Raw genomic sequence first — 72,089 nt, 5'->3', positions numbered from 1 at the left:
ACAGCACCATTTTAACCATCATATTTATATCGCCAAACAGAAACTCAGCCACTCACCAAGAGCGCGCCGACGAAGCCCGTTTTCCTTAATGAGGGGTATGAGTACTGGAGTGCATGTGTGTAGTTATTGTGTGCGACACTTTATGTACGGGGAGCGCTAGGATTGTGTGTGTGTGTAGAGCTTACCACCACGCCCCACGGGTTATCATACCACCCGGACCAGAGCCATTATTAAGATCACTTACACGCAGTGTCCCACAGAGGTGACTCACAGGCCCACATGATCTTGGGCTTGGATTTCGAAGTCCACACCACCATCACATGTATGATTGACGTTTTTAAGATACGTACAAAACCTCACCCGGTTTAATTACGCCTAAGCAGTACCCAGCCGGCAATGTGCATGTGGGAACTATAGGGCATTCGAATGCAGACACTGCCTATAAGCTCCACCCTTCTGCACATCTGTCAGCTGTACCCGGAAATATGTGTTTTACTTGTCTTTGTTATTAGTTCACCCTGGCATAACATATCAGCATGCCTACCTCTTGTGCATGCTAGAGCGACACAGTGCACCGCATTGAAATACTGTCTGTCTCATATGTGTTGTGAATTTTTATACCTTTGTATTTGTGTGTCTCTCTCTATTTTTGTTTCATCAGGTTGGGGGTAAGAACCCACATTGAGAGTTCCTATCTGCGCAAGGATGCTTACACACCTTAAGACTGAGGTATTACAGGTTTACAGGACCTTATTTTCCTGAGACCTGTCCCTTTCTCTTTTACTTCACCTAATTTCCGGTCCTGACGAAGCGCCTATGAATCCCTTATGGACCAACAAAGAGCGCAAAACATCTTGACCTATTTTGTGTGTGGTTAATTCACTCCTGCACTAATTCTGAGAGCAGCGGTTAGTTACACATCTGCCCTCTTTATTTGTTTCTAAGAGGAGCTCCAGGATCCACATCTATTTTAAAACTTACCACTTGGACCCAAGAATAAACATTGGTTCTAGGTACCGTTTGGTAATTTTAATTCACCCACTCACTTACCTCCTCAGGCCCACACACCCACATGCAAAACTGCGGCGTCTCCTTAAAAGATCTCCACTAAAGAGCCCTCTCGTGGGGCCCGTGGTGGACTGCAGCGCCACCCCCAAGAGGAGCAACGCCCGATGATGACGCATGACACTCGCAAGGGTGTGTGAGGGCACTATATCCAAAAGGAGGGATTTTCCCATCACTATTTATAACCCAACCCTCTTTGAGACTGACCACTTGTTACCATTCGTCTCTGCCAACCAAAGTTTGGTTGCTACTTTCCTGAAACCTTAGGAACAGCCACCCCCCAGTGTATACCACGTTGTTCTTTGGGAGCACGGGTACTGGACATTCTTCTTTTCCAAATAGCTCCTGGTCCCCTATTCTCCTTGTGTGATGGAATGAGATTTCGCCTGGATGGGATCAATTTACCTATGGTTAATTGCAAATCCAGGTCACAAACCAGTGCATTTAATTTCTCCCCCTGCCTACTATGTTCGAGTGCGCACCGTCTACAAGGGGACACTCACTAGCCCCTGGTCCCCCTTGCTTTAAGGCTCTACATATGTGGGTGTTAAGGTCCCCTACGAGGACTATGTTATTAGGTTTGCGGGAGAAATCCTTGTCATTATAACGGGTGACGTTACACACCTCGGGGAGAAGAGAAATGGCATTGTAGAAATTCAAGAGCGTTAGGCTGTGGGACCCTGAAAAAAAGAAAGTGCCTGGAGACACGGGTTATCTGTGTTTAGTACCACAAAATTCCCTCTAAAACCAAGAGATACATAAGTTGCAAGACCCCCTTTTGATTTGACTTGATTTGATTTGATTTGATATTTGTAAAGCGCTACTTTCACTCCGCAAGGAGTATCCTGGCGCTGGATTGGAGGTGAGAAAGAACCATATAGAGACTAGATAAGAGCAAGACAAGATTAACCGGAAACACTAAAAACCCAGATTTTTAAGGCCTTCCTGAATAAAGTTTCTGAGTTGCATAGCCGAAGATGAGATGGAAGCCTAATTGGAGCTGAACTGCCCGATGCAGCCTCTGCATCACCAGGACAGGGGATGGATTTAGATTTTATAAGCGATTGAGACAAAGGTCCCGCTCTATTGAAGACAACCTTTGTTTGATTGGCTCCAGCTTGAGATCCAAACGGTCAAAAAGGGCACTCAAAACAGCCTCTAACATGATCGCCAAGTCATCTTCCGTCACAGGTGCAGCGCTCTGGGTGTTTGGTGAGGGTGTGTCCAATTTATTTTGTTTTGCCTTAGCCGCAGTGGTAGTGTATTTACGATTAGTCCCCGATCCACAAGGCTGCACCTCCTGGACACCTACTCGGGAGGCTTTGGTTTGAATAGTTCCCTGGTGTAGAGCCCACAGTTAGGCCATCACAATCAGGCTGTATCTCCGAGGTGGTAAAGTGTGGTGAGGTGGCTAACATTTCAAGTCCCTCCTCAGAGCCCAGAGACCTGCTATTGGAGGCACATAATGGAAGCAGGTTCCCCGGGGACCGGGATAACCTACGGCACACAAGTTCAATTTCTTTTTCGAGAACCCCCGCTGCTCTTTTTAAGAAACAGTCCATGGTGCTGGTGGTTGGCGCAGCATGTGCCACAGCCGCGACCGTCTTGTGCTTGCCCATTTTACCCACCCTGAGCGGTAGAGGAAAGGAGGTAGATAGTTGACCAAGATGTTAAGGCTCTATCTTTACTAGGTCCCTTCCTACTCACACCACTGGAGCCTTGGGAGTCTGGTTAATGGCAGTGATGAGAAATCCAATATCTGCGATGTCCGATTATGGACCTTGGTGGTCCGGTTCCCCAGATGACATCACCAAGAGGGGGAGCCTAGCCCGGCCTCCTCCGGGCTCTGACGGGCACAGATGGGACCGCCCTTGGCCCGGACACATCCGCACGCGTGCCACGCTGCGGGAACCCTCAGCTGACTTTAAGGCGCCTCCCGGTGCGGGATTCCGTCGGATGTGGCGTGCCGCTAAGGGACCTGGGATTGGTAGTCCCGGTCCCGGTCCCAGGCGAAGAGCGAGTCCCCACACTTATGTGGCAGCAACAGAGGTCAGTAGAGCAACAATGCAAGAAAGGGCTTCCCGCTCGGCGGGAGCCCTCAGCTGACTTTAAGGTACCTCCCGGCACGGGATTCAATCAGATTTGGCGTGCCGCTAAGGGACCCAGACGAAGAGCGAGTCCCCACACTTATGTGGCAGCAACAGAGGTCAGTAGAGCAATAACGCAAGAAAGGGCTTCACAAATCATTGCCTGGATCCCACCACAAAATGTTGAATTGTTAAGAGAAGGGAGAATAATTGTTTTTATGACACCAATCACACAGGGAGAGACAGGGCCATTTGACAATGGGATATTTCCCCTATGGTTAGAAAAAATTCTGAAAACAAAAGAGTGGGAGACATAGGGAGACCCTCTGCTGGTGAGGAAAGAGTGAGACCCTTAGATGTACCAACATTGAAGGTGGAATTAGAAGAGACTATTAGAGGATGCCTAGCCATTTCACATATGAATCAATATCCATAAAATGAATTGATATATCTGAGAAAAGAAATCACAAGCTGTGCGGCTGCCACTCATGAGAAATTAACTGAATTAGCAGGAAAATATGAGGTGGATCTCTCCAAGAGTATTCCTTTACAGAAAAGTTTTTATTGTGCAGTTAGATGATAAAGTTATTGTGACAATGTAGTCTGCAGGGATTTGGTAACACATTGCGGAATTGGTAAAGCACATCCACAAATGGAGCAATATTTATAGATTGGAGAGCAAGTGGGCAAAGAAACAGGGAAAGAAAAATCAGATGCTGCAGAAGCAAATGGTAAGCCACCATCAGCACCCCCAGATGAGCATGAGGCTTTAACTTTTCCTATAAGGGAAATGCCAAGTAGAGGGTATGTTCATATACAGTGCAGTAGAGGTGAACTCGCAAAATTTAGGAACAATTTTCTGAAGCTCAGAGAGAATCCTGCTTAGGTATACACAAGTAGATTTGTAAAGATTTCAAAAGTTTTGTGGACAGAATTAAATGATTTCTTTGATATTCTCATACAGAGTGATTTGTGGCCTGAATGAAAGATAGTTGCTCAATGGCCACATTCAGAGCCTTCAAGAGATAAGCATACTCGTGCACCTTCGCCTGCGATACGGACCAAGTGCAATGAGGTGATTACCTTTTCAAAAGGGAAAGTTCCAATGAGGGACATCCACTGGTTAAAGATCAGCAGAACTACCTGTGAAGCAAAACAATCAGTGCATGCTTATTATGAACAATTGTTGCAGGTGTTTAAACAGCATAGTGGACAAGAAAATGACAAAAAGGGAGATATTAGGAGTTTTGTGTCACAATTCATTCTTGGGCTGGGACTAGAGATGAGTATGCACAGAATGTGATTTGTTTGCAGACAAAACCTTTAGATGAGATCCTGAGGTATGCACAATATTGTAGTGATGAGAAGGAAATGAAGCAGAAGAGACTTAAATAGCAGATTATATAAGCACAAACTAAGCTGGCTCAAAAGGGATTTTACAATCAATCCCATGGAGGGAATGTTGGAGGAATGAAAGTTGTTAGTTATTAGGTTGGAGGTCAAATTGTGCAGGGTGTAAGTGGTGTTGCACAGGGTAAAGGTCAAGGTCGATCCAAATTCATGAATATATATTGCAACATTGAAAAAATCAACTCCTTGAACACTATTGTAACAGGCTTGGGCATTGGAAGATAGAGTGTAGACAGAATCCAAATCCAGTGAATGGTGATGGCCGAAAGAGAGGGGTAATTGAAATGCAAATGCAAATGTAAAATGCTCCAGTTCAGGTTCCAGTACAAATAATGCAGATGCAAATGACATCACAATTTCCTATGATGCGGGTCCAACTAGCTCCGATGTTCCCACGGAATGTGAGAAATCCCACATTCAATATGAATCAAGAACCAAGAGCAACTTCAAATTAATTTCAAAATCAGAATCCATTTCAACAGTTCCCCATGTTGGAGAAGGAGAGTTTCGATTCTGGTGATTCCCAATGACGGTGCCTGAGGGGGGAGGAAGATTGTGTACTTGATACAGTCTTAGAGTTAGACCAAAGTAGACCATTTGTAGAGGGAAAGGTTAATGGTCACCAAGTGTCATTTCTTATCTACACAGGAAGACAGTGGAAGTTACATACCTACCCCTCTTGGGAAAGAAGATCCAAGATGTAGGTATTATAAATAAACAAATAACTAATCCTGTTTCAAAGAAAATGCCTGTAAAAATAGGTTCATTTGAGGAAGACCATCAGTTTGTGGTATGCGATGCAAATCTTGTCAATCTGATAGAAAGGGATGTTTTGTGCAAATTAAATTGCCCTATTAATTGCACACCAGATGGTTTTGAATTTCAGACGCACAATGAAGAAATTGAATATAAAATGGCCCAACAAGGAAAAGCTTTAGGATTATATGCTAGAAGAATGGTAGAGGATCTATGTCCCAAATTATGAGATACTATAAAATCAGAAGGATGGGATTTTTCAGGGAAAGATCAAATGTGCAGATCAAGTCCAAATCACAATAAAACCGAATGCAGTTTTCCCGAGAACACCACCTTATAATTTTACACTAGAGACAGTGGCCGGAATAAACCCAGTGATTGAAAAATTGCTAAAACAGGGGATTTTGAAGGAAATTGTCATAAGTCCTTGCAGTTCATCTATTATGGGTTTACAGAAGTCCAATGGAAAGTATCAAATTGTACAGGATCTTCAAAAAATAATCAACATAGATGTCCCATGTTGTCCTGTGCTACCAAAATCAGCAACAATATTATTTCTAATTCTCTGCACTGCAGAAGGGTTTACTGTTGTTGATCTCTGCCAGGCTCTCTTCTTTAATCCGTTGCATGAGGACAGTCAATTTCTGTTCTCATTTGTGTCGAGAGATAGAGTTTTGGCATTGTGTCTAGTTCTACACGTGTATACAGAGAGTACTTCAATCTTTAATCAGATCTTGAAAAATAATCTTGAGACTCCACAGTTGCCTTGCAACTCAATCAAACAATCAATCAATCAATCAGGTTACTTGTAAAGCGCAACTACTTGCCCGTAAGGGTCTCAAGGCACTGGGGTGGAAACAGCTGGTCTGCTGGAGGCGCTGTGGTCTAGTCGATAAGCCAGGTCTTAAGGTCCTTCCTGAATTGGGGCAGTGGCAATGATTGCCTGAGGTGGAGAGGTAGGGTGTTTCAGGTCTTTGCTGTGAAGTAGGAGAAGGATCTTCCTCCGGCCGTGGTCTTGCAGATATTTAGGATGGTAGCCAGGGCCAGTTGGGCGGAGTGGAGATCTCTGTTGGGTATGGGGAATACGAGGCAACGGTTAAGGAATGCAGGTCTTATGTCATATGGAGCTTTGTGGGCGTGCATGAGTTCTTCAACAGCACATTGATGACTTGCTTGTGGCAACAAGTATGAAAGAAACTTGTAAACAGGACACAATTGTTCTTTGAAATCATTTGGCTGAGAATGGACACAAGATGTCCAAGAACAAACTATAATACTGTAAAAAACTCCTATATTTAAGACATCTCATTGAGAAGGGAATGAGAAGGGTATCACAGGAGAGAACAGAAAATAATTTGAAGAAGAGTCCATACAGAACTCAGAGAGAAGTCATGATGTTCCTGAGAATGGTTGGCTATTGTAGACAGTGGATATCAAATTTTTCCGTAGGGAGCAAACCTTTACTGATGCTGACACACAAAGACGTGCCCGATCCACTTCCATGGGACAATGATTGCTTTAAAGCTTTCCTAGATCTGATAGAAAGTTTCTGTTTTGCCCTGGGACTATGAATGCCTGGTAAGATAGAGTAAAATGTTCACAATGTTTTGCAGTGAGAGTGAGAGCTGTACTCTCTCAGTGCTAACTCAATTTCATGGGACTCAAGTGGCATATTTTTCAATGAAGCAAAACCGAAGGGGATGATGGACGGAGTGTTGAACATTGCAAGCACCCACCCCCAGTCAACTGATATGGGTTTAATCCATCATCATTCTTTAGCTCATTCTGCCACCCCAGTTCAGACATGGTCATATGCAAATCAGTCTGACGCTGTGCCTCATGGGAACAGTCCAGCCCAAACTGCCAAGCCATGATGATGGATTAAACCCAGATCAGTTGATTGGGGGTGAGTGCTTGCAATGTTCAACACTCCGTCCATCATCCCCTTTGGTTTTGCTTTGTTCGCCCTAAGTTGGCAGGGTATGCCCAGACATGGGTCTCTTGCTCACTTTGCCACTGGATTCAAGCTAGCCTGGCTGATGACGGCTGATTAGCCACAATAAGGTCCCAGGATGCTTGTTTCCGGTCCAGGGAAGACCTGGCTTGGCAGTTCGGGCTGGACTGTTCCAATGAGGCACAGGGTCAGACTGATTTGCATATGGCCATGTCTGAACTGGAGTGGCGGAGTGAGCTAAAGAATGTTGATGGATTAAACCCAGATCAGTTGACTGGGGGTGAGTGTTTGCAATGTTCAACACTCCATCCATCATCCCCTTTGGTTTTGTTATATTTTTCTATGACCCTTGATCCTGTTACCGCAGGACTGCTTGGCTGCCTTAAAGTGGCTGTGGCAGTTGGTGTCAGTACTGAGAGATGAGAGAGCATAGTGATGGGACAGCATCTTACAATAATGGTCCCTCACTAGGTGGAGATATTGATCAGCCATACAAAGACACAGTATTTGACAAAAGTGAGACTTACAAAATCTGAACAACAAATACTTGCTATTGATAACGTGGTTTTGAAACGATGTAGACGCTCAATCCCGCTACATTGTTACTGTTGCCTAAAAGTGAAATTGATCCAAATAGGGTTGAGCGTGCCTCCTTGGATATTACGGATTTATGCACCAAGCCAAGGCCAGGCATTAAACATTAACCTCTTAATGATTCTGACAATGTAATCTTTGTGGACAGCTCAGGTCTAAGAGACATTAAAGGAACTTTGAGAGCCCGTCATGCTGTTTGAACAATCAGGAAGTCATAGAAGCCACATGGCTTTGAGGAGTTTACCTCTACCCTAGTGGCAGAATAACTCACCCTTACAAGAGCATGCAATCTTTCTTCTAAATTGGGAGAGAAAAAATTTACAGAAAGGTAATTTGGCTTTGGTGTGGTCCAGGATTTGGGGCAGTTATCATCACAAAGGGGATTTATTACATCATCTGGGTCCTCTATTAGAAATTGGGAACATGTGATGACATTGTTAGAGTCTTTGCTGTTTCCCCAAGAGATTGCTATAGTTAAATCTGCAGCTCACAGAAGTGGCAATGACTATGTCACTGTTGGAAATCGACATGTTGATGAAGTGGCATGACATTGGGCACTTATTTAATGGAGAATATAAAAATGAATCTTATGAGGACACTACCTTCCCTATGTTGTTGTCAGTAGCTGATACTTGGGAGGAAATAAAAAGACTGCAAGAAGAAGTCTCAGAGGCTAAACAGCAAGGGTCGATCACAAATGCAACGACATTTGGGTTTCAGCAGATGGAGGGTCAGTGCTGCCTGAAAATTTATTGTTTCCCATGATACAAAATTTCAATGTTGCTGTACACATTGGAAGGGATGTAGCGGTTAGGCTGTTTAGACAGAGTTATAGCTGAAGAGCTATGCCATTGGTGCGGAGCATGTCAGCAGATGAATGTGGGAAGGCGAACCCCTGTAACACTTAGCCGCATTGGTAAATTAGGAGGACCCATTAAAAGGATGCAGTTTTACTTTATCGAAATGCCGGTTTGTAATGGGCTCAGGTATGTTCTGGTTATAGTGTGATTTTTTCCCGATGGGTGGAAGCTTATCCAACACAGAGTCAGTGTACCTAAACTGCTGTTACGTAAACTCATTCCACTGTTGGGATTTCCGGTTCCTCTGGAGTCAGGTCAATGTACCCATTACAATAATGAGGTTCTTAGAATGCTGTATGTGGCTAGCAATTGTTCCAAGGCTTTGGGGATGATGGAACAGTTAAACGGGACTCTGTAGTCTTGATTGGATAAATTCCATGCATCCATTTCATTGCAATTCCCAGATGCTTTACCACTGTTTTGATGAGACTTTGAAGCACACCTGGCAGAATAAACTGGGTTATCTCTGCATGAAATACTCATTGGTCATGCCATGAGACTGCTGTGCCTGCAAATGTAAACATCACAGATGACATGATATTCGATTGCTGCAAAGAATTAGCTAATGTGGTACATTCTGTTTCTGACCAAGTTGGAGATGCCACTGCCTGCCCACATCAGGAGCAGTGTCATGATCTTAACCCAGGTGATTGCGTTTTGATGAAGAAATGTGTGAAACTCCTGCCTGAAGGCGAGGTGGAAAAGCCTCTGCCAGGTCATCTTGAAAACCAACACTGCTGTCAATGTGCCGGGATACTTAACTGGGTGCATGCTTCACACACTCAGAGAATGAGGTGCCTGTATAAAGAAGAACGGTTCTTTGAGCCATGTCTAAGATCTCCTGTACCAGTATGTCCAGAAGGATCAGAAGGGGATAAAGTACAGCTAAACCTCTCACCAGTACAAGTTCTTGAACTCTCGTAATGTGGTGTTGAAATGCCCACTGAAAAAGAAATGAGAGTTTAGGATAAAGAAACAGTTGAATCATCATCAGAGCAACCAAATGATCCAGGCATAGAAACGAGTGTGAGAAAAGAAAGACACCTATGGAGATTGGAATGGCCAAATGGTAGGAGGCAATTGAGATCAATTGTGTCTGTTGAACGTATGACATGAATCTAATGGTGTATGTGAGAACAAAGAAGATCAACAGACAGCAAGGAGATCCAAAAGAGCAAGAGTATCTTTTCACAATTATTCTGCACCTGATTGATTTATTACTCAGAGAATATGCCATATGCAACAGGTCAAAATATGAATGAACTGAGAATAGAGACATTTGAACCTCTATGATATTCCACAGTAAAACAGCACTAATCAAATACAATCTCTGTAGCAGATAACATAATCAAGAGCTTGAAAAGCGCTATTTAGAGAATTCACAACCGAATTGACTGAGACGACAAATGATGAACTGTGTTTGAAGCAGAAAAATAAAAGATTGAAATGAATGAAATTAAAAATAAACAATTAACAAAAGCCAATAAAAAGAATTAGGAAGATTTTCCTAGGGACAAGTCTGCAGTAAACAAATAGGGATAACACATTTAGAAGAAGACGGATTAGGGCTAGGGATGTCTCACGAAAATATTTGTATATAAGCTGCATGAAGTAACTACGAGTTGATTATCAAAGGTTTTGCACATTTGCACAAGTAGAAATCAATGCAAAATATTGAATTTGGCTGCTGCTAAATTTTGCTAAGGGTCTGACTGTAAACAAGCGTGTGTCCTTACAAAAGCTGAGTGTAGAATACTGATTATTGTCACACTAATAGTTGCAGTATTAGCAATTATAATCATTTTAGTTGGAATGAGTTTTACAACAGAGATGGAAACACTTAAGTGTATACCAGCATCTACAATGCCCACACACACAATAGCTGAAACGAAATTAAAAGCTTCATTCATAGATTACTCAAAAGACGCTTTTTCGGCTAATGATTAGTTCAGGAATACACTCAAGTTTTAGACACTAAGGACTGTTATGTCTGTGCACACTTTCCTTCTGCATCTGCAGAACAAGTGACATATCACATCCCACTTTCATATGCAATTATATGTGGTATTTTGCTTAGTTCATTTTATAGACAGGAACATTTTGAATATTATTTTCTAACTTTGACATTCTTCTTTCCAAATTTCCTCTTCAGAAACTAATGTATCATCATCCACAAGCAAAATACATGGAAATTGCATGGTATTTCTTTATATTTCCTACAGTTAAATACCCTGTTAAGGAATACAAGACATATCTAACCTGTTTGATTAGGCCATTAGAAAAGAAGTTCATTTTAACATTAAAGTAGAGAAGAACTCAAATTGTTCATAATGCCAACAAAGGGGAAGATGTTTAAGAAATGTTTGGAAGAAAGAAGAAGATGTATACAAAAAGGAAATGGTTACCCAAAATTAAAATAAAATAGATGACAAAAAGGCAAATTATTTGTTTATAAAAGGGGAAACCGGTTTAGAAAGAGATACTTTGGGATTATAATTATTAATATATATTGTTATTATAATTGAACACACATTTGAAGTTTTAGGAGGAAATTTTAAGGGTTTTTACAGGAGTCTATTTTGTGTGTGGACATGATACCTATTTTCAGTTACCTGCTGATTGGGGGGGGTGTTTGCTATTTAGCTTTATTGTGTCATAAAATGTATCATGTAAATTGGATAGATGTTTTAACAATGACACCTCCCAATAGACATGCACTTAGTACTAATGATCAGACACAATTAGTGGGAGACATCTTTAGCGCAATCATACCACCATTAGGGATAGTTATAAATGATGAGAAAATTAGAAAGTTATTAACAGTAGATAAATTGGCTGCTAATACATATGGAGCCTTGCTTGCAGTTAACACAGAATTAGTAGCTATCAGATTGATCGTCTTGAAAAATCGATTCGCTTTAGACATATTATTAGCTGAGAAAGGCGGCATCTGCAAAATATTGAAAGCTCAACATTGTTGTTCATACATTCCGAACAAGAGTAGGAAGATAGAAGAATTTGCAAGGAATATTTTTGACCTGAAACCTAAATTAGAACCTTTAGAAACCATTAGAATATTAGGAAATCTAGGAAAAGGAGCTTCAATCATTGGCAACTGGTTTGTACCATTGTGTGGAGGACATTTTAGAGTCATATTGAGGCCTATACTAATCATTGGCATTTGCTTAATATGCTCATATGCTTTATATAAAGGAATTAGGTGCTGTTTAACAAAGAAAAAGAGAAATCAGAGAAGAATTAGAAATGGAAAACAAAAGAATAGAGAATATATGACGTTGAAGGAAATTGAAACCCTGAATATAGAAAGGTTGACACAGCAGAAAATGAGGGTGCACTCTAAGGATTCATTTGTGAAGAAAATTGTAATGGTTTTTCAAACATCGGAGGGGCTGGGGGAACGTCTTTTATGAATTTCATTCACTAACAAAATGACTTTATTAATAATGAGCAAAGCTTATGTTTAAGTAACACATATTCTAAATGCAAAATCATACTTAAATATTATATGCCAGTAAATAAATATAAGTGATGATTTAAGTTAGCCTAACTGTGGATGCCATGTTAACTGAAAATAATGCCTTAATACTGAAAGGCTTGTTTTCACATTGAATAGTTTTTTGCGCATAACTATTTCTCTTTGTATTTTTTAGGCTTTATGTTTGCACATTGATTCTTTCATCAGAATTCTTCATTAGATTTCTGAACTGACACATTTTTCCTTAATTTTTCCAACTTATTTTATAATCACATATTGATTGATAGATTATACTATAGCCTTATAGCCCTTCGTAGCGGGCTATACCGGCTATTAAAGGCCGCCTGCATCGCTAAAGGCCCGAGCCGAAGGCGAGGGACTTTAACAAAGCAGAGGGACTTTAAAAGCCGGTATAGCCCTGCTACGAAGGGCTATACGGCTATTAGAACATTCTGCCACTAGAGGGAAGAATGTTCTAACAAAACGAAGCCTTCAGGGAGCGCGAGGGGATTTAAATTCCCTCAGGCTCCCTGAAGCCTTTGTTCACAGCCACAGCTGTGAACAAAGAAGTATTGGAATGTTGGAGCTCCGGGCTTATACCAGCCATTATAAACCCAGAGCTACTCCATTGTTTTCAATGGAGCTTCCAACATTCCAATGTTCTAATAATTTTTAATGCTGAAATCTAAAGATTAATAACTAATTAATACAAACATGGACAACTAAAGGAATTGAAAATAAAACTGGTTAACTCACACTAATTCTCTTTATTGACTGTACTAAAAGTCATTTGTGATTTAACATGTTATTGGACTGATGTAGATGATTGCTCCTAAGTTCTCCTTGTTGACGAAGAAAGGCCCATTCACCATTGGCAGGGGATATTGAATGAAGAATGAGATATAGAAAACCCCTCTCCCTTGTAAGCCAACCCATCAGAAGTGAAGGTAAAAAATAAATGCTCTAGGGGCAGGGCAAACACAACTATGGGGAGGTGTGCCATCCAAAAGAGAGCAATGAACAGAAATAACTAACTGAGATAAACAAGCAAGGCAATAAATCATGAGCAAGGAGCTGACCCAAAGTCCACTCTATGTAGAGTTATATGTAATGCTGTCTGTGAATCACAAAAGATGCCCTTCTAGCAACAGTGCAAAAACAGGATCCTCTTCCTGCCTTTCCAATGCAGTCAGCCTCACTGATTTAATGATGTTAAATACCTATTTTGAGAGAAAGAACACTAGTTTTAGAATCTTTATTATGAAAAATGCCTATCGCATTTCTCTTGCCAGTCAACAGTTCCACACATTTTCTCCTGTTACCTTTCAAAATTCCAAACATTGGCAGGAACAGCCTTCATTTTAGGGCTGTTGTACAAAGTACCTTAAATGCTAGCTGCAGAGCAATGCGGAGTACCATGTTGAGGATGCATCGCACAGTGGCAGTACCTAGGAGCTGCGAAGCTGTGATGTGAGGTCCTGTGACCTCGGGGAGGATGCCATCAATAAAGGGCTTATAATGTCAAATTCGGCGTAATTGCCTGCTGGGGTAACTTTATACCCGAGGGGTTCTAATCTATTTTATTTTGGCAATATCCCTGCTCTAGCTTTTTGACTTTGTAACCCCGGATTACATTTTACTTATCTTGCACGCACTTTGTTTCACCCTCTTTTAGGGACCCGCACCCCACACACCCACATGCACCATCCGGCATTTCCCCAAAAAGATCTCCGCTAAAGTGACCCTTCGGGGGACCCGTAGGGCATTGCAGCGCCGGGCCCGACGAGGAGCAAATGCCCGATGATGAAGCATGACACCCTTCGGGGTGTGTGAGGGCAACAGGGTACAAGACTTGTTCTTTTTCCTTTGTGCGGGGTCCCTTCCTATACCTAGGTCTTTGTTTTCTTTTTGCTTTCTGGTAGGGGCTATTTAGCACCCTTCCTTTGGAACAGTGTCTTTCGTTGGTTTCAGAGATTTATTTTACCAGGCCGAAATGCCAGTTTAAGACTGCAGTCACAGGCTGCAATGGCAGGCCTGAGACATGTTTACAAGGGCTACTTAAGTGGTTGGCACAATAGGTGCTGCAGGCCCTCTAGTAGCATACAATTTACAGTCCCTAGGTACATGTAGTACCACTTTACCAGGGACTTACAAGTCCATAAAATATGCCAATTGGGTGTAAGCCAAATTTTCCACAGTTAAAGCAGTGGTAAAGTGCACAGAGTCCTATGGCCCAAAAACAAATACATAAGCAAAAATAGGAGGGGTGAAAACAAAATGTTTGGTGGAAGACACCCCTAAAACTGACAGGTCTAGCAGTGACAATAATGAGGGGGTACATGGAGTCTGAAAAGAAAGGCTGTAGGCTGTCATTTTTTTATAACACACAACAAAATGTAAATATCTGTAAATAAATTATACAATTATTTCAGAAAATACCATCAGTTAGGAAAGCACATATGAAGCCTATTGTTTTGCAATTTTGAAGCAGAATGGAAGCAACAAAGCTAGACACTTAGTGGAGCACAAATGATAGATAGTCGCTGATACTTGATTTCCACACATTGCCTATTGTTTGTGTGCTATATCGTTCTATCAGTAAACCGCATTTTTGTTTCCATTTCAATGGAAGGTATGCTGTCTGTGAATGACAGTGTACTACCGCAGCAGTTTTTAGTAATATATTTGCGACATTGGGCTCCAAAATGCACCACCAGATACAGACTGCACCCTTACCAGTATCTTGTTGAGTACATTTGCTACACTTGTTCTTCATACGACCCTTTGATTTTTCACAATCCTTATGATGTAACATTTATGGCAGTAACCCCACTCTGAAAATTGTTCTAGCACCACTGCCACAAAGAAGCATGTGATTCAGTTACTTTTCAATGCTCTTGTACAGGAGCAGACTCCTATATTTCAGCAAAACTTGTTTTGTGGTCAGAGACTATAATTCAGCTGTAAGGAAAAATTAAATTGGATACAGTTTTTCCTCTTCACACAAAATTATACACTGCTACCTTTTTGGCCATGCAGTATCTGGCACTTCAGCAGCTCCTGGACTTCATCACCATTAAAATCCTCACTGCTTAGATTGCCTCTCATTTTACTAAGGGCTCCAACACATTTACACCAACTAAACCAAAATTCTGGACACATACACGTGCACTTTAGAGGCAATTCACATAGCATTTAGAGCACTGGGAAGTCTATGCAAGTAGTGTATTTGTTTACCTGTTTCACAGTAAACTATCCTCTTGCTTCCTACATACAGTTTATCAGTTTAGACTTTGTGCTGGTATTTGGTATAGCAATAGGTATACTGTGAATCACCTGCTCGTAGTGCCTCTTATATTAACACCCTCTTTTCAGCCTCTACCTCCTAAGGTAAGGGTAAGTGACTTCTCACATATTCCACATTACAGTGTGGAGCCCAGAAAGCAACCCCTGAAGATATTTTTCCTCTTTTTCACTGACGAACTGCTTAAGGACACCCAACTTTCACTGGGCTCTTGAGAAGTATTTTAAATATTTCATCACCCATTGCTGGTGAAATGCAAGAGAGTAACATGGTAGGAGTACAGATGGCAGTTGCTGCCGGCATGACTCATGTGTGGTGGGGTTGGTGGGGTGGTTTGCAGGAAGGGGGGACAGCGGGGGATCATTAAAATGGAAAAAAAACTTACCTTACTGGATCCCGCGCCGCCTCAGCTCCTGGCTGGGTCCCGCATTTTCTTGCTGCTCTCCTGAACAAGAAGCAGCCACAGGCAGCCTCCCTCCCCTCCTCTAACCCAATCACAACGCCGCAATGCCAGCGTTGTGATTGGTGGGAATGGCACCCAGCCGATCGCCTATGGGGAGGCCATTTTCTCTATATAGGTTGCATGCAGCCTACATAGAGAAAAGGCAGAGTGCGCATGACTGGTTTGGTTGGCCCAAGAGGGCCGACCACACAGTCAGGGCCCACAGCATTGGGCAAGCCACTCCTCCCTGACCCGCCCGTCCCCAACCAGGCATACCCTTCTGCTTTCTCGCAGTGTGAGAAGCAGAAACATAAAATGGTATTTAAAATACCATTTTATGTTTCTGCTTCTTGCACTGCGAGAAAGCAGTGGGGCGATGCTCCTCCGCCTCTGACAGATGGGGCTTGTGTACCACCTGTAATTGTCCTTCCCCTCCCACCTTGTGTTTCATCACCTGTGACTAACAAAAACAAACAGCAGGAACCATACCACCTGGGAAGAAGAAGGAGGCTGTCACAAACCATAGGAGCAGTGCATGTTTCATAGCACAGGCTTCAATCTACTGCGCAGGGTCTGCACAAGTTTTATCTGGGGTCCGTTATGTGCACTCCATAAAAATCACTTTTAGAGATGCCACTGGTGAAATGTATTGGCGAAAAAGGATTTACAAAAAGTCATAACATGCCAAATGAGGACTGTAAACTCTGATTCTTTATGTTATGGCTCAATCCTATTTGGAGCAGTTGGAATAGATGTATTAATCCCTCTCCAGGGGGCATATTATCAAGGACGGCGTTAAAATTATTGCCGCTTTAGCGGCAGAGAACTGGGGCTAAAAGCGGCGATAATGGGCTTGATAATATACCCTTGTGAATTCCCATAGAAGCCCAGGTTCTGGTGTGAACATGCGCTTCTATTGGAGTTCTCTGCGGCATATTATCAAGCCCATTATCGTCACTTTAGCGGCAGTTTCCTGCCGCTAAAGCGGCGATAATTTTAACGCCATCCTTGATAATATGCCCCATTGGTACTACTATTTAACTATGTACTGAGGGCTGGATTCACTAAGGTACTTCCCTGTAGTAAAGTGACAAGTGCGAGTCTCCTCACTCGGGGCGGAATCTCTGCATGGCGCACTGCAGAGAGTGCGCTGTGTGGAGATTCCTCCCCGCGTGCCAAGACTCCACACTTGTAACTTTACTACACATAAGCACCTTTGTGAATCAGGCCCTGAGTGCGTTAAGCATGTCCTCCTACTTTCTACTACTTTGGACTTGGCGCTATGACTGGCAATTAGCAAGCAGAATGATTGGAAAGGAATGTATAATTCCTTGACTTTCCCTGTATATGCCAGATTAGGTATAAATGCTCCTCTGTTAGTCATGCATGTCTGGGTGGGAAAGAGTTGTAGGCCTGAGTCTGTTTTGCTAAACAGCTCAGAACACATAGACAGCTGAGTTAGAGCCAGTGAAAGAAGATGTTCCTATTTTGAGCTATCTCCTTTGTGTCTTTGCTATGGAAATAGCACGCTTGTTAAGCCTGGTCTTCATATTACTATGCACTAAATATACAAGTATTAAAACACCCTGCATGCAGTGCTATTCTTTGGCGTCTGGTGTGTCCTGTCTTCTGTAATGTGACAGTCATTTATTAAGCTCTAATTGTTACAGGCAGCCTTTCTTCCCTGTATAAGCACCGTGATAACTCTAATATGACCGACCCACTGTTCATTGATAATGGAAAAAAAAGTGATACTGTAGAATGTCTGCCTGTCCCTGGCAACTCAGGCTTGAGCAACATAAACACCTTGGCTGTGGTAAAGTGCTAGGAACGTTTTTACACTTCCATTTTGTTTGTTGTGGTTTTTTTTTATTGCTTTATATTTGTTTTTACTGTTAGTTGAATTTCTGTTAATGCATTTCTAAAGTGGCTCCTTAAATTTAGTTAATTCTTAGAATCCTATAAGCCCGTTTTCTTTTCAATCATTTCACACCTGTTTAAGAGTGTCATCCTTACATTTGATCGAACCTACTACTGTCCTTCAAGGCAAAACAAAGGCGTGAAATACACGTTGTCACAGGTCAGTGATATATATATTCAGCTCTGTCACTGCATTCCCTCTGAGTACTCACATTTTCTTATGCAGCTCACTGTATGAGTTTGGTCACTAAGCAGATACATTTGTATGTGTGTGTATATGTTTTAAATTATGTTGTAAAGGTGATGCCTGGTGTATGAATATGCACAGTATCTAGGTTGGGTGTGAGGTGCAAATGTGCTCTACATTGAGAAAAATCTCGAAAAACATCAGAACCACTAATGAATGAAAGGAAAGCCAATTTCTGTTGATTTCTGTTAAGCCGCTTATTTGACACCTAGGTGTAAAATAATATTCCCTAATTAAGATGAAAAATGACAGCTCAACAGAAGAAGTAAAAGTCTTCTGTGCAATGCTCCTCCTACCTTTTTGACTATGAAAGTCAAAACATAAGGTGTGTTCGATATGTACGTAAGAGGGTTTGATGCATGGAATTTTCCCTCAATCGGAATAAACTCTTGGTTCTGCGTTTGACATTTTTGTTGTTACCCGGGCATTACTCACCCTTTTTTAGACTGAATGACAATAGAGTTTGGACACTAGTTTGCCACTGCAAGAAAACACCAAGAGTAATAAATCACCTATTTGCAGTATCTGAGATGCATTCAGTTTTTTGCCTGGGAAGTGAAGTCCCGCACATTGGCCTTGGATTATCATCTGTTCAGGACTCTTCATTGCTACTCAGCAGCACTGTTTGAACAGAATGGGCTCCTGCCAATATGACCATCTCAATTGTACCGTTCAATAGAATCACTCACTCCATAATGATGATAGTCATCAGTTTTACATTAATTCCAAAAGTGCATCTTACCAACATTTACTGAACTATAACTGTATTTCCGAGTTCATCATAGTTATAAGTTTCAAAATGGTCATATTAGTTATTCATGTGATGCAGATTTACTCACATTTTTCTTTTCTTTTCTATTAAGGGCCAATCCACTAATACAGCTTAATTCTCATGGCTGCAGCCACACATTCATGTCCTTGGCGTGAAGATGCAGCTGACAACCCAGAAGTGAGCAGAGAGTCTGAGGCAGGGGACGCTGTCTGGTCTTTACGCGTTCCCCTGCATGGGTCCTCCTCCCGGAAGCCGTGTTGCTCTTGTCCCTCGAGTGTGGCAGCATAAAAGATGCACTTGGGAACCCGCCCTTGCCTGCAATTCTTACCTGGAGCTTATACTTAACCTTGTTTCATGACGTCCTCGCTTCTTGCTGTTCTCTCCTGATGGTCATGCTGGTGCCTGTTCTGCGACCTCTGGAGGGATTACCATGGTTCTCTAATGGCTGCTCCTGCACTTAGCTGATTTACTTGGCGCGCTTTCAGTTTGGGAAATTTTCCATCTTCCTTGTGCATGTGGGTACACAAAGAGTTTACCAACAGCTGACTTATCTTCTACTTTGGTAGGATGCATGCATGCAAGTAATTCTGGATATGTGCTCAGCCTCCTGCATTGGGATCCCACAAACTTAAAGGATATTGATAAATTCTGCAAAATAAGGAGAAGACGGTTAATGGACATCTATTCTGCTAAAACACAGTGATTGAGAGTATGAGACAATTGTTTGTTTTCAAAGACGTTTTGAGGCGCTCCTGGGGCATACTCAATCACTTATTTTCAATGAATTTTGTTTGGAAGAATTGACAGAATTTTATAATTCTGGTCCTATGTTGCTCTCCTTAAACCCCATCACTTTCAGTGCTTAGGTATTATTGAGCAATATGGGGGTCCTAGGGGTAGGAACATGTGTTTTTCTTATTTATTTAGCATACTGTATTTATTTTCATTCCCGTGGGATTACGCTACACTCATTGGGTTCCTGCAACTAGATACAAGTGGATAGGTGGGAGGTATTAGGTAAGAATGCTCACTTATCAGTTGTTAAGCCATTTATTGAGTTCATGTTTTAGAGGTGAAGGTTCTAAAAGGTCCATTATATTTTCCTGTAGAGGCATGACGATTCTAGAGCACTGAAGGTACCTCTAGTGCTGAGAATTGATGCAGTCACCTGAAGGGACCCTGGCACGCCATCTTTTGTGTTTTCTCCACTTCGCCTTTCCCTGGGTGCTGTTATCTCCTGGAGCTCTATCCAAGTCTTTCGTGGTTGCAGATCTCTAGGTGGTGTAGTGAATCCGTTTCTGGTATTCAGGTCCACAAATCTGAACATGCAGCCTCTGAACTGGCTGTGCCCAGACATTACATTAATAAGGTAATGGTGCTGCATTTAGACTTTACAGAAGGATTCCTGAGAGTTTATGAAGAATCTTTGAGTTGTCTACAGGAGTACTTTCATGGAATCAAACTGAAAATAATGCCAAACTGGTTATATATAAGGTTAGGACATACCGGTGACTGTAAAAGAAAAAGTCGAACTAGAAAGTAAAAAATGACTACATTTGGGTGTCAAATAACCCATTGAGGCCACAGAGAGGTTCGTTCCAGTTCTTGCGGCGATTAAACCAGGATGGGAATTTCAATTCTGCATTAATTTGAGAAGTCTGAATTGAAAAGTGACCGAGGACAAATATCCATTACCAAAAATTACTAAACTGATTTTGGAATTTAAGGAAGCCAGAGCAGTCAGTAAACTCAATTTGATGACAGCATATCATCAAATCAAATTCCACCCTGATGCTTGTGATCCCATAGCATTTGCCACACCGTTTGGTGCTTTTAGATTCATAAGGATCGCTTGGGTCCTTAAAAATGCAACATCAGTTTTCCATAGTGTCATGGATGGTTTGTTAGGTGGTTTGGAATGTTTCCAATACTTCCAAGATGATGTATTGATTTTTGGGAAGGATGTACATGATCACAATACAAGAATGATAGTGGTGTTGAATATCTTGCAAAGGAGTGGTTTAACATTAAAAGCCACAAAATATTCCTTTGGAAAATCTGACGTTGAATATTTGGGTACTTTGGTAACTCAAGAAGGTGTAAAGCCAAAAGAGAATCTTGTAAATGGTATAGAAGAGTTTAAATGTCCTTGTAATAATGATGGCCTCATGCGAGTTTTGGGCATAGCTGAGTTCTACTGCAGATTTATCAAGGTTTTTTCAAGCAAAACATTCACTATGAGAAAATTACTGAAGGAAAAGTTTGTATATCATCGTAATGAGGAGCGCAAATGCGCTTTTGGGGGTAAAAAGTGAATGATGGAGTATATATACTGTGTTTAAAAGCTTTTGACAATGACAAGTATTGCAACATCAGAACAGAAGTAAGTGAAAAAGGTTTAGGAGATGTTCTAATGTGAGAAGATAAAAGTATAGCTTTTGCACCAAAAGTACTAAGAGATAATGAGTTGAAATGCCCAGTGGTGGGAAAATATGCTGTTAGGGGCAGATTTACAAGCCCCTTGCGCTACTTTTGCTTCACTTTTATTGTGGGAAAAGTGACGCAAAAGTGGTGCATGGGGCTTGTAAATCTGCCCCTTAGTGTTTCATGGGCTATAAATAGATTCAAACACTTCCTGTGAGGTAGAAACAGACTATAAGCCTTAAAGGGAGATTTGGAACAAAAAAGGTTTAGATAAGGCATCGATAAGAGTCATTGCATTTTTGCAAGAATAGGATTTTCATTGTTAAGTATTTGCCAAGCACAAATATTCTACCACAGATTGTTTAAGCAGTCTGGTTAATGTCAAAAGGGTTGAAGTGGAACAAGAGGAGTGGTGAAATGATGTAAAGACTTGCAAAATTAATGCTAGATGCATCATTCGGGATGAATGGTTCCTCGTATCCAATGATGATGGCTTATGTAATGTGTCTGACTGGACAAGAAATGGATGGCTAGAAAAAAAACATTGCTGAGACTTACCAACTGTATTTTAAGGTTCCGGATGACTTGACTGAAAATGTGAGTTTGATGTTTAGAGGAACATCGTTAATTCCTCCTCCCTCTCTTTGATCAAAATTGATTGAAGTAGCACATGAGAGTCATTTAGATTGTAGTAAAACGAAGAAAATGATTTGAAGTGATTTTTGGTAGCCAGCATTAGGCCTCATTTCTGTGAAGATAAGAATTCTGAATAATTTGCAATTTGCTATTGTGTCAAGAGTGTTGCTGTAGCCATGTTAGGCTCCTGGAAAATCTAGGAAATTATGTTTGAGTCTAATCTTTCTTTTGCGTCCCAAATTCAACAGATTTCTTCATCCTGCTTTGTGAAGCTAAGGTCTGTCACAAAGCTATTGCGTTTTCTTCCAGAGGAAACCGGAAAGATCATAATCTATGCATTGGTGACATTGCATTTGTATTACACCAATAGCTTATATCTGGGGCTGCCAGCTATTTTGATCCATAGACTCCAAATAATGCAGAATGCGGTGGCTAGGTTCATTCGACAGGTCCTCTTTCGTCATCACATCTCTCTTTATCTGAAGCAACTCCATTAGCTTCCGATTTCCAAGAGGGCCAAGTTTGAAGCCCTGACATTTGAATTCAGAGCCATTAGGGGCTGAGGTCCACACTATCTCAGGAAGAGGCTTAGCCTGTACCACCATGAGAGTGCCCTGGGATCCAACCACCTGTGACTCCTTCGCATTCTGAGGTATGCCAAAGTTTGCCGAAGTGGCAGGTTGTTCTCGGTACGGATGACCAAGCTTTGGAACTCCCTGCCCAATCATGTTCACATGGCTGAGTCCGAACACGGTTTCAGGAAACATTTGAAAACCTGGCTCTTATTAAATTTAGACAGTGATGGCCAAATCTCTTCTTCAGTCTTGCTTTGAGCACCAGGAGGCCTCAGGTGAGGTAGCTGCACGCTGTACAAATGTTTTTGATTGATTGATTGAAGCTGATTAGCCACCATTCAGGTTTTAGATCCCAGCACAGAACTGCAACCTTACTAATGTCACTACTGGAGGATATGCTTGCAACTGCTGGTGATGGTGAGCTATCTCTGCTGATACTTTTCAATATTTTATTCACATTTCATGCAGTTGACTACAACCTACAGTTTGGCTTTAAACTGTGGCCACTGAATGGTTCCGATTATTTCTGACAGGACAGAAATGATCAGAACCATTTAGTGGATTTTTCTAGTCATCCAAGGTACAAGTTGATCTGATGTTCCTTAGGGTTTATCTTTGTCACACATATTATTTAATGTGTTTTATCAAGGCCAGAGGCCTGAAAAATCATTCATATACTGATAACACGGAGATGTAGACAATTTAACAACCCTTAAACTAGGCCTGAAAAAAAGTGGCCATTTGCATAAATAAATAAAAGGGTCCACAATTTAAGCAGGGTAAAAACTGGGGTACTCCTCTATGGTTTACTCCATGCACTTCAAAATACTGATAACTCTCCTCAGTCACCTGAGTTATTTGAGATTTCAACATCCTTCACCAATAAATCTAGTGGGAATTTAGGATACAAAATTGTACTGTAAAGCTCACATCAACTCCCTAATTTATTCAGCTCTCTTCAATCTTCAACAATTAAAAATACATTACTCTTTATTAGAAACAAACATCACAAAATTATCAGCAGCTTACTGATTTGTTTAAAAAAAAAAAGAAATGTTTAAAACTGTATTATGGCAATGCTTTAGCGAGTAGACTCCCAACAATTCAAGATTTCAACATGTGAGCACAAGAAAAAATCCCTCTATGCTCCCGGATATACTTCCTGGTACTGCCTACAGCCTCTCTTTAGATGCATGCGAATTTCACAATGTTGGCCATATTGTCAAGGTTTTAGTAATTTCTCTATAGTGATACCTTACATTTGTCATGATAAAAACCACAAGTATTACCTCTTCAAGATAAAAAATATATAAATATTTTTGGCCTCATTTCTACTGTAGAAATGAAGGAATTAAAAAAAAAAATGATATATGTTTTTTATTTTCAAGAGCTAATACTTGTGGTTTAAAAAGGAAGGGTCACAAACATTTGCATCCTTTTTAACAACGATCCAATCGGGATCAGATAAGGATAGAAAAAAAGATAAGATAACGTGATTATATGTAGGACCCCACTGTGAAATAAAGGTTTGTAGAAAGGATCACCGTTAAGGGGGAGTGAGACAAAAATGAAGATAAGCATATTGGAGGTGCTGTAAATACTTAATAAGGGACATCTGTGTGTATTCCATATATTGACTACACATTCTTACATAAAAAATAATAATAGCCCGTGAGAGATATTAATAATTACAGTTGTAAACACAAAGGAGCACCATACCTCTAGCGTTAAAAGGAAAGGTTTTCTTTATGCAATAAAACATTTTTTTAAACAACTGAAAAAAATTGAAGACCATTAGACCCATATTTCAGTAAGATGAGAATAACCTGTGTGAGGAATCATTGATTACAGTGCAACGCGTGAGTAGTTGTGAAAACCACAAATGCAAAGGGAGGGTATTTTTTAACAATAAATAAATAAAAGATGGGGATGTATTCATATGCTGGAGATTTACCCATCAGAATGAAATGCACTAGTAATATATCACAATATTGTACGTTAATAAAATATATCAATACAACTGTTCTATAACTACAGGGCTCATCCTAAACAGAGTGAGAGGCAATAAAATGAAGGTTGCCATTCTACACCATGTGAATAACAGATGGAAGGATATCTGTGAGGTCTCTTTGAGAGGATATAAGCAATAAAGAAGGCCATTATCTAATCTGAAATCACAGCTACAACAAAGAGAGGTAAGATCAAGGGATTTTTTTTTTTAAATACGACAATAAGACAAAGCAGGATGTACTTAAATAAGTGTATGCTCCACACTCCCTACACAGGATGTTTAGACGAAAGGTGGACTGATAACAAATTAGATGGTGTGACAGGGATCTTGAAAATTAAAAAAAATCCCTATGAAGTAAGTGCAATAGTGTAATGATGAAGTGCTATTAGTCAGTATGGTAATCATATACAAGGAAAGTTCACATAATGATTCCCATTACCAGATAAAAAAGAAAGGCACCACCAGTTACATGTGGCAACTGGATAGAAAACGAGGAAAATGAAAATGGCTCTGTTTTAACAGGTATGTGGAATATAGAAGATATCTATGTAATATAAAGGAACCATGGTAAGTTAAGACGGATATGATCTCCACAACTGTGAGCATATAATCACTGGAGTATTAGTGCAATATATAGGGGATATTTTAAATACAGTGGACTGATATCCTGTTTACTAGAAAAAGAGAGAAAACACAGGGGACTGATATCATGTGTACTAGAAAAAGAGAGAAAACAAAAAAAAAAAATATTTGTGGACTGATGGGTGTGAGTGCAGGATATATGTATGAGGGATTGGTTAGGATAAAGCCCAAATAGGTAATACCAAATAATGAAATAAAAAACACTCAGACTATTTTTGGTAAATATTGTTTTTAGCATTATAATAAAATATTTGAATATTGCTTTTTTTATTTTCTTTTTAGATAAAATATATGCATTTTTACACAAAAGTCTTAAGTCCTCAACAAGGCGGGGTGAACCATTTTTTCCCACCGAAACGCCACGTCAACAAGTTATGATATCATTTGTATTGTATATGGTTTTTGTGCTATGATAAGTGATGCTAAAATCTACCAGTTTTATGGACTGTGTGAGATTATGAAATGATTAGGCATTAAATAAACAAATGTGATTTAAAATATTCAGAAGATATTGGATGTGTTTTAACAAAAGCGTTTTTTATATATAAGAATGTTATTATTGTAATTAGATTTTATGTATAATACTGTGCATGTTTAATGAAAATATATTTTTTTAATTATTGTTTTGAATAAATAAGACACCTTAACAAAATAACAGTGTCAGTGTCAAATTAAAGGGGCTAGCAGAATTTTGAAGGTACAACGATCCTTTCCGTAAAGACAAGAGAAGGGATGAGTCTGAAACTACTTCCAATCATATTTAAAGTGGTATGTTCACTACCTCAGATGTCAAGTGTAAGAACACTCTCTAAGCTAGAGGAATGAGTTTAAATTATTTCTGTTGGACCTCGCCCTCTCTGCAGAATCACCCCCAAATTGTTTTGCCTTTAGCCTCCTATTTATGAATGAATTTGTTTTTATTGGGCATAGGACTCTGTGCTCTTTACCCCTGCTACCAGTGCTAAATTGCTATTGCTCACACCCCTAAACACGTTGAATTTTGCCTTATCCTAATTAGCACATTTAATTTACTTATACGTCCCTTGTATAGAAGTATACGATATACACAGGGCCTGTAAATTAAATTCTACTAGTGGGCCTGCAGCTCTTATTGCACCATCCACTTAAAACATGTCCCAGGTCATCCATTGCAGCCTGAATGCAGTTTTACACAACCAATTTGACTCTGAAATATAACCCCCCTTGCCAAGACTTAAACTCCTCTTTTATTTCATATAGGTCAACCCTAAGGTATGCCCTAGGTAGACCATAGCTACATTATAATTTAACGGTTGCATATGTACGTTTAAGTTTTACATGTCCCGGTAGTGAAAAACGTTAAATTCATTTTTCACTACTGTGAGGCCTACCTCTCCCATGGTATAACATTGAGTTACATTTACTAAGTGCTAACCTTTGGCTGGGAACAGGTAAGCGTTTCATGTTTAGTAGCCATGAAATTGTAATATGGTAAAGTCGGATTTTAACTTTCAATTTTGAAAATTCCACTTTTTGAAATTTATAATTTTCCTGCTATTTTCCATTTGATGCCCACAGTTTGTCCTAGGTCACATGGTTGGGTGTAGTTGGCAGTTAGACTGTAAATTTTTCCCAGACAGTCACACAATTAGTGTCAAGTTATTTTGCCTTTTGGCACTTTAACTAAGATTAGCTAAACTGAAACTTTCTTGAGACTTCTTGACATTTAGGTTGACTGAAGGAGAACTTGAATTGCCTTTCAAATTGATGAACATCTCAGAAATTGAGGGTAAGGCCTCGTGGAGCTGTAAGTATTAAAACTGAAGTCTGTTACTCATGTTAGCTTAACAGAAATCTGACACAGTGATGTTTTTTGTCAGATTTGTGACACAGAATAGTAGCATTGACACCTTTATAGAACAGGATACACACTCCATACCTTTGCTCCATAGCCAGCCAAGAGATCAGATGAGAGTACCATATTCCGGTTACAAGGACTGTGATTTGGTATTCCTTCTAAAGTACTATTTTACACAACAATCAATTTGTGGTGTCTGTAACTTGTCTTGTGAACCCCTTACCTAAGTCTATTATAATATTAGGGATAGAAAATTAGCAGTTAGCTGGGACATAGCTGGGTGGGAAGAGGTAAAAACCGGAAACAAAATATAAAATAAAAATGCTTAAACACAAAGCTCATACAAAAGTTTTGAAACAAATAGGAGGGTGAGAACGAGGTGCACTTCAGTGGCCATTCATTCAAATATTGTAATTATTGATTTGGTGGCAGCCCTGACACCAGTAACTAATGATGTTCTATACCTAGGAAATGAATCTGTGGCAAATATTTTACATGCTGTTATCTCAGCACTTACTGCAAATGCAAAAATCACCTCCAAAAGCTATTGGTTTCTTTTAGAAATGAATGTAATCTCAAACAAAATTAAATTAAATGAAAAGGATTGCAAAGATTTGATTGCTGGCTAACTTTATTCTGTGAAGAAATGTTTTTGTTCGAACAATGCTGCATGGGAAATGTATTTTTATGTCTTTGGGACTGAGATTGAAATGCCAAGGGAAGAGCTCATGCCCACCACTCACCTCTATTTATAATTTAATTTTATGGAGGTAGACTTCCTTTTTCACCTCTGAATATATTCAAGTTTAAATTCAATATTTAACCATTATGAATGAAGAGCTGGGCTCATTAAAATATCTGTGACATACAGCTGTTTCAAAACAATTTGTGGGAAATAAATCATATTCCCAAACCAACACCTTTGCTTCTGTTGCTGGAAGGGTAAGGAAAACAGGGCAACCTATTATCTTTGGGGCAACACACTGTTATATTTTGGGCATCACAGGGGAACCTATTATCTTTTGGGACTGAATATTGTTCAGTTCAGCCACCAGCAAGTCAGTTTAACTAGTAAGGGCACCATAATGCCCTAAGGTGTGAGCATGCACTCCAGTTACTCTGGAGTGCAGTCATTGCATAAGAGACTCATCGGTTAATCCTTGTTTGAGCTTGATGTGGTTTGAGCCTAGGAGTACCACCAAAATATATAGGACAGTAGTCCAGAATCAAGGTTTTGATTATAATACAAGATAAAAAAACTATTCTAAGGATAAAATTCTTTATTTTTTCTCTTTATCTTCATTGTCACTGTAAATACTTGAGAGAAGTCTAAGGAATGAGATTAAATTGAGGTGCTTTAAAAGTATACAATTGTAATGCAAACTTTTATGGAGCAGTTGGAATATTATTTTTTCTGAAATAAGAAAAAATACAAATTAGAGGTTGTACGGACAAACTCCACAGCGATAAGTGGAGGCAGCATAATGGAAGAAGAGTTGGGTCATAAAAGTGCAAAGCCCATTGCCACCCTTTTATTCACCCATACCAAACTGACAGCTGATATATTATAATTAGTTAAGAAAGGGAGTGAGGAGAGGTCAATGTGGGATCAAATACCTAGGGTACAACTAGAGCCAGGCAAACAGCATAGTCTGTTATGAGACATCAATATTGTAACCAAGAACCAGAGTATCATAACTGAAGTACAGAATGTTAGCCCAGGAGGTGAACATGACACAGATATTAACTGCCATGCCTTCTCAACAATACAAGCTAGAAGGAGAGCTCAAATGGGATGGACATGACTTATAAGAGTTTTTAAGGGAGATACACATAATTTCTGGCTCCATGAGTCTCTGTTAATGACCAATGGGTTTGATCAACTGCTTAAGACCTTGGAAATTATGCTTCGGTCTTAATCAACAGTTGTCTCCGTGTGATACACAGCATCCTTCCTGTATTGATATTTTAGAAATCTACTATGACAGGACAAGGGAGGGATCAGCAGGAAGGCACCCCGGGGGCACATGAGAGATGCACTCTAGCGGTTTGTGGCATCGCGACCCGGAAGTGGATGTGCCGGAGGCAGAGGAAAGTGCTAAAAGCACAAGCGACGGGGAGCAACAGAAGGAGAGTAGTCGTTGTGAAGAAGACGAAGGAGAGAGCAAGAGAAGATCAAGGGTAGGAGAGGCTGGCAGCAGATATTCGGAGGACGGCACAATGGATGAAGCTGCCCAGGCTGGAACAGGACAGGGGGATGAGAATACAGGCCGTAGTGAAAAGAACCCAAGGAAAGGCGTAAAAGACATGACTGCTGTGACTCCGGTCAGGAGTCACGGTCCAAGGCAAGTATTGTCCGCAAGTGAGCTGTTAAGGTGTACGGGACTTCTCTTGTCGATTCTGGGGTCTGCTCTTGAGGGAACTCTAGTTGGGAGGAGAAACTGAGAGGGAACAGGGTCAAACCCCAACACCTCATTTCCATTCACACCCAAACCGCGATGAATTAACCTCGGGAGACTGTAAAGGGATATAAATCCCGAACTATGTGTACTGCTCTGAGCACGAACAGTGACTGGTGGAGGGACTATCATCATGTAGAAGAGAGTTCGAATTGTCACATACCTATTTGTGTTTCCCGAAGGCACCAAGGAGATGGAGGGTGGGAGAACAACAGGCAGAAGAGACGAAGAAAAGAGTGACAATAACTCTTTATGCTATTTGAGGAAATTAAGAAATAACTAAGAAAGAATATAAAAAGAGGACAGAATAAAGCCTTCACACACGCATACCTTGGCTCCGTCAATTTCTTGTCCTATCATAGTGGTGTCAGGCGTGGGATTAGAGGTACTCCCTGACCGGACAAGAGGATGACTCGGCCCCTAAACATGACTGACATGGTCAAACAATTGGCCGAGGGCCAGAGACATCTGTAATTAGTCGTTGAGAGTCAAGCAACCGAACCTCAAAATGACCGTAAGTCTCTCCAAGAAGCAATTCAGGCCCAGGCAGGAGTGATAAACAATCAGGTGGTATAAGATACAGCCATTCAAAGACTGACAGACAATATCACCAACACCAGAGTTCACCCTAATGTCCCAAGTTCCGTACTGCAAAGATTTCAACCGGGAGAAGATCCAGATTTCTTCTTTACTAACTTTGAGCGGGTACTCACTACTGCCTCCTGAAAGATGTGGGCAGTATATCGCCTCTTTGTTGGCCAGGGAGTTGCAGGCGGCATATCAGGCAGCAAACCCAGCCAGAAAAACTCCCTATCCCGAAATAAAAAGGACTATCTTGGGAAGACTCGGATACGCCGATGAATACTACTGTAGAACATTTCAAAGGAAAAAATGCAACACACACAACAATCCTCAGGGCCTATTCGAATGGATACAGGATCTAGACAAACACTGGCTACAACCTTCTACAACCAGCCTGGAGGAGGTGTTAGATAAAATATTCTTAGAACAATATCTGGACACCCTCCCTAATCCCACAAGATCCTGGGTTAAGCAACACCCAAATGTCACTGTCACTACTGCCATCGAATTAGGCTGCGCATATCTAAGGGCGACTGACCACCGTCCTTCTCAACCCAAACTCATTGAGACAAGACCATCAATGCCTAGGATGCCTACTCTGGTGGCCCTTAAATGGAGATTTCCCTCACCTTCGGGGAACCCCAGAAGTCCCCTTGACACCAGACCGACCCGAAGATATCACGTTCAAGAGACAGGAACTGGTCACCAATGTTTTCAGTATGGGGAGTGGGGACACATTCCTAGGAACTGTCACCAGAAGTCAACAACTGTAGAGACCATGGATGCAGAATATCTACAAGGGCAGGTGTTGTGGGCAGGCAAGGGGGAAGCAAAATACAGCCAATGGATGATGGTCAACCAAACACTCACGAAAGTCCTCTTGGACTCCGGATATCGCCGTTCGGTAGTAAACGCAGACAAGGTGTGCCCAGGACAGTGGTTGAAGGGGGGAAGGTGTGGATCACTTGTGTACATGGGGACAGTAAACCTTACCCCCTAGCTCAGATACAGTTGGACTAGGACGGTCACCAGGAGATCCTACAGGTGGCGGGTATCCCAGACATGGTGGAGGAGATGATCTTGGGTGAGGATTATGTGGGTTTCCCTCAGATGCTAACGAAGATCGTTAAAATGAAACAAGAAACTTAATGGTGGAAAGAGGTGCCTTTTTCCCAGGAGGAATTAACAGGTGGTAGGTACAAAACCCGACTATCCCATCGAGAAAGACGGCTACATACCCAACGATATGTACTTTCTGGTGGCTCTGATGACCCTTCTACTTCTGCTTCCTCTCCCACAGAAGAGGCGTCGGTACTGACCCGCAGCTTTAGAGCAGTGCAGGAAGAAGATCCCAACTTGGAACGTGCTTAGGCCGAAGCTTTTGAGGAAGAAGAAGGGCAGGTAGGACCCTATTTTCATATCTCCAGGGGTTTATTGTATCAAAGAATAGGATATCCTGATAAACTGATCTCACAGTTATTGGTACCACTACCCTTAAGAAAAAAGTCCTACACCTGGCCCACAGGCAGAAAGGGGGAGGCTATTATGGGAGAGATAAGACGGAGGAATATCTGTTAAGGAGATTTTATTGGCCGGGTGTTTTTTTGGACATCTGACGGTTCTGTGCAACGTGCAACAGATGCCAGAGAGTGAACTCTCTCAGATACCGAAAGCTCCAGTACAACCCTTACCTATTATCGAGATACCATTTTCCTGTGTGGGTATGGACTTGGTGGGTCCCCTAGTTGCATCATAAATAGGTTGTAAGTACATCTTAGTACTAGTGGGTTACGCCACAAGATATCCTGAGGCCATTCCCTTAACCAGTATGACCACCACAGCTGTGGCCCAAGCTATGATTGGATTCTTCTGTAGAGCTGCCTTCCCGAACAAACTCTTGACAGATCTAGGGACCCCGTTCATGTCCTGTTTAATGTCCCAAATATGTAAAATATTGGGAAAAAAACAGATTGAACATCGGTTTATCACCCTCAAACCGATGGGTTGGTGGAGCGATATAATTGCACCATCAAAACCATGCTAAAGAAGGTAGTTACTGAAACAGGTAAGGATTGGGACAGACAACTGCCATTATTGCTCTTTGTCATACTCACACATGTCCAATCCTCAACAATTGCCCTTTTGAACTTGTCTTCAGTAGGAAGCCCTGTACCCTATTGGATATGGGGGCCGAGCGGTGGGAAGATCAGAAAGATGAAGGGCTAGACCTCCTCGACTATGCCCCCAAACTAAGACAGAAGGTAGAGACCCAATGGGCAGAGGCCCAACAAAACCTGGAAAAAGCACAGATAAGACAGAAAAAGAATTATTATGTCTATGCCCAGCTGAGGGAACTAGCAGTTGGGGAAACTGTCCTGGTTCTGCTCTCTTTCTGAGACAACACACTGTTAGCTAAGTGACGGGACCCTATATAGTCCTAGATTAAATCACGTCTGTGACATATAGAATAGACACACCAAAGAGAGGGGACTGGGACAAATCTACCATATAAACCTCCTAAAGAAATGGGTAGTAAAAGAAAACCCAGCACTGTATGTAACTGACTCCAGTCCTCCAGACATTACATTCCCCCGACAGAACACTGACCAAAAGGTGGGGGAGGTGCCCATCGGTTCTAACCTTTCAGACATACAACAAAAGTCTCCCCTTGACTTAGCAAGCAGGTATAGCGACATGTTCTCTTCTCAGCCAGGGAAAAAACACCTAATACAACATGACATTAGGACTGACGGAGTGAGACCCATTTGTCTCTATCCATACCGGATAGCTGAGGCAAAAGAGACAAGCTGTGAAATAGCAGGTAGAGAACATGTTGAAAGGGGGCATCATCGAACCATCATGCTGGTCATTCCCGGTGGTATTGGTACCCAAACCCAATGGGTCCATATGCTTTTGTATTTATTTCCGCCAATGAAATGATGCTTCCCACTTTGACACGTATCCCACGCAAAGGATCGATATGATGATTGAAAATTTAGGGTCTGTCTGTTATTTGACCACTTTGGACCTCACAAAGTGTTACTGGCAGATACCTCGTACACCCACCGCAAGAGAGAAAACAGAGTTTTCTACCCCCACAGGTCTGTACCAGTTCCGCGTGTTACTGTTTGGTCTGCACTGTGCCCCCACCACATTTCAATGCCTGATGGATCTGATACTCAGGAATCATCGGGCCTATGCCACAGCATACCTGGACGACATAGTGATCCTTAGTAGATTCTGGGAACTACACCTACAACACTCAGAAGCAGTATTACTTACCCTTAGACAGGCTGGCCTCGCGGTAAATCCTGAGAAATGTCTGTTGGCCACCAATTCTATTCCGTTTTTGGGGTATCACATCCAGGTGGGCCAACTCCATCCCCAGGTTGACAAGGTGAAGGTGAATAAAGACTTACCCCATCCCACGACCAAAAAGGAGGCCAGATCCTTTCTGGGTCTAATTGGCTATTATAGGCATTTCACTCCCTGTTTTTCTGAGATGGCTGCTCCTTTGACTGACCTATTGTCAAAGAAATATCTGATCCGATTACTGGAGGGGCTCCCTTCCCATCAGCAGAGCTACGACCTCCTGAAGGGAGTAATATATGGCAAACCTGTGTTGGCTTGTCTGGAGTTTTCGAAACAATTTGTATTCCAAACAGACACTTCGGACAATGGTCTTGGGGCAATTCTCTCTCAGCCTGGTGACACTGGGTTGCTTTACCCCATTGCTCACCTCAATAGGAAGTTGATACCTAGGTAAGCCCGGTACCCCATTATTGAGAAGGAATGCCTAGTGATCAAGTGGACCATGGAGGCCTGCAGGTACTATCTGTTGGGACGCACCTTTGTGTTATACATGGATCATGCCCCCTTGGTGTGTGGGGCCTGGCAGAAGGAGACTAATACTCACCTATTGCGGTGGTTTTTGGCCTTACAACCCTTCTCCTTACAGGTTCGCCATATCCCTAGTCGTTTGCAAGTAACTGCTGACGTTCTGTCCCGTTGGCCAGTCGAATAATGGCCCAAACGTTCATGCCTGGGTGGGAAGTGCTGTAACAGGATGAGCGAGGGACCAGCAGGAAGGCCCTCCGGGGGCACAGCAGAGATGCTCTCTAGCGGTTCGTGGAATCCCGACCCGGAAGCGGACGTGCCGGAGGCGGCCGAAAGTGCTAAAAACACAAGCGACAAGGAGGAACAGAGAGAGAGGAGTCCTCGTGAGGAAGACGAAGGAGAGAGCAAGATAAGACCGAGGGCAGGAGAGGCTGGCAGCAGGAATTCAGAGGACGACACGACGGACGAAGCGGCCAAGGCCAGAACAGGACCTGGGATGGGATAGAGGAGACAAGAATACGGGCCGTGGTGAAAAGAGGGAAGGTGTAACAGACGTGACTGCCGTGACTCCGGTTGGTAGTCATGGTCCTAGACATGTATTGTCCGCAAGTGAGCTGTTGAGGCATATGAGACTTCTCTTGTGGGTTCTGGGGTCTGCTCTTGAGGGAACCCTGTTGGGAGGAGAAACAGAGAAGCGACAGGGTCAAACCCCAACACTTTCTTTCTATTCACACCCAAACCGCAGTGAATTACCCTCGGGAGACTGGATAATGGAGCAATCTCTCTTTTATAAGTAGTCATTTCTGCTTTTATCTGAAACAATACCATCAATAGTTTTGAAATATTAATATTAAGAACAAGATTGATAATATTAATAAGAATATTTATTGCAATTCTTATAGTATTAGTAACCATGGTATTAATAGAATTATTGGTAGTAGTAGCAGTATTAGTAATATGAGTATTTTTGCAATGATTACAATAATTATCTAATAATGCTAATAATAAAATGATAAAAACTAATAATAATAATAATGCATTAACTTATTTTTATTGAGACCTTCATACAGCAGTTTTGCAGTCTCTAATCCTAGATCTGACTTATGTACATCAGGAGAACATAGACTCTTTGTTAAGACAGTCTCAGATAAATGTTTCACTGACAAAGAAATCTGGCTTCAGATTTTGCATGGACTTTTGCGGCATCATGTTAGCACCATTCCATTAACCTTTTGGATAGTGGTGTATCATACTGACCCTGGGGGTCATAAAGATGATTGTGGTTCAGATTCTGAAGGTGTTTGGTACCAGTTTTGGACCATGTACTTTTACTGAAAAATCTGGTCATTGTTGTCTTTGAGGACCATGATCTCTGCCATCATGGTATGTAGAGCCATATAACCAACATTCCCAAGATTTGATTTTTCAATTAGTGGAGCCTTAGAGGATCCCTCTGCTACAGTGAGGTATACATCTTTACTGTGGAACATCTCTGGAACTTGGAGAAGAGTGCAGAATGGGCAAGGAGTAAACCCAGAAAACCCAGAGTAGAGGAAATTAAGTTGTGTCAGGATCCAGGACGTGCTGTTGATATGAGCACCCAGTAAAGTTGTATAGTAAGAGATAATCAAAAGCCAGGAGAAATTGACTCGGAACGTGGTTATATTAAGGTGAGAGGTGGTGGTGCCAAACTAAGAGCACACTGACAGACGAGGCAGCTTGTTCTTCATTGATGTGCATAGAGCCATGAAATGGAAGCCTGATTTTGTCATCAAAAGCAGAAGTAGAAAAACCAAGGCCTAACAGTTCTCATGTAAGGAAGAATAGGGACTAAAAATTAAAGTACTGACACTGTTGTCAGTTGAACACGACAGTAAGACAGAAACTTATTATCTCCTATTCTAAAATGTGCTTCATTTTGCAATTTAATTTTAATTAATTTCACCTTTATTAAATATTTGTTTTTACCTTTTATCAGCTAGGTGATTTATCCCAAATTTCCAATGATTCTATTACTATTCTTTCTTACCACAGAATTATATTCTGTTTCTTTCCTTATTACTTCATTAATTTATTACAATTATTCCACCTCTTTTGATTATTGCATTCATTCACAGCCTTGTTATTACTGTTGCTGAAACAGATAATATTCTGCCACTCCTAGTCTCTCCTGGAATTGTAAATGCCTTATAAATTATGATATGAGTGAACAAGGCCATTTTTCTTCATGTATAAATAGATGATTATTGGGACATGCTGGAATCCATCCCAAAGTAAACTTCCCATGTGTGATTGTATTTTGGACAAGTATTCTAATAATGTTTTACAATTATTGACCATATGAATAAAAGTGACAATATTATTCTTACACTTGCAGCCCCAATTCTTACCTCTCGTTTAGTGCCAAAATCATGAAGGATAATCTTCAGGTGGAAATTTAAGGACATGTAGACTTATGCCTACACAAAAGCAAAATTAGTTATGTAAATTCAACTTCAGCAACGTGTAAACAACAGATTACTCCTGTAAAGTTACTGCTGCTGGTAATTTTTTAGATGGGCATTCACCAAAATGCAGATCTCTGCCTACCTCATGATGAACTACGAACTGAAAATGGGAGTCACTTGAGGAGCATAATGATACACTTGACAACGCTGGGAGTGGAAGATGCCACGGTTGCTTATAATCAATGGCTAGTTAAAACTTGCAACCAACTAGCTCCTGAAAAAAAGTGGACTCCCAAACGATCTTTACCTTCAGCTCCTTCGTATTCTGATGAGCATAGAACCAAAAATTGCAATTAGAGAGGGCATGGTGTAAAAAGTATGCTGATGCGGATAAGGAAAGATACAAACTTAGCATCACTACTTATAAGCAATCACTATTAGAAGCAAAAAAAAAGTTCTTTTCTACACAAATAGCACTAGCCAAATCTAAACCAAAGGAACTTTTCAAAACTATTAGAAAACTGTCTACCCCTAATGCTCCTAAGAGCCATGGAAACCCAGAATTCTGCAACAAAATTGCTGATTCTCCTATTACCATGACTAGAGAATCTGGATTTCATTAAAGACACAGAGGCTAACATAATGCATATTACTTTTAATGCGTCCCCAAGCAGCCGCATACATCATAAAGCAAAAATGTTCCAGAATAGAACATTAAGAAACATATAAAAGACATGAGAACATAACAATCAGCTTCTTTTAAATGTGGTATAGAGTAGGATAAGTCCAAACAACTTTAAAGAGTCCAGAGAAATTCTTTAAACCATCACGAAGCGAAGAAAAGGATGAACGATGAATGAACTGTTCCGGAGATCAAAATCATAAAGTTATGAGAGGTTATCTGAAAAAACGAGAAAGATATAAGTAGTCCAAGAAGGGTAAACTCAAAAGAGGAGGCCAAAAAATTGATTAAGCACATGTAAGAGAGAGAACAAGTAAGCAATTTTAAAAAAACATCCAGTAATCATAAAATATACAATAGGTAAGGTACATCAGAGATTGAAATAACAATATAAGTACTGTATGCCGAATCAACCACCCAAGGGGAAGGGGTGGGAGGGATAATGTTAGCCTCCGTGTCTTTAATGAAATCCAGATTCTCTAGTCATGGTAATAGGAGAATCGCAATTTCATTACAAGACCGGAGGGTACCATTATGCATGTTGGTAGCTTTGTAAGACAACATCAGACATATGAGCGATTGATTTACAATAATGCTGAGCAAAGGTTATAGAATTAGACCAATCAGCAGCTTTAAGAATATCATGCAACTTACCACCGGACCAGAAGGATTTACTGGCTATAGCACCTCTGATAGAATGCGGTTTGAATATATTCAGATCGATACCTGCTAAATTCATAACAATTTTAACCCATCTAGCAATAGAAGCAGAGGTAATACCTTTGTGAGGTTTAACAAAGGAGATAAGTAACTGATTCACACCGGAAGGGCGAAGAGAAGTCATTCTGCAGTCATATTCTTTCATACAGTCTAAAACACAAAGTTTTTTGCATAGATCAAAACGTGGGTAGAAAATAGAATCAGACATGGTCTTGGTTCTTCTATACAACTCAAAATGAACTCCAAACATGTTATAGGATCTATTTGAAATGTCAAGAGCTTTAACATCAGAGACTCTACGGCAAGATACTAAGCAAAGTAGTGTAGCGAGCTTGATGGAAAGATTCTTTCTGTTCAACAGGGTATTTTCAGGCCAGCTAGAGAAAAGGTCAAGAATTAGTTTGACGTCCCAGAGAGATTGATATATTGGTTTAGGAGGTCTCCTAAGTCTAATACTTTTGAGGACTCTACAAATAATGGCATTTTTACCTACCGTTTTACCATTCATCAGAGCATGACCTGCGGAAATAGCCGATCTATAACAATTGATAGATCTATAACTAAGACCCTGTTCGAATTGTTCCACAAGGAAATTAACTATGTCAACGATAGGTGCTTCCACGGAATCCAGGTTCCTTTTGAAGCACCAACGTAACCAAACCTTCCAAATGTTGTTATACCGGTAGTGTGTACCAGGGGCCCAAGACTCTCCGAGGAGAGTTGAAGCTGTCAACAAAAGTCCTGCAAGATCATTGAATCTCCTGACACTCACCAGGCAAGAAGCTTCAAATTCCCTGTTTGAACTAGAGGGTGAAATTGACCGTTTACGTCTGAAAGGAGATCCGCGAGGGAAGGAATTAGGAAGGGAACGTCGTAAGTCAGTTCCAGGGTAGTGGGGAACCAAGCTTGGGATGGCCAAAAGGGAGTCACTAGGACAATGGAAGAGTGTTGATGCCTGACCTTCTGGAGGACTCTCTGAATCATGGCAAAGGGGGAAAAGGCATAAGCGTTGATCCCTTCCCAGCATTGGAGAAATGCGTTCACCGCTAGAGCACCCGGGTCAGGCATCCAGCTGTAAAAATTCTCCAATTGAAATGTCAGTCTGCTCGCAAAGAGATCTATTTGGAAAGGACCCCAAAAATTGTTGAAGGATTTGAACACAGAGGTGTTGAGCTTCCAGTCGCTGTGATCTAAGAGGAACCTCCAGTTCCAGTCTGCACATAGGTTTGATTTTCCGGGGAGATATTCTGCTCTTGGAGAGATCTTGTGTTCTAGACAGAACATCCAAAGTTTCTTGGCTAGGTTCAAGAGGTCTGCCAATTTTGTACCTCCCAGACGGTTTATGTAGGCCACAGCGGAGATGTTGTCCATTTTTAGAATAACTGATCTGCCCTGAAGAGAATGTTTGAAACTCATAAGTGCATAAAGACCGCCAGTCAGTTCTAAGTCGTTTATATGGAGAGAATATTCTTCTTGAGACCAAACCCCTCCTGTGTTCTGATCTAGGAGACAGGCACCCCAGTCATGAAGCCTCGCATCTGATTCTAAGACAAAGTCTGGTGCTGAACCAAAGATTGCTCTCCCGTTCCAAGCGTCCAAATTCTCCAACCACCAGGTCAGTTCCAATTTGGCTTCTTGGTTCAGGAACCTGATCTCAGAGCCTTCGCTTTTATCCTTTGAAGGGCTTGATAATTTAGGGGGCCTGGAAAGATAGCTTGGATAGAAGAGGAAAGGAGACCCAGTAGCCTGGCTAGTTCTCTCAAGGATAGATTCTCTTGTTTGAGAACGTGTCTTATCTCTTTCCTGATATTGGATATTTTCTTTGATGGGAGAAGGAGGAGGCAATTCATGGTGACCACAGTGAAACCCAAGAATTCCATAGTCCTGGAGGGAGATAGTATTGGCTTTTCTTTGTTTATGATAAATCCCAGGTTCTCTAAGAGGGCTATTACAGACTTCAGATCTTGAATGATTTGAGAATGATCCTGAGACAGGATGAGGATATCGTCTAGGTATATGATGAGACGAATACCCTTTTCTCGTAATGAGGAGGCGACTGACCTCATCACCTTGGTGAAACACCAAGGGGCTGAGGAGAGGCCGAAAGGAAGAGCTTGGAACTGAAAGAGATGGTTTTTCCAAATAAACTGAAGAAAGGGTTGATGAGCCTTGGCCATAGGAATGGTAAAATAAGCATCTTTTAGGTCTAATTTGACTAGCCAGTCTCCTTCTAATAACAAGTCTCTCAGAAGATGGATGCCCTCCATCTTGAAGTGTCTGTAAACAAGGTATTTGTTGAGCTCCCTTAAGTGTATGATGGGTCTCCAACCTTTGTCCTTTTTCTCTACGAGGAAGAGTGTGCTTACAAACCTTAACATGTGCATAGGGACTTCCACAATTGCACCTTTCAGAAGCATGGAGGAAATCTCTTCTTCTATTATTTTTCTTGAGCTAGAGTGAGGTGAATGTCCCTGGGAAGGGAACTTTGTGTCGGAATTTCTATAAAGTCTATCATAAACCCATTCACAGTATTCAGAACCCATGGGTCTTGAGTAATTAGTTTCCAGTTGGGGAAAAAGAAGCGGTGGGGAAAAAATCGTAGTACTGACTTTGAGGGTTGATGTCACTAGATGCTCCTCTTGCTCTGAAGTTTCTTGAGCGAAAGCCTCTTCCTCTTTGTGGAAAAAATGTATGGATATTGGAAGGCTGGTAACCTCTTCCTCCGTAACCTCTAGATCTAGAGTAGGACCTGCAGTTGAAGCGGCCGGAAGATTGGCTCCTTCTTCCGTCCCTGGTAAAAAGGTTATTAGTGTTGAAGACTTTCTTCATATTTTGATGGGCCTTGTCTAACGCCGTAAAGGTAGATACGTATTTACCTAGAGTCTTAGTCAGGTCTTCACCAAAAAGTAAACCTTTAGGGTTTAGTGAGGGTTCCTTGTCCGATAGGTCACTCAATTTAGGACTGATTTTGGTGAAAACCACTCTTCTCCTCTCGGAATTGAGGCTGGCGTTGGCGATGATTTTAGCTAAAGGTCCAAGGATATCGAGGACCCGATCTTGGTAACTCTTAAGGGATCTCTCCATTCCTTTCCTGGGCTCTCTCCCGAGCTTAAAGAGATATTTGATCAGTTTGGGGTCAAGATTTGGGGTTTGGCAGACCTTACCCTCAATGAAGGGTCTAGAGCATTCGGCTCTTAGTAGGTTGCAAGTGTCTCTCTCCAGAGGGTTTTTCAACCATTTTCAGATGAATTTTCTCACATGTTCTTGCGGAACCCACTCTGAACTCCTTGGGTGTTTGATATTAAGGGGAGAAAACATCTCTTCGCCTAAGGGATCTATAATAGTGTCTCTTGAAGAGGAAGAGAGATCTTCATGAAAAGGTTGAGAGTTAAACTCCAGATCATCCTCATCTAAGTCAAGGATATATTCATCAGGGAACTCAGAGACATCATCGTCATGAAAATCATCATCTTCTCCCAATTGGGGATCATTAAATTGAGCACTTCGATAATTTGTGCCGCTAAGGACACCCAGATATTTTGTGCCGCTGAGGACACCTTTAAAATTCGTGCCGCTATGGACACCCGATGTGTTTGAGGTGCGAGGACCTCCCATGAAAGTTGAGGTGCTGTGACCTCCCATAGTGCTCTTGGGGATACAATTGATGTTTTTAATCTTTTTAGTTCTCTTTCCCCTTATTTCAATGAGATCATCATCAGGTAGGGTATGTTGGAGTTCAACAACGTCATCCTCCTCAGAAGGGAGTGATCTCTTTGATGCCATAACTTTAGATAATGTTGTCAACATACAGGATCTCATTTCATCATGAATCATGCTTTTGATTGCCTCATTCTCCATATTAGAGATGGGGCGCTAGCCTCATCTCAGTCTATGTCAGACTTGGAAGTCTAAGGGATAGATATTAATGTAATAAATTTAAGTTTATCTATTCCTTTTTTTTATATATATTTCTATTTATTTTTATTTTTTGATAAGCAAATCTAATAAAATTCTCTTTTTTTTTTAAAGATAATAATAAAATTAGGTATTGTATGTTTCTTAATGTTCTATTCTGGAACCTTTTTGCTTTATGATGTATGCGGCTGCTTGAGGCCGCATTAAAAGTAATATGCATAATGGTAGCCTCCGGTCTAGTAATGAAATCATTTTTTCTTCTTTTACCAAAGCCAATAAAATGGCACAGATGAGCTCTAATATAAAGGGACTGGACAGTCGTGGCTCTCCACTCATATTTGACCCATTCTCACCCCTGGAGTTATCAGAGATGATTAAGGTCCTGAACTTGATTCGATCAGGAGCCCCTAATGATCCTTGCCCTGTCCGGGTTATTAAACAACTTTCAGAAGTGATTGGAATGGCATTGACCCCCCTGCTGAATGCCGTTTTTGCATCTGGCATATTTCCCAAATCTGGAAGAAAGCCTCTGTTCTTCCATTGTTGAAGAAACAGACTCTGGACCCTAAAGATCCCAACAACTACAGGCCGATCTCACGGCTCCTTTTCCCTACCAAAATCTTGGAAAAGGCAATGAACATCCAACTCAGTGCATTTCTTCATCTCAACAACTCTCTGGACCATCGAAATATGGGTTCAGAGCATACCATAGCATTGAGCTGGCTCTGTTGAAAATCCACGGAGGAGATCAGAGAGGCCGTAGACAGGGGAGGCAATGCTGTATTGATTCTACTGGACTTGTCTGCGGCCTTTGACACGGTCCATCATAAAGTATTGATGGACCGGTTGTCTGAGATCGGTGTTGAAGGTCTAGCATGGAAACTCCTACAATCCTTCCTATCTGATAGGTCGCAAACCGTGGATTTGGATGGCAATACGTCCAAACCTTTTTCACTCCCTTGTGGGGTGCCACAGGGCTCATCACTCATCCCAATGCTTTTTAATATATATGTGGCACCACTGGCAGGAGATATTAGGTCCTTTGGCTTCCAACTCACCTCCTACGCTGACGACACGCAAATAGTGTTGACATTGACTGAGGGAGGTGAAAAGGAAACAGGGAAACGTTTCCATGATTGTATGAGCGGAATCTCTGGCTGGATGTCTTCTAATTGTTTAAAACTTAACTCCAGCAAGACCGAGGTCATAAAGTTTGGGAATAATCCTCGGATGTGGACACCAGAGTGGTGGCCGGAGGACCTTGGTTCTTGCCCCATACCCACAAGGAAAGCCAAAAACCTTGGGGTATTGGTGGACAATAAACTTACCGTGGGTGATCAAGTTAGCATGGTGATTTCAGCCTGCTTTAGGGTTCTTAGAATCATAAGAAAAATGAAGATCTTTTTGACCGAGAGCAATCTCAAGACAGTGACGACGTCTCTTATAATGTCGCGTTTGGATTACTGCAATGGCCTATATCTTAATGTCCAAAAACAACATACGAATAGGCTTCAACTAGTCCAAAATGCAGCAGCCAGATTGCTGTCCGGAAGGCCGAAATTTGTTTCCGTGAAAGAAGAGCTTAAGAAATTGCAGTGGCTCCCTGTAAAACAAAGAACTCGTTTCAAGGCATTATGTACCGTTTTCAAGGCCATTAATGGAACTGGTCCTGAGTTTCTTAGGCGTAAATTCCATTGGTATGTCCCCGATAGAATGCTACGGTCTACGGGTGCCAAACAAGTGCAAGTCCCCAATTTTAAAAAAGTCAATTGGGGAGGTAGGAGTTTCATTCTCTGTGCCTCTAGAGCTTGGAACGAGCTTCCGTTCCATCTTAGGAATGCCCCGGATCTCTTCTTCTCTCAGTAACATACACTCAATCTCCCCGGTAACCAGTACTTAGCGCCAGGACACCCCAGGGTGACCTCGCGCTCTACAAGTACAAATAACATAACAAACCACTAATAGCCCCTAATTGCACCCCACATCCTGGGTTAAGTCTTCGCTCTTATGTTGCAAATCATTGTGGACACCAGACATCTTTCATAGTTGGCTTGTTCGTCACCATGTTTATGTGTTTGTTTGGGATATACACTTTAATATGATTTTTCTTTTTTAGTGTGAGTAGAGTCATGTTCGATTTTAAATTAGTTGTGTGTTTTTTCAGTTCATCTACAAGCGAAGGTTAGAATATTCAAAAACGAGATTGTAACTTAAAGCCTTATTACCTCCTCCCTCCTCAGAATGTCCGATGCCACTGGTTGGTGAAACTCCCAGGGACGGAAATATCAGGAGGGTACCAGGCACCTCATATTGAGGTCAATATTAGGCTAAAGAAAGGCTGGCACTTTGTTATTTTATAAGAAACCTTCCCCCTGGTAAACACTTAAAATATCAGCCACTGCACTGACGTCCTAATAAATGTAACCAGGATTTTTTTAATTGAGTTACAGATGGAGGTTGTAATACTTTTAAGTTGTCCACGAAAAATGCAATGCTAAGTGTTAATTAATCTCAACACATTTTCTACTTTAACCTTTGATCCACTTCCAGTAGTATGGAAATAGAGAGTATCATGGCCTAAATATCGTCTGACAAAACTACTGCGTTTTAAACATGTTTCACAAACATATCCCCCCTTTGGAAAGAATATTGGAAATCTACACCCAAGGGAGCGACTTTATTTTATTGTGATATGCTGACATGCAACTCTTTCAGTTTTATCTGCTATCTACCCACCCTCGCAGAACTGAAGACTCAACAGATTTACATACACATATTTCTGCTTTCATAAGTTTCCCGGGGCATAACCGCATCCCAAATATCATTTCTATAACAAATCTATCTTTGCACCCTTTTACTTTTCTTAAATTCTTGTTACATTAGCTGGACCATTCTTGATTGGTGATCAGTAAAAGAGGCTGCTAGACTCAATAAATCACAATTCATTAGTGTAGGAGATGTTAAGCGCATACAAAAAAGGGAAATTCGTTCCTTATTCACTCATAAATGTCTGTCATAAAACGGAGGGGAACTCTTTTGTCAAACCGCAAAGCATTGCAGCATAACATTCAAAAACGGAAATCACTGAATATTAAAAAGTCCAATTGACTATTAATAGCCATGTCTCTGTGTATTAAAGCTATTGCAATGAAGATAAACATCCGACTCTAAGACAAGGACTACAATGGGAATTGTTTGCCATATGTTCCCTTCTCTGGCATGCTATGCTATGGAAACGAGAAACATTTCATTTGAAAATGAAAAGAAAGCAAATGCCTACTGTTATTTATTTAGAGATTTGTAAAGTGAAGACTTCCTCGCCAAGTCACACAGTACACACATACTTCGAATATTGCTATTTAATTATGAAAACATTTTCAGACTTCATCATGCATCGAACAAAGATATTTAGAACGAAATTCCTCAGTTTCCAGAAAAAAACCTCCGAATATGGGGAACATATGATGCCTGGTAAATAGCACACCCTGCAGTGTTGGGTTTTTAGAGGTGTGGTTAATACCCCATCTTTTCTATGCCGACTCATATTTAGGGCCACGGTGAGCGAGAAGCTGAAAAATTAGATGTGACCGAAAGGGAGAAATGGAGGTTATCGATAATAGGAGGTGGAGATCAGGGAAAGACATTTCAGTAATGGTAATGATGGAAGAGTTATTAGTGACAATATAGTTATAGCTGGAGGTAAGAGGGAAAAAGGAGGAGATGGGTGAGTGAATGATGGTGTGAGAGACAGATGCTGGGAACTGCAGTAACAGAGTGGCAATAAACAATGAGAGAGAAAAGGGGGATAGGAGAGGAGATATAGAAGGTCTGGAAGCAATGGAAGTGAACGGGAAAGGTATAGGGTGAGAAAGAGCAAGGCATAGGATTGTGGAAAACAGTGTGATGAGGACACAAGAAGAAAGTTAGCATGCATAGAAGGGAGGATATAAGAAGAAAACTTACAGACCTCGAAAGATGATAATAGGTGGGAGAGGGATACAAATGGAAAGCAAATGGGAAGCAATGAGGCAATAACGAAGAGGTAAACTCAGGAAGGAAGGTACTGAAGGAGCCTGGTTTCAAGTTCTAGGTCTGCTCTGTCACTGCTGGTCGATAACACATGAAAGTGTGGGGGGGGAGAAATCGTTACCCAATCAATCATTACAGTTCCAATGAACTATGACTCAGAAGAATCACAGACTCCGAATTAGGTTTAGTTAGTTTATTATAAGGCGAAGAACAGATGGACGTACAGGCCTCTCAAGATGAGGGTGTAGAAATACATTGGAACTAATACAAAGCCAAAGCCACGGGTGAAGTTAACGTGGTGTAACATGCACTGAATAATCAGCTCGAGGACCAAAATAAAGAAATGACTGTGCAGATGTCGAGATTCCCCTTCATTGTAAGTTTGTGGGTATAAGCATTAGTCTGTCCCTACACTACCACTAGCGTGACATCCCTACTTAGCATTTTCCAAGGCAAGGTCTATAAAGGTGTCAGTGTGTGAAGTCTTACTAAGAAGTCTCTTCGCAACAGATGGGTCAAGTAGCATAAAGCTACAGATTGTTCTAAGATGCGCTCTTCTCTCAAGGCAAGGCAGAAGTCCCCCGGAAACTGTCCCTAACTTCGATACATCAATCATTCCGGTAGTATCCCAAGATGGATTACAGCATCACACCATCCAGTCAAGCCCACGGCAGTGTTTCTCCCAGGCCTTGTCAAGATGACCTTAATTCCCAGGCTTACTCCCATGAGAAAGTACAACCGTTCTTTATCATTAGTATCTCCTCCCAAGGCCTAACTCCTAAAACAAAGTCATTATTGTAGCTAACAAGAAAGAATTCTCCACCTGCAACGTAAACATGAGAAAGAACAAATCCAACATGCACATGAAATTCACCTATTAAATCTAATGCGACAGCTTCTCTGGGAAAAATACAATTCAGGCCTACAGAAATCAGCCAACATAAGAAACGGCACAAAGGCCTCATGAAACTACACATAAAATGAATGCTATTTACTAAGCATCTCTAAATGAACACATTACATAAGCACATCAAATACGTGAATACTTGTCAGTGACATGCACAAATTCTGCACGTTAATGTTTTCAGCGAAACACACATAGTTGCAATGTTAATTTCTTCACATTCACATTGAAAGTATCCCTAACATGTCACCTTTCATGTTATTTCAGTTCTAAGTTAACACAATAAAGGATTATATGTAAGTGCGGACTACCCATGATTATAATGAACCCCTAAAATTGAAATAGCGAAATAACATAGAGGGAATAACTGTTGGAGAAGAATGGCAATTGGTAATAAACATGGTGAGAATTAATAGATGGAGGTAAGGGATAGTGGAGAGATGAGGCGAGAGAATGAGGCAAGTAGGAGTGAGTGAGGACTGATAGTCATCAGAATAGGCTTGAAAAAGCATTGAAAACACACATGGACGTTGGGGGTAAGACAATATCAGTCACTGAGATGAAGGGATGAAAGAGGTGGAGACTGAGATGAGAACATTAATGGTGGAGGAGATAGGGAAACAGAGAGCTGAGAAGTTAGAGAAGAGGAGCCGTAGAAATAAGTGCAAGAGCATGAAAAATTATGATAAGATGAGGTGAGAGGGAGACAGGTGTTGAGATACAGGTGGGAGGGAGACTCGAAGAGATTCTATAAAGCTGACCTGTAAAGGGTATTTGCAAGGGTACTGCAGCATCGAAAAACATTTTATAACTGTGCAAAGCCTGCACCTTTTAGCAGTGTTGCATTTGATATCCTTCTGGTGCCAGGACTTGCCCATGGGCCTGTCAATGTCAACTGTTTTGTGTTCCTACAAACATCATATATGTTTTAACTACTTGTGTATATTTTGTCTGGCTTTACCTCTGGTACAGTATTAGCAAATATAATTTTGTAAGAAACTGATTAGGGATTGAGGATTGGTGTTAACCATACTCCAGCAACAAGCACAAAGCAGCGAGGCTTACCCTAGTGGCAATGTGTAAATGCATCACTTTAACAGTAGTAAAGTGAAAACACAGTAAATGAACAATCCCACACCAATTTTGAAAAATATTTTTTTAATAGATTATTTGACACCAAAACAACAAAAATCCAATCAAAAAATCAGTTTAAAATGTTTAGGGAAATATAGTGCTCAAAAGCAAAGAGGGCCACTCGCGGGTGCAGGGGTGGCTCCTCCGTTGAAACGTAGGAGCGTTGCCCCACTTAAATGTCCCCGAGATGAAAAATAAAATGGTAATTCATTACCATTTTATTTTTCATCCGCCCTTCCCAAACAGAGCGTCAGGACAGGGTGGGGTCTGGTGAGTGACGGCAGCAAGGAGGAGGGTAGGCCGTATATGCACTGTTTAAAGTGTGCATGCCTCTTTGGCCAGCCATCTTGCGGCGACTAGCCAAACATGCGCACTTTAAACATCTCTAACCCAGCTGTCTTAAGACAGCTGGGTTAGAGCATGTGCAGGCCTCTAGAGCACTGTGGAGCGTCAAGTGAGGCTGCTTTCTCCAAGCAGGGCACTGCTCGCATGCTAGATGTGAGCAGCACCATGATCGATCAATGGAGTTTCCAGGTGGCAGGGCTGCAGTCGCAACTAGGATGTCCGGAGCGAGGAGGTCCTGTCGAGCTCGGTAAGTTTATTATTTTTTACATTTTTTATTTACGACTGGGTTTACCCCCCCTAGATGCCAGTCACCACTGTGCGGGTATCTGATCGTGCTTGACTGAGAGAAAGTCACAAGTTCAGGCCAACCAAAATGGATTGCATGCCAGCTCCCGGGACCAGAATAGTCCCGCTGAAAGATTAACTTTCTAAAAGTCCATCACAAAGTGTCCAATTGGCATTGAAGGAGGCCACACAAAGAGCATTGTGGATATTTTTTGCTGTTACGCAAAGAGCAGGCCCGGCGTTGTGGATGGTCCTTGCTGTAGTGAAAAATCATGTCAAGCATCATGGGCGGTCATCGTTTGACCTTTGCGTTGCTGGTCAACACAGGTTGCCTTCGCTGTAACATGAACTGCAGATGTTGTAGTGCCAGTCGTCAATGGCAGTCGCTGTAGCGTGAAATGTTGGGTTTACTGGAGCTTCGCATTGGCAGTCGCCATGGGCAGCAAGATCTCAGCACAAACTGGCCCATTCATGGTCATGAAGAGTCCATCTCCTCAATATTCTCCTTTTCTTCACTGAAGGAGCTTAACTAATGGCAGCCACCAGGATCTAGAGTGGCATCTCTTAGGGATCAGGAACTCTCTCCAGCTGAGGCCAGCAGAGCTCAGGCAGGACCAGTTGCAGGTCCAGTGCAGATGGACAGCTGGGAAGTTGAAGGGAGGCCTCTGGAGCTTGTTATGTCCCTGTAGCTCTGAATTGGAGTTCACCCAACTGACCCTTGGAGTTACTCTGCCTGGGATTAGGCAAGCAGATCCAATCTTCCTTCTCAGAGAGCAGGGCAGGCCTTAAACAGCAGGACAATCCTCTGACAGCAGGACAGTCACTCTTCTGTAGTATCCATAGCTTCAGTAGTGAACTGAGAAGTGGGTCTGAGGGTCCTATTTTTATACCTGGTGCCAGCTATGAAATGGGAGAAACTTCTCGAGTTTTCGCCAGACAGATGGTCCTGGAATTTCCAGCCATCTTGCTCAGGATACTCGGGGTCTTGGTCCTCAAACGGCTAGTGCGATTTCTGTGTGTATGTGCTGAGGCAGCTCCTTTGAAAAATAAGTGAGGCTGTGCACAGATCAGCCCCTCCTCTCCTGTCAAGTTGGCCCATCCTGCCAACATGTTTGTTACTGTCTGGGAGCAGTACACAAAGGCCAACTACACCTAGTCATGTGACCCAGGTCACAGGCTGGAGGCACAAAATGATAAGTACAAGAAAATGCCAACTTTCTAAAAGTAAAATACACAGAAAAGATGGATGGAATGCGGAACAAATTAATCCTTCCACCTCAGTCAAGAGATATGTGCTTGATTCATTGTTCTTTTGCTCACCTTGCCACACCAGTTTAGACTCACCCATATGCAAATCAGTCATGATCCTTCTCCTCATGGGAACAGTCCAGTCCGAACTGCCAATCCAGCTACTCCCTGGACCAGAAACAAGCATTCTGGTACAGGTTTCGAAGTATCACCACTCATCAGCCAGGCTTGCTGGAATCCAGTGGAACAGTGAGCCTGGGACCCACATCTGGGCATACCCGGCACACTTAGGGCTTACATAGCAAAAGACACGCAAATAATGGATGGAATGCAGACCAAATCAAACATTCACCCCAGTCAAGAGATCTGTGTTAAATCTACTGTTCTTTTGCTCACCATGCCACCCCAGTTTAACCTAGCCATATGCAAATCAGTCTTGACACTGTGCCTCATGGAAACAGTCCAGCCTGAACTGCCAAGCCAGGTCCTCCCTTGACCAGACACAAGCATCCTGGGACCGGTTTCCTGTGCTCTCCATGCCACCGGAGTCAAGCTGTCCTGATGAGGGGTGAATCCCCGAAACCGGTCCTAGAATGCTTCTTTCCAGTACAGGGAAGACCTAGCCTGGCATTTCGGGCTGGACTGTTCTCATTGGGTGAAGGGTCAAGACTGAGGTACATATGGCTGGGTTCAAACTTAAATGGCATGGGGAGCAAAAAAAACGATGGATTTAGGCCCAGATTACTGTACTGGGGTGAATGTATGACGTTGTTCTGCATTCTGTCCATCAATTGTTCTTTTTGCATTTGTCACCCCGAGTGGGATGGGTATGCCCAGACATGGGTCCCGTGCTCTCCATGCCACTGGAGTCAAGCTATCCTGGCTGATGAGGGGTGAGACGCTGAAACCGGTCCTAGGATGCTTCTTTCAAGTCCAGGGAGGACCTGGCCTGGCAGTTCAGGCTGGACTGTTCCCATAGGGTACAGGGTCAAGACTGATTTGCATATGGCTGTGTTCAAACTGGAATAGAATGGGGAGCACAAAAACGATGGATTAAGGCGCAGATCTCTGTACTGGGGTGAATGCATGACATTGTTCTGCATTCTGTCCATCAATTGTTCTTTTTGCTGATTCTGCTTCACACCTCCCACAAGCCCTGCCCAGCACCCCTCCCTCCTCCTAGGACCTACTTAATGTAGGCTGCAGGCTCATGTACCGTGTATACAATGCTGCCGAGCTCCAAGCCCTGGACCCCAGACTCACAACAACAACTGCTGCTGCACTTCTCCATGATCAACAGTAGATCCTTTCACTTGCCTGCACTGTCTCTCCTCCTGCAACACTGGAACTCCCACATGCACAGCAATCACTGCCTTGCCAACTGCAACCGCTTCGGAACAACTCAACTGCCTCCTACTTAATACTCAATCTCTCTGCAAGCACTCCACCTAAATATGGGACATCATTACCACCCTCACGCCGTGTCTTCTTCCTCACAGAGACCTGGCTCACCCCTGCATCCATTCCTGACATCGCCTCAGTAACACCTCACGGTTACAAGATAACACAGCGGGATCGTATCAACAAATAGAGAGGTGGCATCACCATCATCAACAAAGAAAGCATCCACTGCACCACTACCGCAGATGACAACCCCTGTCATGGAACACCTCAATTTCAAACTACAAACTAATCCTAGCAAATCCACTCACAGGGGCACCCTCACTTACAGACTTCAGGACCAGGCAACAGCTTCTGCAAAGCCATTCGCGACTTCATTGCCCCCGCTTGCCATTGACTCCAAAGTCTACATCTTCCTCAGAGACCTCAATTTTCACCTCAACAATGCCAACACCGCCAAACTCTTCATATGCATGAACAACATCGGCTACACCCAAGTGGCCACACACACAGCGCAGGACACACACTTGACCCCATCTTTAAAGTCAGAACCTATAACAAGCTGTCAAGAACTTCACCACCTGGATCACCAACTGTACCGACAGATTCAACACCCTAAAGCCCAGCAAACGCAAAAGATTCACCAAACAGGTCAGATGGTAAACCATGGAGTGGAGTACTGTGAAATGCTACTGCAAGCAACTAGAATAGAAATGGCATACCAGCAAGGAACATGCAGACGGAGCAACCATCAAGACAGCCCTCAACCACTACCACCAGCTCCTAAAATAAAGGAAAGTAAAGCACAGGAGGACAGCAGTGACACCAACCCCAACCACAGCAAGGACATCTTTAACATCATTAGAGAGTTCTCCAACCCCACAGTGACCAAAAACATCATCACCCCTTCCCAGGAACTTTGCGACAATCTTATGGACAACAAGATTTCTGCCATCTACAAGATTTTTGTACCCCAGCACATCCCCTCAGACCACTTTGGACACTTCGCTACCACAGAAGCAAGTCCTGAATGCCTCCTCACTACCTGGGACCAGCTGACCACTCAGAATACCACATCAATCATGAACTCTGTCCACTTAGGAGTCACCATGGACCCCCTGTCCTCACCATATTTTCAACATTGGGAGCAAGAAGATCAGCAGCGAGCTCACCACCCACTTCAATGTCTCCATTACCACAGCTGCCTTCCCTGAAGAATGGAAACTCAGAAGTCAAACCACTTCTCAAGAAACCATCCTCTGACCTCAGCAAACTCAAATACTATCTTCCCATCTCCCTGCTCCCCTTCCCCGCGAATGACCTAGAGAAAGCCATCAACCTCCAAATCACCAAACCTCTAGAGAACCACCATCTTCCGGACACCTCCCAATCTGGATTCTGCGCCAACCACAGCACCAAAACCGCCCTAATTGCTGCCACCAAAAACATCACATTCCTCCTGAACCGAGGAGACACCACAGCCCTGATCCTCCTTGACCTTTCATCAGTGTTTGACATCGTATCCCACCACATCCTGATAAAAATACTACATCACATTGTAATCCAAGGAGACGCCCTCAAGTGGATTACTGCCTTCCTCACCAGAAGCACCAAAAAGAGTCTGCCTACCGCCGTTCACCTCAGACCACAAGAACATCATCTGCGGCGTTCCTCAAGACTCATCCCTCAGCCCCACTGTTCAAAACCTGTATGACCCCCTTGGCCAATATCATCAGAGACCATGGACTAAACATAATTTCCTACACAGAAGACACCCAGCTCATCCTCCTGCTCTCAGAAGACCCTACCACCACGAGAGACAGCATCTGGAGGTGTATGATGAGGGTTGCTGACTGGATGAAAAACAACTGCCTGAAACTCAACACAGACAAACCAGAAGTGCTGATCTTCTGCAACAACACCTCTTAGTGGAATGACTGCTGGTGGCCCTCAGAACTAGGACCCTAACCCACGTCAACAGACCATGCTCAGAATTACGGCATTATCCTGGATGGCAAACTCACCATAAAAACCCACATCAGCGCAGTCTCTTCTCCTGCTTCCTCACTCTTTGCATGCCACGGACATCTTCAAATGACTCCCCATCAACACCAGACACACCATCACTCAAGCACTAGCCACCAGCCGCCTGGACTACGGTGACACAATCTAAGCAGGAATCACCCCTCAGCTCCTAAAAAGAATGCAAACGATACAGACTTCCATGGCCAGACTTATCCTCAACCTCAGCAAATGGACCCATATCACCCCTCATCTCAAGAAACTGGACTGGTTCCCCATACAGAAGAGATGTCAATTCAAGATGCATACCCACACCTACAAAGCTCAGCCCAACCAATGACTAGCCTACATGAACCACCACCTGAACTTCCACCAACCTTCCAGACACCTGCTCTCTGCCTCCCTCAACCTTGTGAACATCCCTAGCTTTCGCTGTAGCAACAATGGAGGACGCTCCTTTTCTTACCACGGGCCTAAATCCTGGAACAACCACCCCGTCACCTTCCGAACTACACCTGTCTCCTAGAATTCCAGAAGGCACTCTACTAAACCCTCCATAGCAGCTAGACCCTCAATGCATGAATACCCTCCTGGGTGATTAGTTGCGCTTTAGAAATCCAGCTTGATTGTTTGATTGATCATCTTCATTAGGTATTCCACATTTCAAAAAACACAAAAGTGAGTGGTAAAACCCAATCGGACCATATAGGCTTTTAAATATTAAAAATGAGTGGTGCCCCGAACGTAAGGACAGTTATACTGTAAGTTTCAGTAAAACATGTAGGTTTGCACTTTACATAAGGCTCAATAATTTGGGAGGAAGGGTCCAAGTTTGCATAACTCACAGTGTGCCAAGATCATCAAGACCTCATGGGCAAGTGGGGAGCAGATCCTTCTGACCATGAGATCTTGTAACTCTCCATGACGCATAAATATAAGAAGCCACTGGAGCAACTATCTCTTAGTCTACCTGGAGAAAATGTGACAAAGCTACTTTACATTGTCTGACATGAAAACCAATTTCGGAGAAAAAGTGTCAATAATGATGAAATGTAGTAAAGTTAGTCACTGCCTTGAGTACAAGTACATAGGGCCTCAAGTACAACTTTTTGGCGTAGGACAGTGCCGCAAGACTTCTTGCTGCTCTGCTCTACATCAAAAGGAAAGGGCAGGAATGCGCTGTTTTAATGAAATTATATGCATTCCTGTCTCTTCTGCCAGTGCTGCCGTACAAATTGGTGCCTAGTGCCAACGCAGGCACCCGTGCACCATGGTGCAAGGGTTTCTGCATTCTTGGAATGATTGTTTTGTGCAGGAAAATACACTTTCCTGCACAAAAACAATCCATGGATGTATTTTCCTCTTTCTGTGTGCACTGCAGAATACAGCCCACATAGAGATAGGAAAAAACAAGGAAAAATACAATTATTTCTCCTCATTACGCCTCCCCTGAGCAGGCATGCAGTTTTGATGCATTCCCAGGTGTACAGATACTTGTAAATCTGAGAATGAGTCAAAACCCATGGGTGTTGCTTGGGAAAACCCATCACAATGCCCATGGAATGCCTCCTTGATGTAGAGTAAGGCAAAGCAGTGCTTTCTGCTACCTTGACTTACACCATTTCTATGAGTCCATGCAAAGCCACGCACGGTTCTTTAGGTATAGGGGGGCCAATGTTGCATAAGGCTTTGCATGTGTGCATGAGGAGTTTGAATCGTGTTCGTTTGTGAACTGGGAGCCAATGGAGTTCTTTGATGGTCAGGAAGGCTGTAATGGTGGAAGGGTCTGGTTGGGACTTGAAGTTGTCGCAAATGCTGATGATATTGCTGCTGAAGCAGTGGGACACTGGGAGACATTGACATTGATAAAGCTTGCTGCTGGAGAGGTGAAGATTGCCTTTGTGCTGTTGGTGCTGCTCTCAATTCAGTTGGTGAGCTCAGAGTATTTGATCCTTCTGATTTGCTTATGGTAGTGTCTGAGGGTTTTGTATCTATCTACATTTTATTTGCTTGTAATGACACTTCATGGCTTTGAGCTCTTCCGTATACCAGCGTTAGTGCGTTCTGGTTCTTGTTGCTTTAGCGGTTTTTAGAGGAGCAGGGTGTCTGTGCAGGTGGTGATTTAGGTGTTGAAGTTGGAGATGGATTTAGGGAGGTTGTTAAAATCTGGTTTGCGATGTCAACATAATCGGCGCCATCTTGTCCCCTCCCAGGCTCGCACGCTCCCTCAAACAGTAGCCATTTTCGAAAGCGCCATGGCCCCTCTGCCCCTCTCCTCCCCCGCCGACCACCAACGCGTTCCCTAGGCGCTGCAAAACATCCCCCACGCGCCGGTCGCCCCCGCTCCCTCATACATAGGCCATGAACCCTCTCCTTCTGCACGACCCTGCCATGAAACCACATCCCGCACCTGGCCAACGCCTCCTTTTATCCCTTACATGGTCATACATCCTTTCGGTAACCCCTTCCTCCACGCCTGATCGTCCGAACTGATCCCAGGCCATCACCTAGCCCTGCGGACGCAGTTTTATTGCCCCTACTGTAAAGGAAGCACCTCACATCTAAGGGATTGCAGTAGATCAAGGCCCCCAACCCCTGTGACCCGATCAGTCGCACTCACCCCCCGGGAATTGGCCGAATGTCCAGCTGTGTGATAGCCATCTCCTACTGTGGGTGGGGTGGGGACTTTCACTGTAGTTATGTGTGGGAGCGGATCTAAGCCGGGGATTCCGAGGGTGTTCTTTCATGTATCAAAACAACCTCAAGAATGTGCCTTGTACAATAAACCGATAATAAAACAATAAACTTGTGTATAAGAGGCCAGGCCTCAGAGATGTGGTTAGAGCATCTCGAGAAGATTACGTGTGGGTCTGATCTGATGTGTTCTCCTCCGGAGAGAATAAAACTTTGTTTCCTGCCTTCCAGTCTCCAGCACCTGCCTCTTTTATTGGTAAATCATTGAATGGTATAAGAGGCAATTACCGCCGGGCAATACTTGAAAGGTTACCGACTGAAACTGCCGCTACCATTTAACAATTGGCGTCCCAAGCGTGGGGCCCATCAGCGACACGTGGATCCAGTGGGAGAGGTCCCGACGACAGAGTGAACGACTGCAGCGATCGGGAGAGCTCCTGCCTGATAGACCCTCGTCTGGCAGCCGATCATCCGAACTTCACTGGTTCCGAGCAGACCTCTCTCGAGTGATCTACGGTCCTGACTGGGAACCATCAGGAGTGCCGCGGCAAACACGGAGAGTAGAGGACGATCGGGGCGCTGGAGGTGGAAGACGGGAAACTGTCCATGCGGTCCGGGTAAGGTCGTGTAACACGACGAATTGCGAAACGATTGATTGATTGATTGATTGAAAATACTAGTATTGCTTATTGATTGCTCTTTTTGAGGTCTTCGCTGCCTACAAACGGGGAAGAGTAGAAATACTCTCTCTCCCTTTGCAGAGAGTGAAGGGTAGGTAACGCGGACTTTTGTCCCCCATTGTAATCTGTCGTGCCTATTTTCCTCCCCACTGATTGATTGACCGAATATTGATTGTTTTGAAGAATAGTACTTCTTGAGATATTCTCTGTTTACAAATAACGTAGAATAGAAATATTCTGCCTAAGTCTTTGCAGACAGTGAAGGATAAGTAACGCGGACTTTTGTCCCCCATTGTAACCCGTCGTGCTTATCTCTTTTCTCACCATTGATTGATTGATTGTCCGAACACTAGTTGTTCGATATTGGTTCTTTGGAGGTATTCTCTGCTTGCAAATAACGTGGAATAGAGATATTCTGTCTAGTCTTTGCAAGCAGTGAAAAGATAGGTAGTGCAGACTTTTGTCCCCGTTGTAACCCGTCATGCCTATCTTCTCCCCACTGATTGGTAGTTGGTTCTGCCCGGACCGCTTATTAGAGGTGAACCATCCGGCTCCACTGGAAGGCACCCCTAATAAGGACATATTTACTAAATATGGATCAGTCGCTGTAGCCTACAACAAACTAGGGCATAAAATTCGATATAGAGAAACACAGATAATCGAGCGAGACCAGTAGACCACTGATGGGATCCTTTTGACCCTACAAAAATAAGAAACACTAGGAAATAGCCCTTTGCGAAAAATATGAAACTAGGGGAAGGAGCCAAGCTCACGGTCGAGATGGCCACGAGGTAGCTCGGCTCCATCGCTCTCGCTGCCTAAACATGTCTGCCCTACCACCCACCCCGCCCAGTAAACACGACAAAATCCTGCACAAATGGAAGTCTGCTGATACCCACCATCGACGTTACCGAACTGGGCTAGATCGCACACAATTGGGCTATGTCATTTTCCGGTTACGCAGTAACACCCTTGTGCTCGTTGCCAGATTACAAATATATACAACACTCCAACAAAGTAGTATAATTAAGACGTTTTTAATAACTTTTAGATATATGCAACACTCCAACAGGGTAAGCACGTTAAAACACGTTTTTAACAACTATTTACATGACAGCCTGCTGCAACACCCATCCCAAAGCATTCACATCCGCGTGACACAGTCCTCGCCCCTCCTTCCTCGAAGTAGTAACATTGGCCTGTTTTGGGCAGTCTTTTTAGTCGGCTTTGGGCTATAAAAGACCCGCAAAAATCCAGCGGCCTGTGAGGCGGCATCAGTGGCGGAAGGTTGTGCGAATAGGCCGGAGGCAACACGACGCGCCAAGACCAGGACGGCATAAGAAGTGGTGTCCAACAAGTTGTTGTACTGGTCTTGCCAATCTACTATGCTGCACAGATCGACAACGAAGGGTGCCCTGGCGGGGGGGAAGCGACGCGAACGGGCCTCCCCCGCCTCCCCAGGTGGAGGCTCACCAGCTGAGAAGGCACCCCTGCCGTTTCACTCGCCGTCCAGCTGAGTAGGCGCCCCTGTACTCGCCGACCAGCTGAGAAGGCACCCCTGCCGTTTCACTCGCCGTCCAGATGAGTAGGCGCCCCTGCACTCACCGGCCAGCTGCAGCAGGGGAGCCATTTACGTCTCGCCTGCCGGACGACCACCCAGGCACGGGTTCCTTTCTGCACCAAGATTGCCATTAGCGTTCGACGCAAGAAGTGGGCCCCCGCAGCCAAATGGTCGGGGGGACCCACCCCAGTGGCTGTAACGAAGAGCTGCTGCTGCCACTGGACTCTCAAAATGGCGGTCGGCTCTTCAGATTCAGGCCTGGTCCACTAAAAGATGGCTCTGGGCTACCTTGGAACTCGGAAGCTTGCCTGCTCGGGCGTGGGCCACACCCTTGAAAACGTCCTCCCAGCTTTGCAGATTCTGCGGGAGTCATTGGCCCTCGACTCCCGTGGACTTCCGGTGGGGGCAACCGCCGCTATTGCTCGATCATTCCACATTAACTTGTCTTTGCCCCGGGCGGCAGCCATCTTGCCTCCGTTTGGTGCCGTGAGAGACTGATTCAAGGCGTCGGCAGAGAGACCCGCCTGCTGTCCCGCCCTAAGAACGGACCACGGCATTGCTGCGAGACCGTGGTGACGCCATGCTGACGCAAGCTTCTGTTTGAATTACCAGGAGACACTGTAGTCTACCAACCCGAAGCAGTTCTGGTGGAACCCCAGCATGATCCGGTAGGAAACAACTTTGCTTTCCCCACCTTCGAGTCACGATTCATGCTGTCTGTTCTTTCTGTTGGCATTAATGGAAATTTTTGGACTTCCGAAAGGGATTCTGGTCCGACCGTTAGCTAGTGGAAACATCTAGACTGTACACTGGACCCACCCGACCTCGCCCCAAAATGGCGCCGATGTAGGAGGGGCCTACAACTCCTTATGGCGTTCCAGGTTACTTGGCATTGATGTTTAGGGATGTGTATACGGCCTTCTTGCACATGGCGGGCGGGGGACAGGGAGGGTACTGAATGGACATGCGGACAGCCTTATTGATGCTGGTCTTCTCATTATTGATTATTTTTATTTTCGCATTAAGGTAGTATTGCTCATGATTCTCGACGCCTCTTGCACCGTGGCCGGCCTATACAGTTGTAGGCCCGTATTTGTATACTGACATTTTCACAATAAAGGGTTTTCGAAAGAATTATGGAATCAGCGTCATAACAATCGTCTAGGTTGGTAAGGTTTTAAATAATGGCCGTCATTCCCAAACAATAGAAGACAGATAATGCAGACCCTTTGCCTGAATTTTGGATTGATGAAAATTTGTATCCATGTAAGGTATGGTATTTTGTCCAATAATATACGGCTAATTGAGAAACAAATGCACGAAGAGGGAACTCGAATTTAGGGAAAAATAATAAAAAAAATGAAGAAATTTTGGTATATTAGAAAAAAAAAGGATATAGTACACAGAAAGAAAAATGCGAAAAGGAATAGTCAAGATCTGTGGTATTGGACGTTCCTGCAGCTAGTCTGGTACGTGGTAAGTATAACTTTTTCGTGTCTACGCGCGCTAACGTACTTTGAATGCTGCACACCCCCCCCCCCCTTTTCTTTTTTTCTCTATAGGTCACATCGGAGTTCCGACTGAAGAATGGAGTGGACATAGACCGCACCGTGCTCAATGTAGGGAAAAACATAGACAAACGTTGTGGGATGGTGCGTGAAGTGCAGACCACCACTGAGAACGTGAAAAACTGTATGGTATGACTGTGCGTATGTGCCCTGACTGTACGGTATGAATGTGTAGGCATTACATATGCTTGGGTCGCTGGAAGAGAACGTCATCGTATGACTGAAGTGCTTGTCTATCGATCAAAGGGAGGGGAGTAAAAGGTCCGACACCCCCCCAAAATGAATTACGGAAAATACTGAAAATACTCAGCATGCATAGGAAAGAGGACAGGAAAGGAGAGGTCCCCATACTCAACGAAGCTCTGTGTCTTCGTCTTAAGTTTCTGCGCTTGATGTATGTACTGTTACGCCCTATCCGGTATTTGTGTGTACGTGAACGCCGAATTTATGTTTCTCCACCACTTGTGTTTTCCTACGTAGAACTGACCCGTGCTACTCCATGTTGTGTGTACACCAAGTAGCCTATTATCGTACACATGTCTCTCTCTCTCTCTCTTTTTATGTCGTACGTATACGAAATAGCCTACTTGATGCGCACGTCTCTCTCTCTCTCTCTCTCTCTCTCTCTCTCTCTCTCTCTCTCTCTCACTCTCTCTCTCTCTCTCTCTCTCTCTCTCTCTCTCCCTCGCTGAAGGCTCTCTTGCCCTCTTTCTTTTTGAATAAATTAACGACACTATACCTCCTCAGTATGTGTATAATTGGCCGAAAACACGACAGTGTTCGAACAAATTGACAGAAGCAAAACGACCGTATTTTACCACATTACTACCTCTCCTTTCTGTAAAATGTTGAACTTAACTGGCTGAGAAAGAAAGGACAGGTAAGACGACTGATGTCTCCCAATCTGGCCCTCATCACGGGGACTATATGTCAGTGGTTTTCGTTTTAGAGCTCTAACGACACTACCTCCACCGCTCAGAATCGCCCCGCCCAATTGCTCAGAACTGGAACGTCTAAGCACCCCGTCCTCCCAGAATAGCCCCAGTTCTGTACTAGCCGTCTCAGGGTATTTTGAACAATACAGCTGATGACTTTATTTTCTGAAGATACATCACCTAAACTGATGAGGGTTACCTATTGTCTCCAGCAAGAAAAATGTTTAGCTTGTGTCCCTCCCCGAAATAGATATTTGTGAACCCATAACAGTAGCACCTCGCACTTTTTCATAAACTTAGCAGTCCTCGGAGAAAAATATGAATTAACAGAGCTTGTGTTAGAAGAACGAGTCTCTACCGGAGAAGCCGGTTCGAATTTTGATAGACCAGAAGGTTGACAGATGTCAGGCCTCCTGCCACGATTATAAGGTACAGGAATCGACACCTAGCAGGCCAGACGATGGAAATTTGCAGGAACACCCACAATACCTTCACCACAGCAAATGATTAATAAGTTAGTAACATACACCGACATAAGAGTTAATAGACATCCATCATAGAGCGACCGATAAAATCTTTTCCCCGACTACTCGGTGGTTGGGAGAGAGAATGAAGTGTGTAAATGTCTTCCCTGCCAGCTCTCTAATATTTTGTTTCTTGTACTCATTCAAAGATAACATGCGGTCATCGGAAGAGAGGGGTCGGACGTGACGCACAGCCTGGCTGCGGATCATGGAACACCTATGGCATCGACCAAGGGGGAGCCACGAAGCAAAAGGATGCGGGACGAGGCACCATTCTCAGCATGGAGAGCGATAGAACGAAGGGCTATCCCGAAGCCCCCTGCTCGCTGATCAGCTCGTGCCTGAAGTCCCAACCCGTCGAGCCCGATTGATGGGCCCAGTGCTGAAAGATTCTGCTCCCCTTGGCCCACTTTTGATCCGATCCCACTCCACCCCCTCTTCCCTCGGCCTCCCAAAGCACCCCCATTTTTGAACTTGACTTGACAAAAGAAGAATGAGAAGCGGGTACTCCGTCTCAAGGTACCAATGATAAGACCAGTCAAGGGACAGGACAGAACAGGACTGTGATCCAAGAGCAAAGAATGGTCACACCCTACAACGCGAAAGCCTGGATTTGAGCTGGACCTTAGCTCCACCGCCGGTGCTCAACAGTGCCAACGAAAGAAGAAACCCCCCCCTCCCTGACTGTAACTCATGTTGAGTTGTATTCCTCTCCCAACCACTTTTGAATTGACTATCTTCCAATCGCGGTGAATAGGGGGGTACGCCAGGGCTGTGTGCTGGCTCCCACCCTGTTTTCTCTATACATTAACGGGGTGGTGGACTTCCTCAGAGAGGTCCCTGCCGACGCGCCAGTCCTGGCTGGCGAAAAGATCCCCACCCTCCTGTTCGCCGACGACACTCTCCTGATTTCAAAATCCCCGGCTGGCCTACAAAGAAACCTAGACAGATTTGCCTCCTTTTGCAAATCCTATGGGCTCATTATTAATACCGGAAAAACTAAACTAATGGTTATAAACCCTCCGAGACGTTTTAGCTATACTTTTACTCTTGATGGCACTCCCCTAGACATTGTAGATTCTTTTGATTATCTAGGGATACGTATTGCAAAAGGGATGAAGTGGAGTGCACATCTGACTAAGATGCTTCTGTGCCACAAGAGGGTTTCCGGTGCCATTATAAGAGAACAACATCTCTCTACTAGTCGACCTGTGGCACCGGCTCTTGTGGTATATGAGGCTCAGGCACTGTCTAGCTCTATGTATGGGGCTGAAATCTGGGGCCATGAAAACATTCACGATTTGGTTGTCTCGGAGAACAAATTTATGAGGAACCTCATCTCTGTCCCAACATCATTCCCCCTAAAACCTTTGCTGCATGACCTGGGGAGACACTCTATTCAGGACATTGCACGTCTACGACCCTTATTATTCTGGGCAAGACTGCGGAGGACCCCTGAACTTGCTAAATATGCAGCAGGTTTAAATGATCTCTTATTAGCAGATACTGGGCGGAGGTTAAAATGGATCACTCACATAAAGCAAACACTGAAATTTATTGGCTATGAAGACTCCTGGGTATCCCAGGTACCCCCTCCGAAACAGGATCTTAAGGAAGCTTATTGGAGTTGGGTAAATACAAGAGATCTGAATAATCCCAAATTGGGGAAGCTGAGTGAGGCCTTCTTCGAACATAAGCCCTTTTGTAAACTGGAGGCATACCTTGACTTCATCCAGTCCCCACTGGACAGATCCCTGTATGTACGTTTCAGATTAGGGTCCCTCCCCCTTAATTGTGTGACTGCTGGCTGGAAGGGATCCTTACCTTCATCTGCTGGTTGTCCGAGCTGCACAGCACCTAGTGAGTCTACTCCTCACTTCTTATTTGCTTGCTACCATTATCGAAGGCCAAGAGCCAAATGGTTGCGTCCGATCTGTAGAATGTTGGGATGCCGTGACTATCGTACTGTGCTACGCATTCTGCAGACTGATACCTCGTCCCTTACTATTGTCTGCGGCATTGCCAAGTACTTGGGCTGTGCTTGGCTATTGCGTAAGAAAAAAATTTCAGCGCAACTGCATTGATCCACTTTTGTGATCAACCACTATCTGCACTTTAACGAACCCTAAGTCACTAAGCACTTTGTCTCTGTTTCCTATATGCTGTTCTTAACCGTTTTTATAACTTTTTAAGATGTTCACGATCATTGTTGTTGTTTTTATGTCTATCTTGATCCTTTTTTTATCATTGTATGTTGTGCTTTTATGATATTTTATATCGAATAAAGCTTTACCTACCTACCTACCTATCTTCCAATCAAGTTTCCAAGGTCCTTTATTGGTCACTTCCAACTACACACTAATATCTAAGAAACATTAGCTTGGTATGAAATGACAATTGTATAGCATCAGCCATACACATGACTATGCTGATTAGTTTGATCCACACAAAATTCTAGGCCTTGAGTAATGTGCGTAATATTCCTTGTCTTGCCGGACCACCTCTTACGGTATCGAATTTGTGTTCAAGCGAGCTTCCCTCCACCTATCTCCGGGTCTGACATATGATGCAGCTGATGTAATTTTGTATACGCTACCTCCTCGCCTGTCACATCAACCACATGTAACTATGTACAATTGTGTCAGATTGTTCCTGTCTGTCCTAAAACTCTGTACTTTTAAAACAGGAACGCATGAAAGCATTTACGATATTATGGCTAAGAGGTTAACGAAGGTGAATGTCGGCTAGACAAGCTGGCTAGATATGTTGAAAAGGGAGGACTGTTAAAATCTGGTTTGCGATGTCAACATAATCGGCGCCATCTTGTCCCCTCCCAGGCTCGCACGCTCCCTCAAACAGTAGCCATTTTCGAAAGCGCCATGGCCCCTCTGCCCCTCCCCTCCCCCGCCGACCACCAACGCGTTCCCTAGGCGCTGCAAAACATCCCCCACGCGCCGGTCGCCCCCGCTCCCTCATACATAGGCCATGAACCCTCTCCTTCTGCGCGACCCTGCCATGAAACCACATCCCGCACCTGGCCAACGCCTCCTTTTATCCCTTACATGGTCATACATCCTTTCGGTAACCCCTTCCTCCACGCCTGATCGTCCGAACTGATCCCAGGCCATCACCTAGCCCTGCGGACGCAGTTTTATTGCCCCTACTGTAAAGGAAGCACCTCACATCTAAGGGATTGCAGTAGATCAAGGCCCCCAACCCCTGTGACCCGATCAGTCGCACTCACCCCCCGGGAATTGGCGGAATGTCCAGCTGTGTGATAGCCATCTCCTACTGTGGGTGGGGACTTTCACTGTAGTTATGTGTGGGAGCGGATCTAAGCCGGGGATTCCGAGGATGTTCTTTCATGTATCAAAACAACCTCAAGAATGTGCCATGTACAATAAACCGATAATAAAACAATAAACCTGTGTATAAGAGGCCAGGCCTCAGAGATGTGGTTAGAGCATCTCGAGAAGATTCCGTGTGGGTCTGATCTGATGTGTTCTCCTCCGGAGAGAATAAAACTTTGTTTCCTGCCTTCCAGTCTCCAGCGCCTGCCTCTTTTATTGGTAAATCATTGAATGGTATAAGAGGCGATTACCGCCGGGCAATACTTGAAAGGTTACCGACTGAAACTGCTGCTACCATTTAACAAGGTTGTTGTGGTGATGTGGCTGTTAATGTAGGAGTCCCGAGGACCAGGTTTCTTCTGAGAAGTTGCTCCAATCTTTTCATGAAGATTTGATAATGATGTTACTCCATTTGTGTGACGGGTATGCTCAAATGGATGAGTTGAAGATGCACCTCTTTCAAGAGCACTACATCACAATGCATTTATACTCCACAAACCTTTATGCTTGTCTTTGACCTTGTACAGTCCTCTGATGCCTTTTGCCAAGGTTTGGGTCATAGAAATAGCACTTATATCCATGGGTAGCTGTATATTTCTTGGAGAAGTGAATGGGATGCACATATCACCAGTCTATTTGATGTCCTTATAGAGTGTCTAATAAGCAGAGCTACTAGAATTATGCAATTGTGCGACAGCAGCGATTTTCACATATAGATTTACCGCATTTGCCACATAATGCATCATCTGGTGCATAATCTGTAGATTTTAACAAAAAAAATGTTTCTACCTCAAATGGGTCAAAGGTTACTAAAAACGCAGTGACAAATGCTGCTGCACAGCTGAAGGCCTTTTACAAAGGTTGACTGATCAACTTTCTGTCGCATATTGCTATATTGGGGTCTTAAACCAGTACTAGTAAAGTGCACCCAATACCCAGACAGTGTTAGCAAGCGTAAAAAGTCCAAAATAATAAAGCAATACTGTCAGAAAATGTGCTGCATTACGTTGCATATTTTGCCTTTGCTTGACTCATAATTTACTCAACCCTGCCGCATAATTTGCCCCTCATTTGCCACATAACTCCAGTGGCCCTGCAAATAAAGATATGTCTGTGGTACCTTTAGTTCTTGTTTGATTGAAAGTGCAGAACAAATAAACGTATTACATGTGTATTGTAAACGTGTATGCAGTTGAAAAGTTGAGCACAAGTATACAACAATGGGGAATTGTCTTTTGTGAACTTTTATGTTGCAACATCTTTAATACTTCTCATTTTTGCTGCATAGTCGCTTTCCCACGCATTGCACTCATCAGTGTAATAAACGTAGCAGACATTAATGGGGTTAATGACAAAGTAACTACAGTGTTCAGCAATAATTATGCAAATGCGATGGCATTTTCCCCATGATGGCTCTATATAGTCACAAAATAAGGTAGGCATTTTCACATTTGCGAGCTGTCACACCTTGTACTGTACTGTGCCCCAATCATTTAAAGCAGAGTGTGCAATTATTTTATAAAAATATACGAGCGCTGACATTATGCGTAAGACTCTGTAGGCGTGTAGCTTCAGTTAAATTACTGCTTATTACATTCCTGGCAGGTAGTATGCAAGATATACAGTAGTAGTTAATGGAAATTGCTATCCTAAAAGTTCACTAACATATTGCAATGCGTACAGCTGGTCCTCTGGAATCAAAGGCGAATTTTACTAGGCTAACGAGTTTACAGAAACTGTAATAAGAAAGAACATTCCGCAGTAAATACAGCAATTGATAACATGATGTTCTCATAGAATACGGCGGTGACCACATACCCGGGTCACCTTGCAGTCATGGGTGCTGCTTTTGGGCACCCCGAGGCCCTTTCGTATTACAGAACAGCCTCCAGAAACGTGCTTGGTTCATGATCTAATAATCGTGTCCCTGCTTTGTGGGGTGGGCGTTACGTCATAGTAGGGGGTATGGCCCAACAAAGGAGGAATTAATTTGCGTACCTGCTTTGTGTTACTCACACAGGTGCAGACTAGTCAATCAGGTTCGTGAAATCTCGACTAAAAATGCCACCCATGAAATGGTGCAAAGTTCTTCACCCCGGTGATGACTTTTAGGAGCTAGCATTCGGGTCCCATGCGCCCCCAGAGAACATATGGGGCAGATTTATGAGGTTTTGCCGTAGGGAAGCGCAGCAGGACTTCCTGCTGCGCTTCCCTACGGCAAAAGAAAAGGGCAGGGATGCGCCGTATCTAAAATGCGGCGCATTCCTGTCCTTTTCACCTGCGCCGGCGCACAATGGGCTGCCTGCGACAACGCAGGCACCTCTGCACCATGGTGCAAGGGTGCCTGCGTTGCGGAGATGAATATTTTTGTACAGGAAGTGAAACCTTTCTGTACAAAAATAATCACAAGAGGTTTTTCCTCTTTGTATGGGTGCTGCAGAATGCAACACACATAGAAAAAGGAAAAACGAGGAGAAATAAAGATATTTCTCCCCGTTGCGCCTCCCTTACGCCTCCCCTGGGGAGGCGGGAGCTTTTGGCGCGGCCTCAGATTTACGATTTCTCGTAAATCCGGGGCAGTGTCAAAAGGCAATGGATGTTGCTGGGAACGCCCCCAGCAACACCCATTGCACGCCCCTTTAACGCAGAACACTGCGTTAAAGGGACTGATATTTATGAGGCAGCATTAAGCCCAAAAAAGTGGCTCAGTGCTGCCTGATAAATATCACGCAGGCTTCTGCGCCACGGAACGTCACAAAAAGTGACGTTCCGATGGCGCAACGGGCCTCATAAATCTGTCCCATAGGGTATAGAGTTTCACTGCAGCGCCCTCCCTAGCTCAGACAAGTTCCTGGAAGGACTGTGAACAGCATTTTGTTTCCTATTTGGGCTCATGGTTCACTTTTGTTTTGGGCCCCATTTTCTTAATGCAGTGCCAGAACCAGTGTTTTGCTCTCACAGTTCAAATACCTGTTTTCTAATAAACGTACCTCTAAAAATTGCACATGAAACATTTGTAGGACAATGTTCAGGGTTGTTATGCTTAAATTAGAATGTGTCGACCAACAAAACCACCCAGATGTTAGTCTGTTATGGTCACGACCACTGGGAGTATTCAATTCTATGGCTGCTGCATTTTTCACATCATTATGTATTTGAGTCATTTGCCATATTAGCCATCATTATCTACATAAGATGCAGAATTTAACATAAGATTTGTGTATCGACCTTAAACGGATCAAAGTTACTAAACCTGCAGCGATCCATGTTTTCGCGCAGTGGAAGGCCCTATGAAAAGGTTGACTGATCATCTTTAAGTTGCTTGTTAAAGTATTTGAATGTTAAACAGGTACTAATCAGGTGAAACCTTTGCCCAAACAGTTTTAACATGTGAAAATAGTACACAATTATGTAGTAATACTATCACAAAATGTGCCCCATTAGGTTGCTTATTTTGTATTTTCTTGGCTTTTAATATACTCAACCTTGCCACATAATTTGGTCCTTCCCTGTCACATAATTCCACTGAGTATGGTATTGTATTGTATGATATGGACTGGCATGAAATGGTATGGTATGGCCTGTCATTGGATAGTATGGAATGGTATGGTCTGACATTGTATGGTATGTCATGGCCTGTCATTGTACACATATGGTGTGGTCTATTATTGTATGTATGGTATGGTATGGTATGGTATGATATTGTATGGTATGGAATGGTATGGTAGGGCCTATCATTGTATGATATGGTATGAGCTGGTATTGTATAGTATGGTATGACATGGTATTGTATGTCCTGTCTTTGCATAATACTATACGGCCTGTTATTGTATAGTACGATATGGTATGGCATGACCTGTCATTGTATTCATATGGATATGGTATGGCCTATTATTGTATGGTATGGTATGCTCTTTCATTGTATTGTATGGTATGATATGGAATGAACTGTTATTGAATAGTATGGTATGATATGGTACGGTATGACCTGTCATTGCATAGTACTGTATGGCCTGTTATTGTATAGTATATTATGGTATGGTATGGTATGGCCATTCATTGTATAGAATGCATGGTATGATATGACCTGTTATTGTATGTATTAATATACAATAATATAAATGACTGTCCCAACCGCCTGCTGGGTGCAATACGTACTCTATAGAAAATCTCTATGAACCTCCAGTAGGTCATGACTGTAAAGATAAGGAGCCCCCTGCTACTAATGAGAAGTTCACCTAGGCAGGGAAATACATACTGTGAAATTCCGAGGGAACATCAAAACGTATTTAAATAACCATAGATGATGAAAATTGAAAAAGAGAAAAAAGCTGACACTCTAAATTAGAAAAATACAAAAATATTTGTTCTTATTTTTTTTTGTATATTAATTCAATATATACCGTTCATAACAGAGAAGTAAATATTTGAATCACAGACATGCTGCATTTATCCACCTATCCATACATACGTATCATTCAAATGTTTAGATTGTTAACATTAATAAATTGTTTGAATCTTTCCGATACACAATAATTTAACCAAAAGAAAAACAATGTTCCAAGTTATGTGAACACAATTAAATGTTCGTTTTGATTTCCAAAGGATAGACAGAACAAACAGGCTGAAGATGTAGCAACTGTGTCATAAGGTAATGCAATTGACAAGTGGTTTTCATATCATCTCTACGCGCGTTTCGGCAAAAGACCTGCCTTCTTCAGGAATGCCACCTCCAATAGACTTCTGTGTGGATTCAATTTTACAAAAACTGTAAAGTGTCGCTACTCTCGTAAAGGGTATGAAGCCTCAACAATGTAATTTAAAAATACTCGAACATGAGAATCTCCACATTTAAAATGCGAGACTCCAGTAGGTCATTCCCAGCCCCCTGTAATTGTATGTATTGCAATGCTTCGCTGCAGGGAAGTGAGCCTGAAGCCTCCCCTGCTGGTGTATTGTCACCTGCTTGTGTATTCATGAATGACTGTGGCTGCATCCCAAGACTCACAAAATGGCTCGATGATAGAAACCTGGATTACCTTTTAAACAACATTTCCCCAAGGATGCTAAAACAACAAATCTATATCGAAGCACGACGCACAACGTACGCAGATTCTTGAGTCTGACAGCTAAAAACTTAAGGAAAAACCTACAATCTGCTATCGGATCCACAAGGGGTAATAACGCATGGAAAATGAAATGAGAGCAAATACAACAACTTAAAAAGCAGTTCAAAAAACAAATCTCGGAGGATAACAAAATTCGGCAGGACAATTTTTGGTCGAAACTTTTGTATAATGCTAGAAGATCAAACCCCAAAGCCTTTCGGGATCAAGTAAATTCCTTGGTAAGAATGCTAAAATTGATAAATATGACATGCGTGACAGAACAATCTTGGGCAGATAATCTAACCTCTACATTCTCAATAACATCTGAGAGAGCGAGTGCACTGCAGGTATCTCCATATTTCCAGCCTGCAAAGGAACAAACCACACTTACGCATTTAAGCCCAGTTAACCATGGAGCACAAACACAAGTAACAGAGGTTGCAGGACAAAAATAAAGGAGGACAAATTGTATATCACAATCAATACCTCCAAGGACTCAGGAAGTATAAATCATTCATTCATACACTACTCCCATGATGAAATTGTAAAAGTTATAGCCAAGGGCAGGTTAGACAGCGCCCCAGGCATGAACGGTATAGCGCAGGAAATTTATGAACAAGACCCCAATTTTTGGGCAGCAGCATTCTCTCGCCTGTTTGATGAGGTGAGCATCATAAACCGCCTGCCAGAGAGCTGGAGAGGCTCAATAACAAATCCATTATTTAAGGGTGGGGAGCGAACTGACACAGCCAACTACTGTCTGATAGCCCTAATTGATGCAGAAGCAAAGTATTACGTTTCATTCATCCTGGCAGATCTAATAGGCTGGTCCGAAAGTAATAAAATAATTCCCATCAACCAATCTGGCTTCCGACGTGGCACTGGCAGCATCACGAATGTGCTCGCTCTGGGTCCAAAGGCAGGTCAAAGCTTACGACAATGAAAGAACTTGCTTCTATGGTTTATCAATTTTAAACTGCATTGGATCGAGTCAATAGAGACATTTTTTGGCATAAGCTAAAGCAGTGGGGCCTGCCAGAGAGAATATTAAGACCGATAATGGAATAATACTCGGATACGTGGGTGCAAGTGAAAATAGCTGATGGGACGAGGCTCTCCAGAAACATTTACACGAAGGAGGGCCTAAAGCAAGGATGCGTCCTAGCTCCACACTTATTTAATCTATTCATGGCTGATTTCTCACCTAGGATTGATGAAATCAACTTGCATCCCCCTCGCTTGGGAACAACTCTGCGGATGACACATTTATCTTACGCCAACGATATAGTCTTAGCAAGCCACACTAGTATTGGCCTCCAAAGAGCGATAGACGAGTAGAGGAACTTCGCCAAGAAGAACTTGCTGGAGACTAAATCTATGATTTTAAGTCAAGCCATCCATAAACAATCATCATTTAAACTTAGCAACGTGAACCTGGAAGTAGTTAGTAGCTACAAATATCCAGGGATACATTTGGATAAAAGACTAACTTTTTGAAAACAAAATGAGGCAACACAAAAAAAGGGAAATGGCATTACATGTGAATTTTGCTCAATAGTAAAAAGTCTAAAAGGTCCCTCTTTCACCCCATTTCTAGCTATCATGAAAGCAAAACTTCTACCCACATCTAGCATATTGAAGTGAAGTTCAGCATGGGAAAGACGCTGTGACGCTTGATAGTCTCCAAACACAAGCATATAAAAAAGTATTCTTGCTTCCACATAATGCCTCAACATAGCAGGTCCGGTTAGAATTTGTGCTGCAACAGCTGCTCAGAAGATATGTCACAATAAAAGCCAGGTACAAAGTCTGGTGCAACCAAGAAAATGAGATCAACAAGGCGCTCTGAAATGCATTACAAAGCGACCCACAATCTGCCTACTCCATATATCTTCAATCATCATTACAGTCGACTAATATGGTAGACCTTTGGCAGCAGAATCTTCCATTTACCTCTTTTCAGCAAAAGAAGGAGGCAAAGCAACACTAATTACTGGAGGATAAAACCATCCTAAGTAAGCGAACGAACGCATGGATGGTCCTGCAATCCTATACAAAATTGCAACCAGCGTCATATTTGGGTCAGCGGTTTTCTTCCTATTTAAAGTTTTTAGCAATACGCTTTGGTAAATTGCCATTTAATGCAGACCAGCCAAGTTGGAAATATCAGGGCCCAAAGTCATGGAGTCTTTGGGGGTCAACAACACAGGATTTTATTCATTTAGTTTGCATCTGCCCAGCTCTAAGCCAGGATTGCCGAAAATTGCTAAAGGGACCATTCAACGCAAGAGGCATTCGTTCTTGTAGGACTGCAATATTAAAATGTCTCGATCCAGAAGATCCACAGCTCAAGTGTCTTTTAATAACATTTTTAACTAATCACGAGGAAGAATTGAAACAAGGCTAGTGGCCTGGCAAAAAGTGCAGGTTTTTTTCTGTCCACCAAGTTAGATCTGTGCAAATGTAACTAATAATTTAACTATCATTGAACATAATATCATATAATGTCAAGAGAGTACCAGGAGGGCACTTTAGATACTAGGTTTTATGTATTAGTCAATTCTTATCATATGATTCATTTATTTGTAACAGGATGTAGTGTAAACTGCTGTGATAAGAAATTGTTT

The sequence above is a fragment of the Triturus cristatus genome, chromosome 2_2, assembly GCF_964204655.1.
Source record: "Triturus cristatus chromosome 2_2, aTriCri1.1, whole genome shotgun sequence".
NCBI classification, from domain to species: domain Eukaryota; kingdom Metazoa; phylum Chordata; class Amphibia; order Caudata; family Salamandridae; genus Triturus; species Triturus cristatus.
The sequence above is the reverse complement of the archived record's forward strand: the minus strand, read 5'-3'. Positions refer to the sequence as shown.